The 69,290-nt window shown below is 54.5% G+C and overlaps 2 protein-coding genes and 1 long non-coding RNA gene across 3 annotated transcripts; 1 reads left to right on the forward strand and 2 right to left on the reverse strand.

Moving 5' to 3' along the window:
• Window positions 1-4,135: 4,135 nt before the first annotated feature.
• Window positions 4,136-7,050, forward strand: LOC309676392 (zona pellucida sperm-binding protein 3-like; the record flags this gene model as incomplete). The annotated part of the gene is made up of 8 exons (XM_082488930.1): window positions 4,136-4,543; window positions 5,352-5,470; window positions 5,555-5,658; window positions 5,828-6,005; window positions 6,081-6,201; window positions 6,308-6,399; window positions 6,471-6,616; window positions 7,040-7,050. 8 exons carry the CDS (start codon window positions 4,136-4,138, stop codon window positions 7,048-7,050), a joined length of 1,179 nt encoding a protein of 392 aa, XP_082345056.1.
• A 13,253-nt stretch (window positions 7,051-20,303) lies between these two features.
• Window positions 20,304-31,225, reverse strand: INSYN1 (inhibitory synaptic factor 1). Its single transcript, XM_082488512.1, has 2 exons — window positions 31,039-31,225; window positions 20,304-21,052 (listed from the first exon to the last, which is right to left on the reverse strand). The coding sequence occupies exons 1-2, from the start codon at window positions 31,222-31,224 to the stop codon at window positions 20,357-20,359; spliced, it is 882 nt and encodes a 293-aa protein (XP_082344638.1). The 5' UTR covers window position 31,225; the 3' UTR covers window positions 20,304-20,356.
• A 468-nt stretch (window positions 31,226-31,693) lies between these two features.
• LOC309676439 lies at window positions 31,694-33,248 on the reverse strand. The gene is made up of 3 exons (XR_014269594.1): window positions 33,135-33,248; window positions 32,147-32,356; window positions 31,694-31,788 (listed from the first exon to the last, which is right to left on the reverse strand). It is a non-coding gene; the product is annotated as an uncharacterized lncRNA (long non-coding RNA).
• Window positions 33,249-69,290: the final 36,042 nt, after the last annotated feature.

A 69,290-nucleotide genomic window follows, 5' to 3' on the forward strand; every position in this document is an offset into this window, starting at 1 on the left:
CACGGATGGGGGCATGTCCCTCAAGGCAGGAGGGATGGTCTGGAAAATCTGTGAGGTGGGTCGGACCCCAGAGCTTCCCAACACCCATGGGTGCCCCTGCCCTGCCATGTGGACCGGCGTTGTTTTCCAGAGCTGAAGGATCTGCAAGAAGCACCGTTTTCTACATGGGCTTGTTTCCGTGGGGTGATGTGCCCTTCATCAGGATGAGGAGCATCTGCCTCCTACGCTGCCCCCAAATACCCAATTCTCGGCCTCGACGTTGCCAGGCCAGACCCAAATTCAGCTGGAAAGCTCAGAGCAGCCTGGCTGAGCCGCTTTCTGATTTTAAGGCCACTGCAAAAGTAACATCTGACTTTCCTGGGGAAAGCAGAGCCCAGACACAGCCCCAGGGCTGGATCTTCCCACCGCTCAGCTGATGAAGGTGAGGAGCAAAGCCCTGAGGCCGGGGCTGTGAGCCTGTAAGGGAAAGCTCCTCTTAGGGAGAGGGAATTTAAAAACCCACTTTCTACCTCTGCTCATAGCTTTTCCTGGGAAGCCACATCCAAAAAAAAGCTTTAAATCGCTCTAAAACCCCGGGATTTGTCACGTATGACCGGTTTTTATTTTATTTCATTTCATTTCCCTTTTGTTTCCTCCCAGTGCAACAACTGGGATGGAGAAACCACCCAGCTCCGTGCCAGCTCTGCTTGGGGGATTTGCTTTCCACGGCAAGTCGGGACCAATGCAAAGTGCTGGCGCACTCAAAAGCTCCTTTTTGGCAAAAAAAAATAAAATAAAATAAAAAAAAAGGCGGCCTTGAAAAACTCTCCACTTGTGCCATCGATCCTGGTACCCAAATCCTTTTGATGGGGGATGAAGAGGGAGGTGGTATTCCCAAGGGAATGATGCGGAGTTGGTGCTTTCAGAGCCAGTTTCTCCCTCCCAGGACCCATATTTTTTTTGGAGCCAAATCCCAAGCGGGCTATTCCCTGCAGCCGCAACGCACCTGGTCCCGCTAAGTCAGAGTTAACAGAGGGGTTGAGAGACATTTTAATTACAGATTTGGCTATCCTGCGTGATTTATCCCGGGTAACTCGAGCAATTTATCCATCAGCAGTTATAAGGGATCTGAAGCAGAAAGGAAGCGTGGGGAGTATTTATCGCCGTGACTCAGAAGTCGTTTGAGAGAGATTTGAAACGAAACGGTGGTGTTGCTCAAAAAAAAAAAAAACACAAAAAACCCCGCCCTACCCGGCGTGAAGAAGTTGTCTCCAGCCAGGAAAATTAATGAGCGATATCATTTTCAAACCCCAATTTTCCTGCGCTGGCCAAGCGGGGGGTTCGTTTCTCTTCGGGATGCGCGGCCGAAGCGTGGCGTGGGGGCGAGGGAATCGGGGTGCCGTTTTGGCGGCGTCGTACGGTGGGGTGGCATCTCAATGTCGTTTTAACCGTCATTACTCACGGTGGGTGAGACGCACCACCCCTCCCACCCCCTCCTGTCGCAGGCGGGTTCTGAGCCGCTGCGCTGCAGACTCGGTGATAGCATCATCTTCTCGGGGAGCGGCGAAGAGAGGTTGGCGTTGCTTAATGAGCCTTAGAGAAGCGTGTGCTGTCTCAGGTAAGGAGATATTGCTTAAATATTGCCAGAGAAGCATTCGGTTCCCCTATTAATACAGTATTTAACACTCCAGTGAAAAAGGACCCTGGCAAATAAACGGATGCCTTCGGATGAGCCATCTAGGGAAAATGTGCCGACAGTGCAGTTCTTTTCCGTGCCCGACGGAGAAATGCTTCCTCTCCTCTCAGGTGGTGAAGCTGTGTATAAAAATGAAAAATTCAGGAGACTCATCCCAAAGGGTCAACGTGATATCGTTTCCTGCAGCATGGGTCAAAGACCTCCACCGTGGGACTCGTCCTCCTCAACCGAAGGCTTTCCGAGGAGCGTGGAAGGGGCGTACGCAACTGTTGGCCTTCCCCTTCTAGTGGGGGCTCAATGAAGACCCCAAGCTCCTGTTAGCCCAGGGAAGGACAGACCACTACGGCAAAAAGGAGGTGGCCCCCAGTGTCCTTCATTCCCGGCGGAAAGCTGTAAGTCAGAGGACTTTGCAGATGGAAAGGGCTTCCTTCAGAACTGTTAAATACAGATTACAGTGATGGATGTGGCACTTGCTGCGGCGCGAGAGCCAGGAGGTGGTGGATGGGGAGGTTTTGTTGCTGACTATTGATCTCTTTTGCTCCCAAACGGGAATAAAAGCTGTTCCCCACCCAACAGGTTGAGACTTTTAAGGCCAGTGAATCTCCCATCTCCGTTTTCATCCCAGACGCCGGAATTTATCTCGCACCATCCTTCTCCTGGGGCTTTGACCTGCCAACCTTTGGCTGGAGATATTGCAAGGTGTGAGAAACACACCTATGAGCAGAGAAACTTTGGGCTGTGTTGGCGTGAGACACAGGGCTTGGGCTGTACGTGGCTCCTTGGGTTTCTGGGTGAGCTGCACTTCTCCCTTTGGAGCGGGAGCAAAGGTGCGCGGGGTGCAGGCACCCATCCATGTTGACCTGGTTCCTCATTGAGATGGTTTGCAGGAGGTTGGGTCAATACCCCCTGGACCTTCAGTGCCGTGACCTGCTGCCAGCTTGGGTGATGGGGCTGTGGGCAGGAGGAGCGTCACCTCCCACCCTGCTGGATGCCTTTGGCTGCAGCCCCCCCCCCCTCCCCCAAGGAAACACAGCTTGAGGGGTAAAGGACACCCACGTAGCGCAGGGATGAGCTGGGTTTGGAGATGACCCACTGCTTGCTGAATTAATAAAGAGGGCTTGAGCTGCCGGAGAGGTTTTTCTTGTTGTATCATTTATTCATCACTCATAAAAATATAAGGGGCAAGGCTGGGACACAGAGATCGTGCCAGGAAAGGACGGCGTGCGCGTGTGTGGCATTATTCATGCGCCGGGGAGGCAACAGGGAATGCTTAATGCATGGGCCAGCAAGGGAAGGGGATCCCACCAGGAATTTCAGTGCACCCCCTTGGTCTTGGGTGGGAGCTTTGCTCACCCAGCTCCTGGCTGCGGTCCCCCTCTAAAAGCAAACAGCGCAAAGCCAACCCCACCCCAAAGCCATCCTGCAGATCTTAGCAGACCAGGAGGAAGGTGCTTGGGCCAGCAAAGCCCGTTTCCCTGGGCACCCGCCTAAAGCGCCATGAGAAACACGCCGTGAATACAACCACTCAGGCTAAAAAAAACCACAACCCTCACCGCTGAAGAGCGGGTGCGTGTAGGGCATCACCCCCGCATCGAGGGGACCCCGCTCACCGGGCTCTGTCGCCACAGCACGCAGCTTTGAGTGACCCCCCCCTCCTGCCCCAACCTCTACATCCAGCTCAGTGATGTAGAGCCATTAGTCATCGTACTGTACACACGAGCAGCTGTGCCAATTAACATAATTAACACACGAGGGCCAATTAATCTCTTGATTATGCCTGCCATTCACTTATCAGCTGCTATTATGGGAAGATCGGCTTTTGTACCTCTGCTTTCTATGCAAATAAGCCGGTTATGATGCCTTCATTACTCGATATACAATTACCCAGTGCAGATACCCATGAAATCCAGCGTGGACAGATTGCCAACGCACACGGGCCAGAGCCCAGGTGGCTTTTGCAGTTAAAGTCCTCTCTGTTTCTGAACGTGCCACCTCCAGTGCTGCTGCAGGACCTGGGTTTTGGGTAATTGCCCGTGCTGATGACGTGGTGGAGACCGGTGGAGAAATGCTTGTGGGAACCTGACGGAGCTCTTGCCATCTTGGTGGCCAAAATTGTCTCTGTCTCACACAGGAAGAAGGACGCGGGGACAGGTATAAGGGACAAGAGCAGATGGCTTGTGGCCAGTTGGCCACTGAGGTGGCAACGGCCAAACAGGCAAGACAAGAGGGACATGGGAGAAGCTGCTCTAGGACATTTTGCAGGTGCAGGTCCAGGGAAATCACCCTCCATACCCTGCGATGGTCCCAGCTGGGTCCCATTGTCCTGAGCTGCTCCTGGCTGGGTGGAGGCCATGACTGCAGCCCTCAGGTGTGCCCCATCTGGGTTGGGCTGCTGGGAGTGCTGCTATAAAAGGCTCTTGAGCAGCACTTTCTCCATGAACTGGTTTTTCTGTGGTCAGGATGGGGCCTGGAGGCAGCCTGGGTGTTGGCCTGTTCTTCTGGGTGCTGGCTGAAGCAGTGTCTTACAGCCCCTGGAGTTTCCCTCAAAGGGATTCAGGGGTCTTGAGGGTCCGAGGGGACTCCTCTTGGAGCCGGCCCCACGTGCCGTCCTTCTCCCAGCCCTCTCCCTGGGCGTGGGTGGATGTCTCCCAGCTCCAGGCTGCTGCCCCACTGCACCCCGTGGCTGTTCAGTGCCAGGAGGCGCAGGTGGTGGTCATGGTGCACAGGGACCTCTTTGGCACAGGACACCTGGTCAAGGCTGCGGACCTGACCCTGGGCCCGGCTGCCTGCTTGCCTGTGGCCCAGAGCGCTGCTGAGACCGTGGTGACCTTCGTGGCTGGGCTGCACGAGTGTGGCAGCACCCTGCAGGTGAGGTGGGATGCTGGGGTGAAGGGCTGCTCCACGCCTGGTAACACCGTGTAGGGAATGGACCTTCTCTGGGCTTTGACCAGCACTGGGTGGGTCAATGGGAATCGCTGAAGAGCAATGAGCTGTCACACTGCCTAATTCATCTTGGTGAAGGTCTTGGTCCTAGAGATGACCTGGTAAAGGTGATGTCAGGATTTGGGGTGAGGAGGGGCTCGTCTGGTTGCAGCAGTCCTCCAGTGAGGGGTGGTGTGACCATAGCAGAGCTAGTTTTTGGAGTATGGGTCCTACCCTCAAGGTCTAGATGAGGTGCACACTCAACCGCAAGCAAGGCTTGTGGTGGCTTTAGGACTTAAATTCATGCACCCAGTTGCATTTGTCTAGGGGAGAACGGCATAGCTTCAAACTGCAGTGATGGTCACTGGGGAAGTAGGGAAAGGGGCTTGCTGGGGACTTCCTGACCTCCCTGGCAGGAGAGGAGAAGGGGTGGAGCTGGTGTGCCCCAGTTGACCCGGGGTAGAAAGATTGCAGACCTACTGTCCTACAGCCCCTGCCCACCCGATGTAGGTACTTGCTGGAGTGCCAAAGTCCTTGAGACTGACCTCCTACAAGGGCTGGCACCTCGTTGGGGTGCCAGTACAAAGCCTGATGGCACCCTGTATGTGCTGGATCAGGAATGTGGAAGACAGCCTTTACAGCTGATGGACCCTTGTGTCCTAGCAGAGTCAGTGCTGGGTATCTGATGGGGCTGAGCTTCTGGTTGACTAGTTTGTTTTACTGACTTATCAGCTCTCCCAAATCTTTCTTCCAGTTGACCCCGGACTCCTTGATCTACAAAACAAGTTTGTCCTACAAACCTACTCCTTCTGGCAACCTGGTCATCGTAAGGACCAACCCGGCAGTGGTTCCTATTGAGTGTCACTATCCCAGGTGAGAGAATGGGGGCTGTGTCTCTGCTCCTACAGACCTGAGGTGATGGTGGCATCTTTGTTAACACTCATCTCTTCCATTTAGGAGGAGCAATGTGAGCAGCAATGCTGTCCGGCCCACGTGGGCTCCCTTCCGCTCCACCCTCTCGGCAGAGGAGAGGCTGATGTTCTCCCTGCGCCTCATGAACGGTGGGTGCAGACCTGGCAGCCCCGTTTCCCTCAGGTCCCTGCTCCTGCCAGCTCTTGGCCACATGCTGAGTGCCCAAACAGAGCTAAAATCTGGGCTAAAATCAAATCTTGCAATGAGGGCAGTGTGCTTTTCTCCAAAGTGACCTGTAGCCTTGGATCTACCTTCCAGATGACTGGAGCACTGAGAGACTCTCCAGTGGCTTCCAGCTGGGGGAAAGCCTGCACCTCCAGGCTGACGTTGCTTCTGGGGACCACGTGCCTCTCAGGCTCTTTGTGGATGATTGTGTTGCTACTCTGAGTCCAGACAGGAACTCTTCTCCCCGATATGCCTTCATCAACCTCAGCGGGTAAGGATTGCGGTGCTCTCCTGGTGGGTCTGCTGTAGCTGGCTGGGATGTCCCTGACTTCTGACCCTCCTCCAGGTGCTTGGTGGATGGGAGATCAGATGACACCACTTCAGCCTTCATCTCTCCAAGGCCGAGGCAGGAAACACTGCAGTTCATGGTTGATGTGTTCAGGTTTGCAGGAGATGACAGAAACTTGGTGAGATGCGGTGCCTGCCCCTCTTCCCCCAGCGTGTTCAGAAGCTGTGCTGTTCTGCATGAACAAATTTAATTAACCTTGGATGTTGGTTTAATTTCCCTTCCAGATCTATATCACCTGCCACCTGAAGGTCTCCCCAGCTGACCAAGCCCCAAATCCATTGAACAAGGCCTGTTCCTTCAACAAAGCCAGCAGCCTGTGAGTAGCTGGGGCATGTAGGGAGGGGACCAGCCCGGAGAAGAATGAGCTTACGGGTAATTCTGTTTCAGTTGGGTTCCGGTGGAGGGTACTGGAGACATCTGCAGCTGCTGCGAGACTGGCAACTGTCCATCATATGGAGGATACTCCCGGAGAGTTAACCCTCCAGCCAGGTGGCCGGGGAGGCGTTTGAAGAGAGACATCTCTTCCAAGCAAGGTAGGGCTCTGTGTGTCCAAAATCGTACCCCTGAGAAAGGGTGACCCTCCAGGTTGGGATGGCCAAGGTGCTGGAAGGCCTTTAGCAAATGCAACTCCTCTTGAGGACAAACCCCGCTCTTCTCCGATGTCCTTGAGCAAGTAACTGTATCCTTGTACTTAAAACTACTAGAAAGCCGCTCTTGCGGGGTCTGCCTTTCCGTAAGCCCTGAAATCCCGACTAAGCAGGAATTACCTCCCCTGTGAACTCCTTCGTGTCTGTCTCCTCTTAGGTGGGTCCTCAAAGGCAACGGAGGCCGAAGTCTCGGTTGGACCACTGTTAATCCTTGATCCAGCTCAAGGATTATGGAGTTCCTCGGGAGGTCTCGCACCAGCAGGGAAGACCCCGCATGGTATGTGGTGCTTTGTTTGACTGTGCCTTCAGGTCTCAACTGAAGGTGACTTCAGGTTACTCTAGTAATGAATTCCCCATGATTTCACGCCTGGACAGAGCCTTTCAAGTATAATCACCAAAAGACAGTCTGAGGGACTTCTTCCCAGAGCTTCCTGCAAGTTCATCCGCTGATAAATGGTGGAAAGCCATTAAATGTGTAGTAAGTGGCTCTTCTCTCTTCCAGGTGCTGCTGAGGGACTTCCTTTGCTGGCCCAAGCTGCCATGCTCACAGCAGCCACTGTGCTGAGCTTAACCGCTCTCGGACTGTTTCTTGCATGCGGAAAAAATAGCTGTCCTCCTGGAGTGTCACTGTAAATCCTCAACCCTAATAAAGATAAATGTTTCTGTCCTCCGCTTGTGTCCTCAGTGGAGAGGAGGGACAGCAGTCAGCCTCTGCTCTGGTCTGCTCGGGTGAGAGTTGGGGCTGTGCTCCTGCACCGTCCTCCAGGTAAGCCACCTCCTGGGGTGGCCACAAGCTCTTAGGAAGCCACCAAAGAACAGGTGGTGGGACCGAAAACATGCAGAGCTGTTGCTACCTGAAAGCATCTCCCAAACCACAGCGCTTGGAGATGGAAAGTGTCTCTCTGCAGTGGACTTTCCACGTGTCCAGCGCTGCTGCTGAAGCTCCCTGTATACTTGGCATGCAGTGCTGTGCCTGATGGCAAGGACTCTGAAATGTTGGCTGCAAACAAGGTGTTGTTCCTATTTTCAGGCAAATGAGAGAAGAATTGATGGTGCTAACAGATGCTAAATGGATTCCTGACTCTTCCTGTCTGCTCCTCCTTAGCAGGGGTGGTACTGGAGGATGTGACAACAGCAGCTCTGTCTTGGGCTTGTTGGTGCGAGTTGTTGCAGCCTGGGTGAGAAGGCACTACCTCTTGAAGGACACAACAGCAGCTCTAACTCTGGGATTTCTGTGGGTGCTGGGGCTGAGTATGGCTTCTGCTGCTGGGACAACTGGGAAAAACTTGGTGTTGGATGTGGACGAGGGATGAAGATGGGTGTTACTTCTAGTTGTGCTGGCCTCAGTTGTACGGAGCGTAGGGAGCGATGGCTGGATGGGGGGGTGGAACTGGTGACTTCTAATTGAGAGGGCACAGATAAGGAAACCTACCGGTCTATCCACTCTAAACAGATCTATTTTTGAAATATAAAGGGTGGGGGAAACCTTTACTCAGTAGGTCAGGAGATATGACCTAGATTGTCATCGCCTCTCCTTGCAGCAGCCTTGGGGGCTCTGTCCCTGGTGTGCTGGAGAAGCTGTGCCATGGGACACAGGAGCCCTCATGACACTTAAATGGAGTCAATATGCACAAGATGGGCCTTAAAGCTGTGTTTAAATCCTTCTCCTTGCTCTGGCTTCCCCTCCTGCACAGCACAGGCTGCTTCTGACCTCTTGGCTTATGCTGCTGAAGGCATGAGTTGTCTTCTGCCTGGTGGGATTCAAGCTGGGTATGAAGTCTTGGCGTCTCAGTTCCTGATGTGCTCAGTTTACCACCAGCTGCACTTTTCAAGAGTTTGAGTAACACAGATATTTCTCAATACTAGCTTGCTTACCCTGGGCCGCGTGCCACTTGCAGCCGCACGCCCCAGAGGACGCCCTGGGAGTGGTGGTCACCTCCAGGCCAACTTGGAGGCCACAGGACTTTCTTATCCCATGGCTGGAGGACCTTGTGCTTTGAGGGACCACCTGGTGTAAAGATTTTCTATGTTGCATCAGGTGAACAAATTGATTTATTTCATATGGTGTGGGACGCTGTGCTCCACCAGGAGCACAGCGATGGGGTCATGTTCCTTGAAGTGTGACCATGCCTGGGTTGGTGCTGGTGACCCTCTTGTGCTTTGCAATTAGAATCCCCAAGCCTGTTGACTTCCGTCCATCCTTCTGGTCTGAATTATCTTATGCCTCACGTTCTGTGTCCTGAGAGAAGTCAAAGACCTGATCACAGAATGGTCGGGGTTGGAAGGGATCACTGGAGATCATCTAGTCCAACCCCCCCCGCCAGAGCAGGGTCACCTACAGCAGGTTGTACAGGATGGTATCCAGGTGAGTTTTGAATGTCTCCAGAGTTGGAGACTCCCCCACCTCTCTGGGCAGCCTGTGCCAGTGCTCTGCCACCCGCACAGGAGAGAAGGAAAGAAGTTCCTTCTCATATTTGGGTGGAACTTCCTATGGTCAAGTTTGCTTGCAACAGCCTTTTCTGAGCTGAGGAAACTGCTTTTGACCCTGGGTAAAGAGTAAAAAGGGGCAAGGTTGACTCGGAGCAATGCCAGCAGCCCCACTTCTCGCGTGTCTGGTCCTTTTTTTTTTTTTTTTTTTTCTAGCGCCTTCTAAGAACTGCTGCTGTTAAAGGCATCACCTAAAGTTGGCGGCTGAAGGCTGGAAGCAGCACTTCTGCCCTGAAGCTCTTGGGCTGCCATCCCCTAGCCGTTAGGATGCTGATTTCCCCTTACAACCTATTCCAACAAAGGTCGAGTGTAGCTAAGCTCTAGAAATGAGCCTTCCATCACCCTGAGGAATCACCTTGGCCCTTGTGCTCTGTGGGCTTCGGTGGGCTGCGGGGCAGGAACCCCCCTCCCCAGGCACCCTCGCTTTGGAAGCCCTGGGGATGACATGCTTAGGGCAAACGTTTCCTGCTTCTGTTTTCAATTAATTAAGTGGCTGAGCTGAAATAATCAGGTGGAGAAATGAGGCAGCTGTGTAAGCTGTTTATTTTTTGGCTGAAGTCTTCCCAGATCAGGTTGTCGGCCTTCATGTCTTATGCACGAGCTACTTCCTGAAGGAGCTACAGAAAATCACACCCCCCCCCCCTTTTTTTTTTTTTTTTCCTTCATTTTTACCTTGACAGGGTGATGTGCGCTGTAATTCTGGGCTGAGTGTGTGTCCAGGCTGTGATGGTGGACTTCCAAAAGGCTGTTGGTGCTCCTTCCAAGGGCACAGAGCTGGAGGTTGTCCTTTACGGGCTGTCCCACATATGTGGTCCTCCCAACCATCTATTATGTATGAAGCCACTCTCTTCCCACCCTCCAAAGAAATCTGCCACTTGCTGCTCTTGTCACTGTTGTCCTATGCCACAGGGGTTTGACTGGGACCATGCTCCTCTGGGTGTCACGGTTCTCCTGCAAACTCTTCCGGCTGTGGAAGCCCAGTCCCATGCTGGACATGTGCTGCCGGCACCACCTCCCTTCCCAGACCCATAAGGAGCTTAATAAACAAGCCAAGCTTCGTGGTTATTCTTAATTCAAGCTGTGGACTTGTGACCTCCACTGGTGCAGGCTCCACAGAGGTAACCATCAGCACAGGCCTTCTCACCTCAAAGGTCTTTAGCAGCCTGGGGAGGAAATCTGGCTGGGATTTGGGCTCCAAGCGCTTGGATCTGATCCTATTAGCGCTAATTCCTGAGCCTGTGCTCAGATCCTCTTTTGAGGTCCACCTTCAGGAGGAAAGACCTGTTGGGCTCCAGGTTGTCTTCTCCTCCTCCCAAGTCCCCCTTCCTGGCTCAGGAGGGGCTTATAACACTGGTGGCTTCCCCTGGGGCAGCCAGCACACCTGCGGATCTTAGTATTACAATTTAACACAGCTACTCGTTCTCTAATGAATTATTAATCCCAAACCAATGGGGTTGGGTTTTTTCCCCTCCCCTTATTTACCAGGAGAAGGAAAAAAAAAAAAAATCTGATAGGAGGGCCAAGGTGGAGAAACTGCTCCCAGAAATCCAGCCCTGAGCAAAGTGTCCCGAAGCCTTAGGTTGAATAAGGAGCTGGGGAGGATGATGGAGTGTTCATCCAACGAAGGGAATTTGCCCCTGGATGCTCTCAAGAGTTGGGCAGTGCCAGGTGCTACTCTCCCATACCCCAAAGGCAGCGAGACCTCCTGCTGGAGATGGAACGGGTGATGTTGCCGGGCTGTTTTTCCCGTCCGGTTTAACACGACCCCGATGGGTGAAGAGAGAGCACGTGGGATGCGCTGCCCGACTCACCTGCTCTTTCCCAGCTGTGAGCCCCATCAAGCCCAGTCCCACAACTGGTGCTGCTGGCCTTTGTTAGCCATCATGTCCCTCACACATCGAGAGCGTCGGGGTAAAAACTTAATTAGAAAGCTGTAAGATGCTGGCAGAACTATCAATTTGGGGGGGAATTAATAACGCGAACGAGGATGCAGTGCAGTTATTCACTTGTGTCTCCAGCTTGCCGTAAGTGCCCGGTTGTATGGAGATGCTGGTGATAGGCTGTAAAGTGGCCTTCAAGGTATTAATTAAAAGGAAAATCATTTACTGTGCAGGAGGACAATCAAGGGTTTCTTGCGGGAGTTTCAGCCGCTTGGCATGTTCAATTGCAGAGTCACGCTGTCCTGTGGAAGGGAGTCTGGGTGGACTGGGAGGTCCCGTTGCCTGCGCCCTGGGGGGTGGCCTGGCCACATCTCCATGGGGTTGAGCTTGGAGAGACGGCAGCAGCCCTGGACCAACCTGGACGCGGGCGCTTGGACAACCAGCTCTTCGCACCGCTGTGGCATCTGAGGGCAGGCTGGAGATGACCTCTTTGGAGAGAAGATCTCCTTGGAGATGACCTCCTTGGAGTTGCAGCAGCAACCAGGGAAAGGGAAAATTGAGGGGGAAGGGAGGAAATATTCATTTTGGCCATTCCATAATGTCTTGTTGCAGTACCCGAAGAGTTTGTGTTGCCAGGCAGCCTTCTCTCCGACCGCAGCTCACCCTCCTCCTCCGACTCCGGGGGCTGCAGCTTATTTTTCAAGTGGGATGTTTGACGTGGCGAGGCTTGAGGTGCTTCAGTTCAGCCCATGGGCCTGTCGCCTTCACGGCGCTGCCGTCCAGCGGGAGGGACCATTCTGCAAAGGACTCCCGGCCTGTCAGGTAGATGGCTTAAAAAAAAATTAAATAAATAACTGGGGTTATTTTCCAGTTTGGAAAGGAAGGAGCCTCCCCTGTTATCCCAGAGCTGCCTGCTTGGCGATTAATCACAAGTAAAACCCGGTTCCTGGAGTCCCGCAGCCGCAGGGAGGTACGTCTGTGCAGCCCGAGGACTTCCCAGCCTTATTTATTGCCTTTTTTTTTTCTTTTTCTTTCCTTTCCCCCCAGAAGCCAAGACCCTTCTTGCCTTAAATTCTGCCTGCGTGTTGCTGCGGACCCGGTTGCTTAAATAGGAGCTCCCCCCCCAAGCTCAGGGCCTTTGGCCGTGGTCTCCCACCGCAGAGGTGTCCCCACATCAGCAGCTCCTGGAGTCCTGTGAGCACACTGGAAATCTATTAAAAATAAATAAATACTCCTTTTGTTACCCCTTCCCCCCTTGGGAAAAATACCCCCCCGGTGTTTTTAAAAGTTATCTTCTGGTTTGTTTTTTTTTTTTTAAAGCGAAGAGGTGTGGGGAGAGGGGACCCGCGAGTGGGGCTTTTCCATCGCTGATACTACGTGGGGTTGGCTCTCGCCAGGAGAAACCACCCCAGATGCGATGGGCTTGGATGAGAAGGGCCCGGGGGTTTATCTCTTGAGCCGTTGTCGGGCTGTGAGGACGTGACACAAGTAGTGTCCTTTCTCAGCCCTCTGCATCCACACAGGTCTGCGGACGTTAAAGACCCCCGTTACATTTTGATGCCCAACTTTGTGAATTCAGCCCGTACAAACCGGCAGCTGAGGATCAGGGCTAATTTCCCCCAAGACGTATCTTATTAACGCGCTGCCTGCACGTGTTCAAGGAAATCGCTACACGTATTTTTTATATTTTATTTTTTTTTTTCCTTCTCCTTTTCTCCTTTCTGTGATGATCAGCAAAGCGGGAACGTTGTTCCGAGCCTTGCGATGCCGCTGGTGGAGCTTTTACCGGCAGTGACCTTTGCAGAGGTGTTTCCTGAGCACTTAAGTTGTTTATTGTAAATAATATCCATTTTCTCTGCGTAGACCAGGAGAAGGAGCTGAAAAGGGAAATTTCTGGTATCTCTTACAGGTATTTATTCCCATCCGAGAGACAAAAGCATTTCCCCAAGGAGATGGAGTTAATTCACTTCTTGTGCTTTTGCTGCCAAAAAAAAAAAAAAAAAAATCGCTGTGCTGTAAATGGAGACAAAGGAGCAAAAGCCATTTGAAAACACCGCCAGTAAATTAAAGTTTTGCTGTATTTGCTGAGATAATTTAGCGTAATTCCCTGCTAATGAATTAATGCACCACTTCTTGTTCATTATAGCTTTCCTAATTTGATTGGAGCTGGAAGTGCTAGCTAGCTTCATTACCGGTAAATATTAATGTAATGAAGAGGGGTTTGGCGGAGTCCTTCGTTCCTCGTGAGCTTTGTACCCAGGTGATGCGCCGGGGAAGGGCTGGGAGGAGGAGGAAGATGAAGGTCGGGGATGCTGCCCACCAGCAAGACTTCATCAGCTTCTGGGTGAGCAGCATCACCTCTTGGTGGCCGCGTCCGAGCACTACGGGGTTGCTCCATCCTTGGCCGAAAACGTCCCGCAGCATCGCAGCCTTACAGGGAGAAAAAACACAAGCTAAAAAAAAAAATAAATATGGTCTTTGCATTAAATTCATCACCGGCTGTCAGCTCGGAGGCTTTGGCTGCGGCTGGTGTTGGGATGGGGGATGCGTGGTCCCAAGGAGCCTTCCCACCATCCCGCCTGCTTGGCCGGGGAGCCGGGAGGGACAGGACCGGCTCTGCCTCAATCATGTTCTTTGATGCAAATGGCTCCATGCATAATTTAAGCTCTGCGTTGCTTACACTGAGTAATCATCTCTGCTCCGGCGAAGAGGGGATGGGGAGGCAGAGCTTCCTTTTTCAAGCCCTTTTTGTTGTTTTCTCCCCAAAGCGTTTCCGAAGTGCTGGGCGAAAAAATTTTCCCACGCCGCATCAGACATCTGCTGGATCCCAAGATCTGGGTACCACTCAGCATCCCGAAGGTGACCGTGGATGACGTCCCAGAGCACTGCATGAGCCAACCAGGGGGGAAATAAGTTTTTTTTTTTTTAATCCATCGTTTGAGTCCACAGATGCCAGTTGTGAAAAGACACGTTTTAACGTAAAGCCGAGATGGGGATGTATCATAGCTCCAGATATGAGCTTATGAGGTCTCAAACCTCATCCTGACACCTCCTGGGACTTTGGGCACAGATTCCAATGAACACGTTAGGTCCCACCTGGCTCAGGTGGCCTTGGGAACACAGATCCGCTCCCCCCCATTATCCCCCAAGGCCAGGGCATTGCCGGACCCACCAGCGGCAGTGCTCCTTATTATGGGCTGGCGCAGATGCCTTTGATTTTTTTTCCTGTTTTTTTTTTTTTTTTTTTTCCCTCTTCTAAGAGCCCCAAAGTTTTAATTATTTATTTGGAGCGTGATTAATGTTTTGTCTGACGTTGTTCTGCCAGGGGAGCCCCGGTACATTTTGGTTTAGCGAGATCTAATTAAGAAGTCCCATCAAGCATGTCATCCCTTGTCTTACAAGTACCTCCAGGGCTCCTCTGGCGCGGCTGCGTTTCGGCAGGCTCCGCTGGACCCGATGGCTCTGGGGGAGCCTGGGGCTCTTCTGGGGGGGTGCTGCCTTGCAAATGGGGGGTTCTCCAGCCAAGCACCCCTTGTCGCAGGGTCAAGGCAAGACCCAGATTGCTGGTGCCTCCAGAGTATGGAGGTAAGAAGCCCTTTTGGTCTCAAATTTGCTCTTTTTGGCTGCTGTGGGGGGATGCTCTCCTCCCGAGAGCAGGATGCGGCCAGGCTGAAGCTGCCCGGTCCCCATGTTCCCCACCAGGGACGAAGCGTGGGGTGATGACAGCACTCACCCACGGAGGCGATGTGACGCGGGGCCACCACCAGTGCCTGGCACAGGTCTCCGAAGGGCTGGCGAGGACGGAGACAGCCCCTGCGTGGGGCACGTGTGTGCGTGTGCATGCATGTACGTGTGTGCGTGTACATGTGTGCGTGTGTGCCCACTGCCACCCAGTGGTGGGAGAGCACCCAGCCATCACCCAGCAAAATGCATTTTATAAGACGAGATAACGTAATAAATAAGTATACGTTTCCCATTGGTGTAGCAAACCTCTCCAGGCACTGGTGGGTTGAGCTCCAGGAGTGGTGGCCACTGGAGAAGTGGGTTTTGCTGAGCTGGAGTTGTGATGGAGCTCAGCTCAGCGAGTCAGGCAGAGACCTTCACCCCGAGTCTGGCCTCCCATGGCCTTGGGGACATTAAATGGCCTGGGCAGCCCCACTGGGACCCCCACCTGCACCCTGCCCTTGGTTCCAGGAGCCCATTTAAGCTCAGCCTGGGGTTATCGGTCCCTACTTGAGCCGTGCTGTAGGGATGCTGCTCTCCAGCCATGCCCATTGACCACACTTATTCCCACCTTGCCTTGGACCTGCCTCATCCTCACCACCTTCCCTTGATGCTCTGAGCTTCCCGTTGACACCGGTTTCTCCCTCATCCCCCCTTGCTCTCTTGCTGAGGGTGGGCTGAAGTCTCCTGCCCGCTGCTGGGTACCTATCCCAGCTCCCCATCCCTCTCCTGGCAGAGCAGAAGGTTTTCTTCAGGTGTCCGGCCAACACTGCTCCATCCTTGGGTTATCAGCCCTGGAGAAGGTTGGAGCCCACCATTCCATCCATGAGCGTGGGGAAGCTGCCCTGGCCAGGGAGCGACTGGCAGCCATCCGGCGGTACGGAGGCCTCCGGCAAGCTGTGAAATTACAGGCTGGCCAGTGCCAGGCGCAAACGAGGATTAATTAGCGTGCTATGGCCACGAGTACCCATTCCAGGCCCATGTCTGGCCGGGCTCAGCTTATGCATCTCCATCCCGTGGCTGCCAGGAGGGCTCGGCTGGCAGAGCCCGGAGAGGAGTGTGAGCAGGGGAGATGCTCCGGTTGAGGGGAGATGCTCCAATTGAGGCTTTAGTGCCAAATTGCATCGGGGTGACTCCGTAACCCAGCGCCGAGTCACTCAGTGCCCTCACGTGTGGCTTGGGGGGTACCTCTGAACCCTCCTGCCTCCTCCGACGGGGACGCCCGGGGCTGGGGGTAGAGGAGGCGAAGGGATGCAGGATGCCGCAGGATGCTGCGATAACTCCCCAGGGAGAGAGAGGGATGGGGTTTGCCCTGGGGATGGGCGCAGCTTCGGGGCGCTGTGAGCAGCGCGGCTCCTCGCCTCCTCCCCGTGCAGCCTTTCCTTGCAAGGAGATAACCGCCGCCAGCGTGTTATCTGGCTCCGCGGCAGGAGATAAGCCGAGCTGGGGAGGATGCAACATTCCCCCCCCCGGCTCGATGCACCGCCGAGCGAAACCAAGCTGCAACCAGCCCGTGGGGACCGGAGCTTTCAGGGGGACGCTCCTTTTCTCCCCAGAGAGCGGAGCATCCCGGCCGGAGGGATGAGGATGAGGAGGGGAGAGCCTTGGCGGCCCCCCTGGCAGGGCACAAGACGGATTGAACTTCTGGAAGCTGGAAAGGGGGGGCTGAAGGAGCGCTCCTCTTGCAGCTATAAAGAAGCGTCGTCGTGCAAAGCGCCGGTACATCGCTCGCAGTAATTCAGCTGTGGAACGGCGGGGAACAAATAAGACAAGATGCTGTACATTAGCAGAGGCAGGAGGCATAGCCTCTCTCCTTGGAAAACAAAGCATTTGTCTTCCAGCCGCAGCGAGCGAACAGCCCCGAGCGGTGCAGGAGAAGAGGAGGGGGTGGGGGGGGGCAGTTAAAAATCCAGGGATGCTTTTACCAACTGATGGGGTGGTGGTGGTGCTTGTAGCCTGGTCTGAGCCAGGGCTATGTGAAATAAAACCCATCTCCGCGGGGAAGGGGAGGGGAGAGGTTGCTGCAGTCCGCCGAGGGCGGATGGCGATAGATTTGAGAAAAAAAAAAAAAAAAAAAAAAAAAAAAATCTGCGTCTACATACAGGGACAGGTCTGGTTTTGGCTTCCCAGGGGCGGTCGGGATGAGCACAGGGACCCACGGGCGCAGTTTGGGCTCCCCATCCCCCGCCGGAGCTCTTCCTTAGGCTGGAAAATATCCCGTTATCCACTTTGATGGCTGCTTTTCATGTCAGCGAGCTCCGAAGTGAAGTCTCCAGGCAGTCGGGGGCTATTTTCGGCCCTCGCCGAAGTGAGATGTAGCGAGACGGCTTATTCTTGGCAGGGGGGGAACTTTGCGGCTGGATTTCACGAGCCGGAGGGATTGGGTGAGCTCGGAGGACTTTCTTCAAAACACTAAACCCCAGCAGAGCCTCTCCTAATTCAGGTCAGCTCCAAGAGGAGCCGTGGGGAGGGTCAGAGCCGGAGGATTCGACCGGGAAGCTGAAATTCTGCTTTAAACCCCATCAAACCCTGACTCCGGCCGGAGCCGCCGCCGAGCATCCTCGCCGGCCAAAAATCAGCGGGGTGCATGGCAGAGGTACCCGCCATCCTGGGTCGCTGGCCGGTCCGTGTCCTCGTTTTATTTGCTGCTGGTTTCTTTATTGCTTCTTGGAGGAAACGCGAGCCCTTTGCCGGCTCCGGTGACTCTCTTGTTGCTGTTTCGGGTGTTCCTGAACGGGTTTTGGGGTCCAGGGAGGGGTTGGGGATGGAGGACAGGGCTGCTGTGGGGGAAACGGCTCGTTAATTTGTTAATATATAGTGTTAAGACAGAGACAAGGTGTTTTCCCAGTCCAGCTCCATCCCCCACCGCCCTCCCCGATAACTCCGACGAGCTGCAAGAGCAAAGGCCATTAATTCACCATTAATAACTAGGTTGGCGGTGCAATTAATAACGTCGTGAATAACTTCGTTACCGGTGTAACAGAGCCGGTTTTACTAGTTTGAATGGTTTCTCCATATTTGTGTTAATAATCATTTCCCATCCTCTTGAATTTTACCCTAAAAGAAAAAAAAAAAACAAACCAAACCAAACCAAAGAAAAAAAAAACCCCAAACCCAAACCCCAGCAGGTTTTCCTGCTAAATAAGAACAGGAAAACCCCTCTGGGTGTGCAGAGGGCATCGCCTGCCCTTCTCCCTATGTCAGCAGCGGCTTTTATCACCCCTTACCCCGAGCAACCGGGAGCGGAGGAATTGCCCCCCTCTTTCCCATCACCCCCGTGTTACGGAGGTTTTTCCATCCGTGGGCACGAAAGGTTAATACAGCGCTTACCGCCGCCGTCGCTTGGATTTATCGGAGAGCGTGAAATAAAGCCTGCGCGGCCGTAAATTCATTCTTAATAGAAACGTGGGGGAAGAAGCTATTACCCTCGTCTGTACGGCCCCGACTGCCGCAATTGGCTTTAAATCCCCGGCCCCAAGGTGAGCAGCTTCGCCCTGAGCTATGAAGGAGCTTTGCATCCCCACGCCGTGCCTCAGTTTCCCCTCCGACCGTTTTTGCAGCTCGTTCCGGGGCTGTAGGCGATGCGGGCGCCCCCGAATCCGGATCAGCCGAAAAGCGTCTCCTTCTGCAGCTCCGGCTGCTCTGAATTTTTCCCTCGTGCACTTCTTGGCATCCTTCAGGAGGAGTTATTAAAGAACAAAGCTACATCTATTAATCATGCTTTTACAATGGGGCCAGGCTGTAAAAAGCTCATAAAAATAAATAAGTAACCAGCTGTTGACATGCGGAATAACGGAGGGAGTGGAGAGGAGTTGTCCCATCCCGCATCTTCCCGTGCTGGTGCTGGGTGCGCCCGGCTGTCCCCTCTCCGGGATGTGGGATGGGGACATCCCGCCCCTCGGTGGTCCTATTTGTGAAAAACAAGGGGTTAAAGGGGTCCCCAGCCCTGGGGGTAGGGGGAGATGCGGAGGAAGATGATGCATCGGCATCGGCACCATCATCGTCCTCCCGTGGTCCCCTCTGTGGGGCTCTTCCCTCTCTCCCAGCTTTGTCCAGGAGTGGGATGTCCCAACTGGGACCCGGATGGATGCTCCATGGACTGAAGGCACCGAACCCTCCCCAGGCTCTGCGCATCGTGGGAATGTATGCTGGTACCCAGGTGATGCCATACGCCTTGGGTCCTAAAAACTAAAAAAACCCAACATTATTCAACATGATTTGGGTGAAAGGCTTTCCTCCTGCTATGATTCGGGTTGAATTCAGTGTGTTTTGATCTCCGCCGCTTTCTTTTTGATGGACGTTTCACACCAGCATCCCTCGCCCTTGGTAGCGATGTTGGGCGGCAGCGAGTGGTCCTGGCTGCTCCGGGGTAAAAATCAGGGTGGCACTGGGAAAAGGCTTTAAATGGAGCATCTCTGACCTGGATTAAAAACAAGGAGTCAAGGCGGTGGGTTTTTTTTTTTTTTGCTGCCAGGCTGGGAAAAAACCACCGTTGTGCCGGGGATGCTCGAGGGCTGGCGGCGCAAATGCATCTCTGCGGGAAGAAGAGCCGACGGGGAGGACACGGGGTGTTTGTCTCCGGGACCAGGTGCTGCACCGACCCCTTTGGATGCTGAAGGCTTTGGCAAAACCTGGAGGCTGAAAAAACCACCAAGGGTCGATTTGGAGGTCCAGATTCCTTCATTTTGGAAAGCAAATCCAGTTCCCCCTCCCCCCAATTGGGACTGCAGCTTTTGAAATGTAAATCCAGAAGTGGGTACCTAAAGCAAAGCTGGAGATGTTTCCCACATCGTTCTAAGACGGTTACAAGACTTGGAGGTGACTAATATTTCCCCATGACCGTGATATAAAGGATGGAAACTGGATGGTGGGGGTGGGGGTGGTGTGTCCCCACCCCGACTCCTCGGCACTGGTGTGGTTTTTGCTCTCCATCCCTCTTGGGCCACGTGTCAGACCCAGGGGTGACATCCCCGGTGACATCCCTGCTCCGCTCAGGCATCAGATATGACAGAGCAGATCACACTGGCTCTTCTTAAGCCAAACAGGGCCAAAACATCCCGGGAAGGGGATGCTGTCCCCCAGCCCTGGTTCCCCCTCCCCCCCCTTCGAAGCATCCCCACAAGTCCATCCGTCCCCCAGCCACGACCTCAGATGTGCTGGCTCTCCCCTCCGTATAGACTTCCCTCTCTTGGTACATATATACATATAATATATATATGTTATTGTTGTTATTTCTCCATGATGGACGGTTTATTGATCTGAAGCTCCTGTCCACAAAAAAAAATAAAAAATAAAAAATAAAAAATAAAAAAAAGCAGTTTAAAATTCCCTGAGCCTCGAAAATGACGGGTAGGTAGTTGGGACATTTGTCTTCTTTGCCACCTTTTCATGTTGATTTTATTATTAGTATTGATTTATTTAAATATATATTTATATATATATATATAATTTTTTTTTTTTCTTTTTTTCTGTCCCTCCCCAGGAATCCCCCCATCCAACCCGCCCTCCCCAAATCCGTGCGGCGGAACCGGCGGCCTCAGTTTTTATTTTTAATTTTCTGCTTGGCCGGGATATAAGGCAGCACCGTCTGGGTGCTTTTATCGGCTACCGTCTGAGTGCTGCTGTTCCTCGTCAGCCGCCGCGCCGGGGGCCCACCACCACCACCACCACCACCAGTGGAAGGATGCTTCGAGGGTGGTCCCGCCAGCACCTTACGGCTGGGCTCCTCGGGGCCGTCATCCCCCGGGGACGCCGTGCCGTCACCGTCCCGGTCGTCGTCGCAGCACAGAGCGTGGTAAAGCACCTTGTCGCTGAATCGGACCCGTTCCCGCGTGCCGGCCGGCCGGTGCTGTGGGATCTTCTGGCCGGCCGTGGCGCTGAAGGCTTCCTCGCTGGATGAATCCGGGGTCCCACCGCCCCGGGGACCGTTGGTGATGGGGATCCCCCCGTTCATCAGCCGGTAGTCGGGCTGGCGAGCCGGCGGGGGCTGCGGCTGCGGTCGGGGGGGGTCGGGACCGTCGCCCGGGTCGGAGGGGGTGGAAGCATCCAGGAAGGAGCAGAATTCCCAGCTGTCGGAGAGGATGTCGGAGGCGGCGAAATCGAGGGGTCCCAGCTCGAAGGCGCCTCCCCCCTTCTCGCTGCTGGAGGTGCTGCTGGCCGTCGCCGTCGTCCAGTCGTCCGGCTCCAGCTCGAACTCGAAGTCGGACGTCAGTCGGTCGATCTGGCTCACCACCTGCGGACAGAGGGACGGACGGACGGGCAGAGAGGAGCCGCCGCGTGGGGCCCTCTCGTTTTTGCTCCATAAAATAACGCCACGGCCCGAAATCGCTGCCTTTTTCCCGGGCACCATGGGTGTGATGAGTTGGGAGGTCTCAGCCTGAGTGGGGCTGCTCTGGAACCCCCTTGGCAGGGACCGAAGCCCACCCTAAGGCACAGCACCCATGGGTCCCAAGCAGGTGGTGAAGCCTTGGGTGCTCGGTGTGGCGGGATGAGGTGGCCCTGGGGTCTGCCTTGTCCCCTGGGACCATGAGTGTCACCCCAAATCCCCGTGCACGTGGTGTCCCTTGGTCCCTCACACTTGACCATGGGGAGCCACCAGCAACGGCCACCTCCTCCCCCTCGAAAAGGCGGCTCCGCGGGTGGGGAAACTGAGGCAGGGGGTGGCGAGTGTCCCAAGATCGTGGGACAAAATACATAGGAAGGTGGGGAGGCTGCGGGGACAGCGCTGTCACCCCCTGCCCCGACTGGGACGCTGCTGGGCTCAATCGCCAGTCGTCCATCTCTTGCAAGGTGTTGAGCATGTCAAGACCACTGGTGGCTTGGGGACGGGGTGGTGGCCCCGCCACGCCACAGGGGACAGACCTCACACGGGGTACGACTAAAACAAGCCCTGAAAAATTAAAAATAATCAATGTAATGTCCTCGCTGATGTTCAAGCCATGGGCAGGGCTGGAAGGGAGGGAGGAAGGGAGGAAGGACCTTCCTTCTACGGCTCCCGTGGACCATAGTCTCCATCTAATGACCTTGCGGAGGTTTCGGATGCAAGAGGCTCATCGCCCACCTTCAAGTCATTAATCCTACCCAGCTCAAGGGCTGCCCAGCCCCAAGCACAGCACTAATCCTGCCCTGGGGTTCCCCGATCCCACCCAAGCCCCTGCTGCCGTGGCATCCGGCGGGAACCACCGCTGCGTCTGCGGGAGCGCCGTGGTGTTTCTTGGCCGGTGTTTCCGCGCGTATATACGTGTGCGGGGGGTGTGCGGGGCTTTATTTTGTGTGGGAGGCAGAGCACGACGTGAAAATTCAACTCGGCGGCGGTTGGAAGCGTATATTTTTGGCAGGGTTGCTGGCTCGCCTCCTCCTCCCCCCGCCAGGGAAGCTGGCAGAGGGCCTGACTGGTCCCAGCACTGCCAAGCAGGAGGTGGGCAGCGGCAGACGGGGGGGGGGGAGATGCTGGGGGGAACCCCTCGACACCCCCCCCCTCCCGTACCCATTTGTGCGCTCAGTTGATGCGTTTTTGTTCTCGCCCCTCCCCGCCCCAACGTGGGCATCCGTGGGCATCGGTGCACCCCGACATCCCGGGGCTGTGTCCCTCCCACCGCTCCCCAGCACCCCCATCCCGCACACGGAACATTTGGGAATGAAAAAAACCCAACCCTGTGCTTAGCTTTTTCCAGGTGATTTTGTGGGGGTCTTTTTTTTTCCCGGTTATTTTTCGTTATTGCCTTTTTCTCCCCATCTTTTTCCCGCCCTTCCGCGCGTCCTTTCTTGGTGGAAATCATGCCACAAGTTTCCCCAAATAAGGGAGGGAAGACAAATCAATGGGCAATATCTTGCCACAAGTTTCCCCAAATAAGGGAGGGAAGACAAATCAATAGGCAATATCTTGCCAAACACGTTTTGTTTCCACCTCATGCCATCAAAAAGCTCTGCCATGTCTCCACCGGTGTCATGGTTCGTCAACAGGCGTTGGACCTCCTCATCCACCAAGAATAATTAACTATGGCACATCTCTCCATCGTTTTTATGCTGCTGTTACCCCATAACTCCATTTTTTCGAGCACTTTTGTTGGGGGAAACTGAGTCCTCGGGCTCGGACACCCCATCCCATCCTTGCGTTGGGTGGCCACGCGTGGCCACCCAGAAATTGCTGTCCAGGTGCCAGGTTGCCCTTGGTCTCTGCATCCCCAGGTTGCCCTTGGTCTCTGCAGCCCTTTGCCAGACGCCGACGCGCGGGGGGTTCGGGCCGAAACCAGCAATCACTAGAAACGCACCATAAACCACGGCTCAGCGGGGCAGGCTCCTCGCGAAGCCCTCGCGGTGGATGAGGACGCGTGGGCAGAGTTAAGGGTAATTTAATATGTCTGGGCATCTGAAACCAGGAGCCCGAGGGGATGATTACACCGCCAGCAACCGAAGTGGCTCCGTTACACTCTGCTGACCTAATTTTAATAAAATGCTCATACGCCAGCTCCAAATTTCACTTGTTCCGCCAACCCTACCCATGTGGCTCCTCTGCTCCACCAAGCTCCTCAGGAGATGCCATCTCTTGGGCCACCAAACGCTGTGTTACAAGCCGGGGACGACCTGGGTGAGCATCTCTGGAGGACAAAACGGTGTCGCCTCCACGGGGGCGCAACCTCAAGGGGCACAGGGGTCCGATAAGGTTTGGGTGAGGGTGACGGGGCTGGATGTGCACGTTCGCTGCCCGCTGCAAACACGGAGCAGAGCAGTTGGGGAGACCTGGGAACGAGGAGAGCCTTTCTGAGATGGGACCGGCTGGTGTCACCAGGAAAACACAGGTCGAAGGGCTGGGGATTGCTGCCCGGGAACATGTTGGAGATAAAAGATATCAAAACCCATCTTTCCAGGAATAAAAGGGTGCGGCAGAGCTCGGATGAAGTTTGGGTTGGAAATGAGAGGAGCAATCCTACCATCAGACTTGACTACACAGTGATGGGCGCTAATAAACCTTAACGACCTCCATCAGCCCCAGCTGGGACCTCCACCGCACCCTGCCCATGGCCCACGAGTCCATATAAGCTCAGCCCAGGGCCAGAAACCCCCTCCTGAGCTGTGCTGGGTGGGGACCTGTCCCCGGCCCCCGTCAGTGGTTTCTCTCCTGGATGGACCTCTTGAAGGTACGGTGAAGCCCATCCCTGATCCTGACTCGGGGAGGGACCTTGGACCTACATCACGGCACTGTCACCTGGAGGGACTTTGGATCCCCAAAGCAGGGTAGTGCTGGGGACGGTGAGCTGAGCGCTTCTCATCCCAGGCAGCAGAAGGCAAGGGGCTTTACCTAAGCTCCTCGCCCATGATCGCCGACTTTATTTTTCCCATTTCCTTGCCCACGCGAGACCTCCGGAGAGGACAGGCAGGGACCCATCCATCCTTCAGGCTTCAGCTTTGAAGGGTGCTGGGAGCAAGCTGGGAGCATCTGCGCCCGCATCCACAAGAAAGCCTTGAAATTAGAAAAGGCAATCGCTTTATCGCTTTTCTTCCCAATGCACCACCAGATTTTTTATTTTTTCCTTCCCTCCCCCCCCTTTTTTTTTTTTTTTCTTTTTTTCCTCTTTTCTTTGGAGGAGAAAGGGTGAAACGCGAGGAAAAGAGAATAAAAAAGAGGATGTGACCTCTTCTCTCTCGGTGACAAGAAAGACTTAGGAAAAAGGGGGCAGGAAAAGAGCTGTCTCTGGGAAACACCTGGCTGTTATTATTTTTTAATAAGGCAGCAAATGATTCTGCTGAAAACCTCAGCTAAAATGAGATTACCTCTGTTTTCATAAAGGCTCGGTGATTACAACACCGAGGTTCGGGGTAGGCATCTCCCTGGGCTTCCAGCCGGCTCCCTGTCACCCAGCGGCCCCGTTCATCCTCATCAAAGGGACCCGCTGCCATTCGGGCTCGGTGGGTGCCAGGAGGAGGCACGTCCCCATCCCGGTCCTTGTCCCCATCCCGGTCCTCGCCGCGGCACACGGGGATTAGCGTCGCATCAGCGGCGGCTCACTCGGGGCTATTTTTAAGAGCGCTTTCTATTTTAAACGGGTGGTGGTGGTGGAGGGGGGGGGAGTGGTGGTGGTGTGTTAAATACCTATGTGACACTTGGCACCCGCCGCCGAGGATTTCAATGTAAAGCAGGATTTGGGGTTTTTCTCCCCCCTCGTCTCCTTCCTGAGGCAGGTTGTCAAAGATTTTTAGCCGAGGCCATCGCTGGGGTGAGAGAGAGCACTGGGGGATGGATGGACGGACCACACCTGGGGTCGGGTGGTTTGGGGTGACACCCAGGTGATGCTCTCACCCCACACCCCCCCTCGGTGAATTGGGGGTGGCTCTGTCCCCTTCCAAGCAGGCGAGGAGGGTTGGGGTGTCTCCATCCTCCCTCACTTTTAGGTTTCACCTCGCTGCAAAGAGCCACCTTTATTTTTTTTTTTTTGGTGACAGCAGAGCATCTCTGGTCAAACCAGGGGTACCCAGCAGGGGGAAAACAGGCAGCGAAAAAAAATTCCCCGTGACCCCCGCGCGTGGTGGCACCAAGTGGCCTCATCCTGTTGGTGCTGGGTGGCCAACGGTGCCCAGCTCTCGCCCAAAGCCATGAGACTGGAGCAGCCGCAGGATGAACCGGAGCGCAGCAGAGGGATGGGGCCACGTCCCCGCAGTACCCCGTAGAGACCAGCACCGAGCAAGGATGTGCCACAACCACGGCGCCGACCAGTTCCCCACCCCACCCCACAAACCAGCTCCCACCATTCAGCCCAACTGGGAGTGCTGGGTGCTCCCCTGGTCCCAGGTACAGTCCCCGCGCTCGTGGATGCTGCCGGGAGCTTTCCGGATAAGGTGCCCCAAACCAGGTGTTTGCCTCCCCCAGCCGAGACAGATGTTGAACATCTGGCGCATTGTTGGTTTTTAATGGGATTTTTGATTATTGGCCGCAACTCAAGCACAGAAGTTCTGGGCTCGGTGGCTCCAGCTTCCACAGTTTTGGCCAAGCTGTTTCCTACGGAGGAGCTAAACCTCCTGGAAGCTCAAGAAGATGCTGGAGAAGCGAGGGACAGGAGGTGGGGGGGGTACGACAAGAGGGGACTTCAAAGGCTTCGTGGCTGGTAATTGGGAACGCGTATATTCCCGAGGCCGGGGAAGGAGCTGGAAGATGCTGGGATCAAAGTGGTGCGGTCTAACGGCCCCTCCATCCCGGCACAGCCTTTGAAGTGGATGGGCGAAGCAGATGGGAGCTCGGGGTGGGGAGATCAAAGCAGGGTGTCTGTGCTTCGATACCGAGGGAACCTGCGTGTCCGTGTGTCCCCTCGGCTGCCCTCCTGCGAGACGCAACTGTTTTCCCAACCCAGAGCCGAACATCTCGTCCTCAGCTGGGCTGGGAGAGGAGCAGGGATTTGCGGGTGTCCCTCCACCCAGAGACCCCATGCCCCATTCCCAGCAGCACATTTTGGGGATCCAAAGCACCTTCCCACTCTCCGCAGCCGCTTTTCCAGGCTGGATCCCACCCGCCTGCTCCCGCACCCTCTTTGCTGCCAGCCGGGATGCTCAACGGGACAGCATCACCCATCCCAAATAAATAAATAAATAAAAATAATCTCCAAAGCATCAAATCATCCAGGAGGTATTCGATGCCGTCACCTTGAATGTCAATTCCTCCATCCCTGGGGGGGGTGGGAAGAGTCATCCCAAAGCCTCCAACAAAGCCCCCCCCAGTCAAACTCCCCTGGAACGGGGACCTTCCTGCATCTCCCAAACCGCTGCCCGGCGCAGGCGAGGTGAGTAAATATTTAATAAGGAATAAATGATTAATTGGAGCTGGGTTAGAGGCGGGATGGGGGTGGTGGTGGGGGGGGGGGCTCTCTTCCCTGAGCTGCCGCTTATAAAGGAGCGCGTTGCGGATCTCGACGTCGTTTGCTAGATCATCAGCCGCTAAATAGTTCGAAATCGTCGCGCCGATCGCTAAACCGTGTTATTATTAGAATAATAAGCCGCCTTCTCGCCGTGAATTTTCCCAAGCGTTCCCGGCTAATCGCCTATTGATTACAACATTATTAAAATATTTATTATCATAAGGGGGGTGGGGGGCGGGGGGAGGATTCTCCTTCTGCCAAAGGTTTGGAGGGGACCCCCTCGGTGCTGCTTTCCCTGTGTGGTGGGACCCCACTGCTCCCACATCCTGGGGGGGGGGAGGGTATAGGGGCGATAGGACCCTTCCCATGGGATTTTTTTTTTTTTTTTGGGGGGGGGGAGACTTACACAGGTGTTTGGTTTTATTTCCCATCTCCGAATGCACCCCATGGATGCCTTCCGACCCCCAACGCTAATCCAAGGGATCCCCCCCCCCCCCTCCATCCCGAGGTTGGGAAGGAGCTCAGCCTTGCGGTGGAGATGGCCGGGGGACCTCCTTGGGGGGGTAGGGGGGTGTCTTCTTCTGCGTGGCATCACCCTTCTTCCCTACGGGGATGGGGGGGGGGGGGGGGGGGGGGGGAAAGGCCGGGGCTGGCAGGAGGTGCGTGGGAGAGCAGGCAGCGCTGGGCGGAAGCGCCTTCCCTGCCTGCCTCCTGCCTGCTTTCTACTTCCAGTGTGCGGTTTCAATCAAAGATTTTAATAATCATTTTCCCCGCACATAATACAGCCCTGCCTCGGAGCGCTGGGGAATAATTATATACACACAAGGCAAAGCGGGAGGGAGGGAGGGAGAGAGAGCGGGAGCGGAGAAACTGGTAAAACGGCATCCTGAAACCAACGGACATCTGGAATGACAGCCTTCAGGTGGGAACTGCTCCCGGCAGCCCGGGATGGAGCCCGAACCGCGGTCGGGTTCCCTCCATCGCATCCTCATGGATGCCCTGGGGTCCCCCACCAAAGCCTTTCCCCGCAGCATCCCGCAATCCCGGCTGTGTCCGGGACTCCAAATCTCTGCCGAAGCAGGGAAAAAAACTGGGAGAAAAGACTTATGTGAGCCAGAACCGGCTGCGCCCAGGGCTGGCGAGTGGTTTCAGAGCAGGAATCATCCCTGTGTGAAAGCCCTCGTGCCCACGCTGGGGTTTTTGACGGCTTTGGGGCTCGGTTTTGTCAAGGTGGTTATGACCTGGCTGCCTCTTCCAGACCTGCAAAGTCCTGATCCTCCAGCTCTTGCACGGAGAACCTGGAAGGGGCAGGTTCCAGCCAAGGTTTTCTGGTTCTGCGGGAGGATGGGGTCCACCACCGCCCTCACAAAGCGCATCCAGCTCCGTCCCCCAACCCTCTGACGAAGCCCCAAGCGGAGGAGACGGCTGCGGGGATGGACGTTTCCAAAGCCCCCGTGGTGGCTCCGTTGGAGGATACACCAATATCCCAAGCGCCGGGGCCCTGTGAGCACTCATGGGCTTTAGTGACCTTGAGCAGCCCCTCCTGGGACCCCCCAACCCATGAGCCCACCTAAGCCTGGGGTCATCAGCCCCCACCTGGGGCTGCAAGGCTGCCTGTCCCCAGCCTTGTCCCCGTGTCCTGCCCCCCCACTTCCAGCCGAGGAAGAACATCACTACGTGCAAGGCAGACAACCCCAGGGACTTATTTTATTTTACCATCTCCTCTTTCAGCAATATCCTACAGCTTATGATTTTCCAGCCCGGTGTCTACCGCGTACTTTTCTGGGTGGGCTTGGAAGAGAATTCCGCCTAACGTGCTCCCGTCAAGCTTGCTCTGAGCGATCCCGAAGACAAGGGGTTGAATTTCCAAAGCCTCTAACGCCCAACATCTGCTTGGTTTTGGGGAAAACCAGACCTCTCTTTCTTTGGAGTTGCCGGAACCCGGTTTAGCCTGGTTGGACCAGTGTGTTTTAGCTCCGGAGGCTGCTCTTGCGCTGAGTTTTGTGCTGTTTTGTCCAAATTCAACTAACTGCTGCCAAGTTATACGGGTGTGCTGTAGGAGTTGTTGAGAAGGGTTGAAGTTTAGGACCCTTCTCGTGGTGGGGACCTTGTGGCTAGCTCTACTCTGACCCGCTCACCTTGCTCCATGATGGGAGGAGCTCTTCCAGGCAAGCTATGGGATGCAGCCTGGGAGGTCACCGGTGCCTAGGGACGTGCCAGCTCCATGGAAAAATCATCTCTGGGCCTCAGCGCTTCCCAGCACCCTCTGGAGAAGTCATCTCATGAGACATGGCCTCCCTGGGGGTGAGGGGCAGAGATTGGGTGTCCTCTGGCCACCTTCCGCTCCTCAAAGCAGAGGCACCTTCTCTGCCCAGCTCAGCTCTTTCACCCTCCGGCATTATTCCTACTCCTTTGAGCCTGCATCCCAAAACACGCTCCCAGGGAATGCTGAGAGCCCTTTACCCCTCCCCTGTGTCCTCAGGCCGCTGTTCCGGGACACGCGGGTAACACCCTAACTTGAGCAGCCTACCGAAGATGCTACAGGGATGCTCGAGGTCCTTCTGGCCCCAAGAGCTGGACGGGGATCCCATGGAGCCACCCAAGGTTTGGTGGGAAGCGCAACCCAGCCTCAGCTGTGAAACGGCCAGAGATTTGTCCCATCCCAGTCCTCCTTATCCCTCCGTATCCTCGGCAGGAGGGATGCTTGTGTGATCCGTGGTGGTCCCACCTGGCTTTAAAATCCCTGGGCTGGATGAAAGGGGCCGAAGCCGCCGTCATCCTCACTTTAAAGGCTTCTTTAAGCTCCTGGAGGAGCGGGAAGTGAACTCGGGTGAAACGGAAAATAGCTCTGCCTCCCGATTAGTACCATCGCGACTATTTTTAGTCCGCCGGGGATTTGTTGAAGGGGTTTCGGGCTCCCCCGTTGACGCTGAGGGAATGGTGTGTGTGGGGGGAATTTTTCTTTCTGTTGCAGGAAGGACTGGAAAAGCCAGGAGAATCTCTAGGGATGCCATGCCCAGGTTGATCCCTGGTGGGGACCCAGTGGGGCGGCGTGGCGGGACGTGGCATCCCCCCCTCCTGGCGGTGCGGCCCCCCTAAAATCTCCTGGACCGAGCAGAGCCACCCCGGAGGAGGACGCCGCATCCCAGGGGATGCTTCAGGCTGGAAGATGTCACCTCCTTGACCGTGGCTGCGTCTGCACCGAGGATGACGTTGGTCCACCTGCAGCAGCGCTATCTCGGCGGCACCCAAATGTCACTGACCCACCTGGGGCTGCTCCAGCACAGCCCCACGGCAAAACCTCCACCGATTTCTGCCCTTCCTTGCTGGGGGGGGGACGGGACGGACGACGACACGCGAGGTTTCGCATGGCTCTGGATATAAACCCCATCACGCTCAGCTCAGGCCACGAAGAGGACGCAAACGCCCGCCTGCCCCATTGCCAAAAGCCACCTGCCGCGCCATGCTCAAGGCTACCACGTGCCTTCCATCCACCGCTTTCCCTCTCGCCTCCAGAGATGTCCTAAATGACCAGCTCCGTCCAGCTAGCTCCCCTTCCCCTGGAAAAGCGCGGCCCTGACCCTGGAGCCGCAAAAAAATATTAAATTCCCCACCAACCCCCCTCTGCTGCGCCTCCGCACTGGGAGGAAACTCCAGCCACACTTTTTATGTGTATATATATATATATATATATATATATATATATATGGTTTTTTTGGTTTTTTTTTCCAGGAGCAATGGACCCTGACAGCCAGGCTACGGGATGGCCGGTCGCTTTGGCCCCCTGCCCAGCCCACAGACCACCCCCCCATGATCTCACCCAGCGCCGATGCCATAGTTTTGGTGATCTCTGCAATGCCAGAGGGACCCACCATCCTCTCGCCATCCACCTCCCTGCTTTAAAAAGGGCCCGGGAAACACCCCCCGACCCCCCCCCCCCCAGCCCAAGGCAGAACAAGAGCTGACTGTGACAGGGTGCCAATGGCCCCGGTTCCCCCGGCCCCGCCGGCGCGTGACCCCCAATGGTGCTTCTCCCACCACCAGCACCCTCAGGGTGGGTGCCTCGGCCAGGTCCCCTGAGCCCCCCCGAGCAAACCCCACCATCAAGGTCAAAGGCAATTTTACCAAAGGGAGCTATTAACTTTTTTTCTCCCCCCCTCCCCGACCTCTTTTGGAAAATCCCGTTGCAAATCAGCCAGGCTGTGCCGCCCCAGGTCCCACCCGGGGTCGTGGGTGCTGAGCCCCCTCTTCTCCCCCAAACCCGGCCCCGGAGGCAGGGGACAGGCAGGGGGATGGGGACAGAGCACCTATATTTGGGGCCAGCAGCTAAGCTCGACCCGCGCAGGGATGTGAGACCATCCTGGGGCTTTCCTACCTCCCGGAGCTCCTTGGCCACCTCCTTGAGCTCCTGTAAGATTCCTTCCAGTTGCCCGATCACCATTTTCATCCGACTCCGGATCCTTTCCCTTTCGCAATGACTCTTGCCGCTGCTACAATTGCTGCTGCTGCTGCTGCTGGGGTGGTCACTGGGCTGCCTGTCCTGGCAGGTCCGGGAGTCCATCCTTCCCTACCGGCCTCGGTTCCCGGCCCCAACGGCTCTGTCCATCCTGCTCCCCTCTAGCCGGGTGGCCTGGCGTCCGCGCAGCCCCTCTCGGCCGGGGAGCTTTCAACATCTTAACGTTCCCCTGCCTCCAAGAAAGTCCCAGCCGCACGCTCGCCTCCCTGCGAGGTCGGGGGGCTCCGATTCGGAGCGGGGAGCGGGGTCGGGATGCACCATGCGGAGTGGGGAACGCTGCAGAGGGGGCTCAGCCGGCGGCCGGCGGGAGATGCGGGGCAGCCATGGGGTGAGTGGAGGAGGCGAGCACGAGGAGGAGGAGGAGGAGGAAGAGGAAGAGGAAGAGGAAGAAAGAGTCCGTTGGATGTCCCGGGAAGCTAAAATCCGGCAGCTCGCGCTTTGCCTGCTCCCCGATGCCGGGGAGGGGGACGCGGGGCTGGGTGTTCCTGGGGAGCGACGCTGCTTCCCGCGTCGGGCCCTCGCTCCGGCGTCACCAGCTCCAGCGCTGGGTGGTGGTGGGGGGGGTGTCCCAGCTGGGCGCCGGTGTCCTGGGGAGCCCACGGTCCCCTCCTGCGAGGACAGACAGACAGAAAACGTGAGGGGGCCACCCCTTCCAGAGCCAGAAACCTGGGGGGGGGTACGGGACACCCTGCCCACTCCTGCCTTGCCTGGATCTCAGCCCCGGCACGAGGACAAGCCCTGGGGTACCCCCACAGCAGCCCCCCCCCCCCCCCCCCCCTAATTTGGGGCAGTGGGGGGGGCAGGATGGAGCCTTGCACTGCCCCAGGCATACTCCCTTTCGCCTCCCTCCCTCCCTCCCGCCCGAGTTTGAGACCCGGAGACGGGGCACAGCAGGGTCTCCCTGAGCCAGACGGATGGATAGACGGACAGCCAGACAGCCAGACAACCGTGCGGCTCAGGAACTTACCGTCTCGATCCAGACCCCCCTTGGCTCCAGTCCAAGCTCTTCCTTGTCCTTTGATTTGTTGGTTTTTGGTTTTGGTTGGGTTGTTTTTTTTTTTTTTTTCCGTCTCTTTTTCTTACTTCCTCCCCCTCTTCCTCCTCCTCTTCCTCCTCCCTCAGGGCTTTTGCGTGACACAAGAGGAGTCCGGGGACCACTTTCCTTCGGTCGCTGTCGCTGCCGGAAGGGGTGAGACATTATCAGAGGTGACAGCCCGCTGGGGGGGGGGTGTGCGTGGGGGGGTGTGCGTGTATACACGTCCCAGGGGACCCCTCCGCTTTGGGGAGGGGGGTGACACGCAGCTCCCTCCCCGCTGCCACTCTCCCTCCCATGTTCAAGCCCCAACCCCGCCTTGGCTGAGCAGGGGGGGGAACCCACCTTGCCCCCCAAAAGCCAAACCCTTCCCTCGAGGGGAGGGGGGAGAAGTAGCAGGGGTGAAGGTGGAGTTGGGGAGGGGGGCACATCCCCCAGCCCGGGGGTGCACACAGGGAAGAGGGGGGGTGTCCCGGCATGCTTGCATTCTCCATCCCCGGTACCCTCATCCTGCATCCTCGGTACCCTCATCCTCCCTCCCCGGTACCCGCATCCTCCATCCCTGGTACCCGCATCCTTCATCCCCGCTGCTCGCATCCTCCATCCCCGGTACCCGCATCCTCCGGGGCACCGGGGATAGATGATGCCAGTACCCGCATCCTCCATCCCCGGTACCCGCATCCTCCATCTCCGCTGCTCGCATCCTCCATCCCCCGGTACCCGCATCCTCCATCCCCCGGTACCCACATCCCCGCATCTTCCATCCCCTGGTACCCGCATCCTCCATCCCCGCTTCCCGCATCCCCCCTCCCCTCCTCCCCTCCCTCCCTCCATCCCTCCCCGATGCCCCCGCTGCCCGCACCCCCCGGCACCCCCACCCCCCCCCACACACACACACCTCCCCGGTGCCCCCGGGACCCACCGGCGGTAGCGATGCCGGTTCAGGGCCGGCCGCCCCCTGGGCTCCGGGCTGGCGGAGCGGGGCGGGGGGCGCCCGGCGCCCCGGGCAGAGCCATGGGGCGGGCGGAGAGGCGGTGGGCGCCCGGCCCCCGGCCCCCGGCCGCAGCCTCCCCGCTCCCCGCGGCTCCCGGTTCGGCTCGCCCCGGCGGCTGCTGTGTCAGAGAAAGGGGCTGAGCCTCCGCCGGGCGGAGGGGGGGTGGGAGGGGGGGCTTAAAGGGACCGGGAGCCCCTTTGCAGGCTGCGGAGCGGGGAGAAAGGGGAGGGGGGGGCAGCACCCAGGGAAACTGAGGCAGAGCCCTGGGGGGGGGTCCCTTGCTTGGTGTGTGGGGGGGTGTTGCCTCAGTTTCCCCACTCCGTTCCCCCTTTCTAAATAATAACCTCCTTCAGGCTTGTCCCTGCTGAATGCAGGATGCCTCCCCCCACCCGACCCCAGCCCTATGGGTCATATTTGGGGCCAGTTTCTGCGGGATGCGTAAAAAAAAAAAACCACCAGCGCACCAGGGATGCAGGAGCATCATCCCAGCGAAGTCCCTGCCACGGGACTTGCCTGGGCGGAAGAAAAATAACAACTGCGTGTGCATGTGCGTGGGGGGGTCTGGTTTGGGGGGACCCCAAGGAGGGAAAGTAATTGGGCCAAAGGAAGGATCCAGCCTGGGAAAATCCATCTGGTTTAGCAGCGATGGGAGGGAGGAGAGATTCCTGTCCTCGAGCCGACCGGCGACGATAGGTGGCAATCCCAGGTCTGCAAGAGGCGAGGCGGCGTGTGCGCGCATACGTGTTATTTATTGCCTCCTACCGGGTATATTCAAAAGTGCTGAACACACTTTTTGGCGTGGACCCGAACTGACTCATCCTTGAGGGAGCAGCTCGTCGCAGGATGATGTTTTTGGGGGCTCCTCCGATTCCCGGCTCAGGTCCGGCAGCGGATCCCCAGGATGATAGGAGCGCCGGGGTGCGCTGGCGGATGCCGGCGAGCGATCCCTCGGCGCACAGATTTAATGTAATGATATTTTTCAGGGTAACCACCTGGTTGGTAGGAAGTTTTCAGCAGGAAGCTCCTCCGTGCAATAATTTGCACTTGAAGCTCAGCCGGGGACGACGCGGCCACCCGGGTCTCCAACAACCATGACACTCTCTCCGCCGCTCCCAGGCTTTGATTTCCTCTAATAGCAGGTTAATGCCAGCTCATGCTCTGCCTCTGCTGTTAACCAGGCAGAGCCGAAAATCGGCAGGGATATTAGGACAGTAAATTGGGGAAATAATGGAGGTGGTAAAGAGGAGCTGGAGATGCTGCTCCTGGGAAATCCACCGAGGCGGGACCAAGTAAGGTCTCACCTCCAAAAACGCACAGCAGATCCGGTGAAGGCGATAAAAGATATCGAATGATTTTGGCCAGAGGAGGACCTGAATAAACTACAGCGGGAAATAAAATGAGCGGCTGAGCCCCGGCCTGGGAAGAAAGCACCGCTCTGTCCGTGACTTGCTCTTCCCCTCTCCTGTAAGCATCTGTTTGTCACCTCCGTGATGGGTACTGGTGGTCCAGGGAGTTTTGGTCCGAGCCAGGTTGATAATAGATGCTTGAAAATACCCAGCACTGGTGAGCAGGACCCCGAGCATTGGCGCCGCCCAAAACCCCACCTTGGAAAGTCCTGTCCACGCTGGTGAAGCTACGGCAGCAGAACTGGCCCTGCAGGGATGTCCAAAGCCTCCAGCGTGAGGTCAGAGGCCCAAGCTGTGTTTCCTACGATCTTCTGAAACCCTCTGGATGGTGTCTTGAGGATGCGAAATGAAAGCTCTACACCTGGAAAAGGGGGGGACAGAAAGGCTCAGCCTTTACAAGACACCCGAGAAGCCGAGCCCCACCTTTCGCTCCTGCTTTCCTTTGCTCCAAAGCTCAGGAGGGACGCCCTCAGCTGGTCCCATGCTGAGGGACACCCCTGGCCCTGAGCACCCCCAGGACCAGGAGGGAGCAAAGCGGCGGCTGTAGGGAGGGATGTCCGTCTGTCCTGCTGTAAAACCCGCCGTGCTTCCAGCTGCTGCTGGGCAGCGCAGCCCAGCTGCTGGTGGAGTCGTCATTTGTGGAGGAAGAAGAGAAAGAACGTGTTTGGTTGGTTGTTTTTTATTTATTTATTTATTTGCTGCTTTTATTTGCTGCTTTACCAAGCCCAAATTCCTCCCCACAAAGAACTCGGCGAAGGATACAGCTTTCAGCAGGAGCCTCCCAAGGATGCCGCTTCCCATCACAGCCCAGTATCAGGGGGACCACCCCACTCTCGGCATCTCAGGTCCCTTGTGACTCATGCGTGTCCCCCATCTGCCTGCTGGACATCCTCTCCTATGCCATCCCACCTTCCTCGGGGTCTCCCAGAGGAGTTGGGGGGGATCTCCAGCTGCTGCTCAGCTTTGGTACCCCACGGATGGAGGGTCGGGGTTTCCTCGCTGAAGGGACATGGCCAGAGCGTGATGGAGAACGAGAGAAGCAGTTTTATTCCCCCCCCCCCAATCTCTCTCCCTCCCTCGTTCCGCAATCGTTATTTACGCTTTTCTTTAGATCTGATTTACCGGGGTTTTTCCCATTCCAGCAGGAAAACTGCTGGGAGGGGATTTCTCTGCGAAGCTTTCGGGTTCGCGGGCGTTTTATAAGCCGGGGTCGCTCCAGGCTGGTTCCCGCAGGGTGGCTCTCAGCTCGGCAAGGCTTAGCAGGGGACCTCTACGGCAGGGGGTCCCCTCGCTCCCCCCCCCCCCTCCCAAAATCTCCCATCGCTGCCCCAGGATGGGGCCGGTCCCCATTGTGATGCTGCTGGCAGGTGCCCTTCGCTGCCGAGCCCGCTGATGTATCGCTTCCCCGCCGTGACTCACTGGCACAGATGTAATTTCTAATTAAATAGCGATTCTTTGCAGAGCCATTTATTTCTGTTTCTTTTGTATTTTGATTGGAGTGTCAGTCAGTTTTTCACCAGTTTGTCAATTCCCCTCTCCCTCAAGATTAGCTGGGAGAGATGTGAGAATACAGAGATGCGTGTTCGCAACGCCGAGCCCCGGAGCACCTCAGGTCCCAGCCGCCCGGAAAAAACCTGCGGAGAATATGGTGATAAACCAAGAAGGAGAAAGGAAAGAATCCCCTAAGAACCCTTTGTTTCCAGCAATGTTTCAAAATCTGCTTTTCCCCCCCCGTTTCCATCACCCTTCCCTGGCCTGCAGACCCGTGGCAGCAGACAGTGCCTTCTCCTGGTAGAAATCCCATGGGATGCTCAAGCTTCTCCTGATCGACTTTCTCCTTGGGCCGTTTGAAACACGGGAGGTGGAAATTCAGCCCTGAGATGCTCCGAAACGTGGTCCTCGATGCTCAGCAGGTGGGTTGGGGGAGAAGGGGGCTCCTCTCCCTGCTGGGGTCTCAGCTACCCGGAGCGAGGGCTGGGGTGAAATCCAAATCCTTGCTCTCGGTGATAATTAGGGATTTTTTGGTGAGATGGTCCACGGTGGGCTCTTTTTGGGGGGCTTGAGTCCATTGCTCGCCAGGAGAGGCTGGCAGCTCCGGTGCTGCCTGCTCTGCCCGGTGGTGGTATCACAGTCGGCATCTTCAACACCACGCTCCAGCTCAAAGCCACACCACGGAGGGTCCCAAATCCCCAAATTCCCGGTGTTCGCTCATCCCGGCCAGCAGAGCATCCTTGAGTTTCAAATCGCATCCTGCCCACGGCGGGGAATGAGGAGTTGAAACGTTTGCCGGTGTTGAGCAGCGATGGATTTGCTCAGCCAACGTTCTCGGGCCACGGGCTGGGTGATTTCAGGTTGATTTGTTGCATTTAAGCAGGTTAAAAAAAAAAGCAAAAAAAAAAAGCATATTAAAACAGGGTGGCGGCGTGAGTATGCCCCGTAAAACCATCCGCTTTGTTGGGAATGGGACGCGGCAAAATTCACGACCGCTTTCGAAACGGGGAATCGTTCCTACCCTGAGAGAAAAGGTTCTATTTTAATGAAGTTGTGTATCCTGATGAAAAATGTCTATCCCAGCACGTGGGGCTGATGGCTTGTGGTATACTCACTTGTCCGGCTCTCGTATCAAGCGCTGGAGCACATCACCACCCCAGTTGACAGCCCAAAGAAACCCAAAAGCGCTCAACCTCCCTCTTGGTTGAGGGGAGTTTAGGGCTTTCAGCCCAGATACATCTCACCTGGGGAGGGTGGGACCATCCAAAAGGATTCAAGGGGGCTTAACATCCCCTTAAAAGCCCTCAGAGCAAGGTGGGGTTTTCCTGGCTTGGAGGTTTTTGGCAAGGGGAGGTTGTCCCCCGGGCGAGTCTGCGGAGGAGCTGGCACCGGTGAGTAACCCCAAAGTGGGGTTTTTCTCCCCAGGATTCAGTCCTTTGGGGTTTGTGTCCTGATTTCCAAACCCTTTCGAGGCTGTGGGGTCCGGGCTGCTCGGAGCTGCTTTTTAATGAAGCTTTTTGGTGTTAATGGGCGTCTTTGCTGCTGCAGGGCTGCTGGGATGGGGATGGATACGGGGCTCTCTCCATCACTGGGTCAGCTGAAAGCCCCGTGGAAGTGCTGCTCTTCTCCTTAATATTAAAAAAATTGGTCTCGGCTGGAGGGATGGGGCATCCCCATCATTTCCATCCCGGTCTGGGATTTATCCCTTCCTTGGACGGACGGTGTTAGGAGCGTCCTTGCTTTCCCAGCCAGTGGGTCTGGGCGTCTCTAGGTTCGGGCAGCCGTATCCCATCTCCCCTTTAGCGGGAGAAATCGATGTGGCTTCGTGCCCTTATTAATTCCTCGTCGGGAAAAGCGCGCCGGCGCTTGCATCGGAGTATGAAATGAAGTAGGCAGGGAGTAGGGAGAGCAAATATTAGCGCTCTTAATGGCCTTTTGTTTTACTAGCAAAACCGCTATTAATCACCCCGGTGAGGGGAGCTGAGGCTGCTCAGGGACGGCTCATCTGTGCAAACAGGGCTGGAAATTAGCCGAGGGGGACACCTCTGAGCGTCTGTGCCGGTGCTTGAGCGGGGGGTGAGCCCGGGGTCCGGCGGAGCTGGGGGTGCCCTATATAGGCAGCCTTAAAACCGCGCAGTTTTTTGGCTTCCCTAGAGGTGTCCGCTGGGGGGGCAAGAGGCTCCAGGGGAGAGCGCGGGGCTGAAAACCCCTGGATGATGTTTCCCGCTGGGCTGGTAAGGTTGCATCAATTCGCCCCCCTCCCCGTGCCTCAGTTTCCCTTTGGTTACTGTGTTTGGGCTGAAAACGCTTCAGGAGAGCAGAGGAGGTGTCGGGAGGTTGGTGGGGACGGTCCGTAGCGCGGGGCTCAGCTTTGAGCCCCCTGGAAAGCATCAGCTGGGGTCAAGCGTTAAATAAAGCTGCTTTTCTGCCCTCCTCAGCTTGTACGCGACTGTCGTGTCTGGAGTTTGGAGCGCCGTTATTTTAAGCGGAAATCTTTCGTGAAGATGCTGATTTGTGCTCTTCTGGGGCCGCCCCGCTGGGAGGTACCGGGGATGCAGCAAGGCTGGGCTCGGAGGAGCCCCGGCAGCGGCCAAGGGCTGAGGGCCAGCGCTGGAGCTCGACAGCAAAGCGGATTTTTCCGGCTGCTTTTCCAAAAAAAAAAAAAAAAAAATAACAACCCAACCACAAACAAACCAACAACCAAACCCTACCCAAATAAATGCTGAAAGGGAAAAACGAGCCTTTCCCCAAAGCTTCGGAAGAGGGTTTTCCAGCTTCCCTTGCGCTTTCCTTTCCCTTCGAGGGATGCAGCATCGGCAGTGATGTTCTGTGAATGAAATGCTGATTTGGCCCAAAACGACATCTGTTTTTTTTTGGGTTCCCCCTCCCCCATTTGACACCTGCCAGGACGATTACGCCCGAGCAGGACGGCGCTGGGGTGGGAGATGTCCTTGGGAGCTCTGGGCTTGGTCCTGTCCTCGGAGAGACCCTCTGCAAGGAGAATGCCAAGCAGATGGACCCGACCTGCGCCAAGGGGACCTTGGGCTAATCGCATTTTCGCGTGTTGCAGAGCGCCTGCCTGCAGGATTAGGCCAACTCCTTGGGCTTCATTTACATTTTTAAAAGCCTCGTCCGTGACCTTCTCCGAATTTCTGGCTCTCGTCCGTCTTCTGTAGCTCTGTGGGGACGGAGCCGTGCTGGCGAGGGCTCAGAGATGCTCTGGCATGGCCAGGCTGGGGAGAGGGCTATAAATAGGAAGGATGAACCCAGCGAGTTTGGGGATGTGCTACCTTGGCAGCTTTGAAGACCCTCAAATGGTTTAGGGGGGTCTCCAAAAGCCAAGTTAGATTTGCAGGGCCAATTCGGCAGGAGCCACTTGAGGAGCTCTTGGGACCAGTGGTCTTGGCAGAGCCCTGCCACAGCGTCGCTCGTCGAGATGACTTGGATTTAAGGATTTCTCGGTGTTCCCTGATAACTTCACCCCAGATCCCATGAGGTTCCTTGTTTGTTTGGATCACTGCGGTGCTGGGGTGGGGAGACTGAATCTCCGGTTGCTGTATGTGACCAATCACGAGGGTTGGATGGAATTACGGCATCTTCTGCTGCTGGGTTGGTATCTTGGTGTTGAAGCCAGGAACGTGAGAGCTGAGCCCTGGCAGGGGAAGGGTGACCTTGCTTGTGTTGCGTGGGAAGGTTTCCATTTCAAATTCTTCAGGATTTATGGTGTGCAGTGACAAATTATTAATCAGGGGGACCTTTGGTCCTGGAAGGAGGTGGTGTGGCGAGTGGGCTCCTGTAGAGCTGGCTGCGGGCACGGGGATGTGACTGCTCCTGGGGCAGGATTTAGGATGGGGGACAAACTCCGCTCGTTTTGGCCACCACCTCCTCCTTGTTTCGCTGATCAGAAGCTGCTGCTGTCTACTTGGAAATATTAATAGCGTTGGTCACTGCTCCCATCTCACCCAGCAGTTCCCATCCCTGTGGTCCGGGAAGGTCTGAGCCATCCCCTGGTGCTCCAGTTGTGATCTATCAAAATTGCTTTCAAACTGCATTTTTCTTTTTTTTTTTTTTTTGGTGGTGTTTTTTTTTTTGTTTTGTTTTCAATAGGGATGGAAAAGCAAAATCACAGGGAGTTTCCGAATGCAAATCTCCTGTTCCGTGGCGGCGGCTTGTTTAAATGCTGCAGCGAAACAGCGCTGGCATCCTCCAGGCACAAACAGCTCTTTGAAACTTGGACAAAGGCATGGAAATTTGGGGGTTGCCAAGCATTCTGTGGGTTTTTTTGGGATGTTTTTTTTTTTGTTGTTGTTGTTGTTCTTTTTTTTTCCTGGAGAACTTTGCCTGTCTCCGCTCCAGGGCCGGGCTTAGCATGGCGAATCCACAGATGCAAATCCTTTAAACTTGGTAACAACCGAAGGGTTTTGCGCCTTGGGGCTGGGTGAGTCCACTAATGTGATGTACGAAAGGCCATTAGAAACCCCAAATGTTGCTGATGTTGATATTTATTTTTTTTTTTTAGGGGGGGGGCAGATGTATTAAATCTGCTTGGTTTCACGGCAGGATCGGTGGACAGAGCTGCCCAAGGCGGGGGGGAACCCTCGTTGTAATGTGCTTTTTCATGTCATGTCCCTTGATTGGTCTTGCCAAGATAACCTTGCTAGTTAAAAAAAAAATATAAAGTATGACATTAAGCCCTGGCTGTGGCTTTAGCATGCGGGCTGGGTGCTGGACAAAGGGCAGGGTGCCCAACACAGCCTCATACGAGACAACAGAGAATCTTCCCTGCTCTACGGGTGACTTTTAAAGTCCAGGAACAGCTTCAAAAAGGCTCCGTTCCCCCATTTTCCTCCTTCCTCGTGTCTGCTTGGGACATCCCTGGGCAGGCTTGGGGAGTGTGTGTGTGTGGGGGAATATAGCGCTGGATTCTCCGGAGTAGGGATGATTTCAGCAGCGTTGGGTTTCCATGACGACCTGCGCAGCATCCCGGGAGCCAGGACCACGCGCACATGCACACCCCAAGATGCAGCTACCTGGGAAATTGGGGGGGGGGACGGGGGGACACCCAGAATTAACTACAGCTTTGCTGAGTCACTGCTGGCTTGTATTTATAGGCACTGGCAAAGCTCGCTTTGGGATGCTAATGATATATTGCGTTAATCAGAGACCACAGCGGAGAGCTTCTCACCTTCTAATTCCCCACTGTGGCAGAGTTAGGGCTTGTTAAACAAACGACCCCGCTGCTTTCACGGGGTGGGGGAGAAAAAGCCAAGAATCGCCCTCAAAATCTCCTGCGAGCTGGTGGGGAGGAGGAAGGGACTTGTGAATCCCGCTTGGATTCGGTCTATGACACTGGGCAAGACCCTTCCCTGCACCTTTTGGTGCTGTAGGGTCTGCACGGCACACGTGGATGCAGCCGGGCTGGAGAGCAGCTCTGTGGAAAGGGACCTGGGAGTCCTGGGGGACAACAGGATGCCCATGAGGCAGCGATGTGCCCTGGTGGCCAAGAAGGCCAATGGCATCCTGGGGAGCATCAAGAAAAGTGTGGCCGGCAGGTCGAGGGAGGTCATCCTCCCCCTCTGCTCTGCCCTGGTGAAGCCACATCTGGAGCACTGTGTCCAGTTCTGGGCTCCCCGGGTCAAGAAGGACAGGGATCTGCTGGAGAGGGGTCCAGCAAAGGGCTACAAAGATGATGAGGGGACTGGAGCATCTTTCTCCTGAGGAAAGGCTGAGGGACTTGGGGCTTTTTAGTCCGGAGAAGAGAAGACTGAAGGGGGATCTTGTCAACACTTACCAATACTTAAAGGGAGCGTGCCTGGGGGATGGGAACAGTCTTTTTTCAGTGGTGCCCAGTGACAGGATAAGAGGGAATGGGCACAAACTTGACCATAGGAAGGTCCATCTAAACCTGAGGAGGGACTTCTTTGCTGTGAGGGTGGCAGAGCACTGGCACAGGCTGGCCAGAGAGGTGGGGGAGTCTTCCACTCTGTAGACATTCAAAACTCACCTGGATACCATCCTGTACAACCTGCTGTAGGTGACCCTGCTCTGGCAGGGCTTGGAGGAGGTGATCTCCAGAGGTCCCTTCCAACCCCAACCATTCTCTGAAAATGATCATCAATGAGGCCAAACTTTGCTCTGTAGTTCATTCTTCCATAGCTGGCAAGGGGCTCCTTGCACTGTTTGTCCCTTCCCTTGGGTCACCCCGTGCTGTTGTCCCTGCTGCCACCTTCACTAAACCCACCGGGAGGTGACCGCCCCAGGAGGGGAGTTTCGATGGGGCTGTTAACGGTTTTGCAGCTGCTTTTAAGACACAGCAGCAGTTTTGCATAAAATATCCTCCTGATGAATATTTTAAATGGACTTTAGGAAGATGCTAATGGGTTTTCACAGTTGATGAAATTAAGGCCGTGTCCCTTCAAACCTTGAGGAGCTGACTTTGAAGGGCTCCTATTTTTTTTAATCCTGCTGCTTTTTTGCAATTCCTCCTCTGGCTGATGTTTGCTTTCCTCCTGCCATCAAGAATTGTTCATTTTTGGCATCCCCTACCCCGGTGGGATGCTCCTAAGCAAGGTCTGTGGCAAAGAACGTATCATCTCAGCCCATTGGAAGAAATATGGGGAGCTGCAGGCATGGTTATGTTGGGTTTGGCTTGGTGAGGAACCATCCATCCATCAGCCTGGTGGAAAGGGCTTTGTAGCCTACAGAAGTTTGGGATTTTTAGATTTTTTTGGGGGGATCATCTCAAGAGTTTAGGAAATGAAGGTGAATGAGGTGCTGTCTCCATTTCCCAGCTTTACTGGGAAATGAGAACAATGGGCTTGAGATGTCCATCCTTTGACCTCTGCTCTTCTCCATGCCCTGGGTTTGCAGCTCTTCCACCAGCAGGTCCTTCCTACCATCTCCCATTGGGTCTTGGTTCTCACGTGGCTGTGACCCCCCTGAATTTCTACCCCTGGTTTGTGGGTTTAACAGCAACAGCTGGTGGTCCCAGGGCCAGGTTTGCTGCTTGAGGATACGTGCATGAATGGTGGGAAGAAGGAATTTAATTCCTCTGCTGATGAGCCTGGGAGGGTTTAATAACCCCCCCCAAGGGTTGTATTGCATCTTGAAGCCTTTCTTACTCCAGCGCTGCCTGCGGAGGAGACGCTAGGGCAGGGAGCTGGATGAGCAGGTCTAGACAACGCTGAGAGCCCACCAGAACAGCCTCTTCTCCCTCTCCTTTCCCCATCTTGAGCCCCTCCAAGAAGGACTGGGGGACCCCGCAGGGCATGGGGCACGCGGGTGGGCTGCGTCTGCCTGGGGACTTCCCAGCTGCTTCCTTGCCGCAGTCATTCATGGCTTTCCAAATCAGCTGGCGCATGTTCCAGCTTCGGTCTCCTCTTTTGTTAGGAGCCTTTTGGGACAGGCTGAACAAAATACAGCTGGCTGCTTCTGAGCTTTGGGGAAAATAGACATAAATAATGCTGCAACTGATTTTTTTTTTTTTATTTACTTTTTTTTTTTTTTTCTGAAAGGTCCCGTAAGGGATGGGATGTGGATAGGACACTGCAAAAATGCTTCTAACCCCATGCATGCGCGACTCTGCTCTTCTCGGTATGCTTAGAGAGGATCTGCTCCTCCTTGTGAGCCGGAATACACTTGCTGAAAATGCCAACGGATTTAAACCTTCATAACTTAGAAAGGGTCGGACGAATTTTCCTGAAACCTTCTTTGCTTCAGAGATGATGGCGAGATGCGCGTGCTGGTGCCTGAAACTTCAGAAGGCGTCGCTTTAGTTCCGCGGGTTCAAACTTTCCGACTCAAAGATGTTTGCTACAAGGCTTGTATATTGCTACAAGCAATATATATATTGCTTCCCTTAAAGCTCACAGGCAAAATAGGATGGTTTGTTGAAACAGCTTTGCGGGCGCGTGGGCAGGAGCGAGGGAGGGTGCTGTGTGTTTGGGTGAGGTGGGGACGTGTCGCTGGAGCGTCGGAGCTCTCGCTCGTGGTGGGAGGTGTGTGTAAAATTGCACACGTGTGTCTGTGCTTGGATCACCTCGAGTTTGGGCTGTGGTTGAGTTTCACCTCCGGGTGATGAGCTGTTGGTGCACTGCAGGGGTTGGGTGCTGCTGGTACATCTGGGGGATGCTCTCCCCACCCCGACAGCAGTGTATCTGCTCCACTTCTGCACAGCAAAAAGGAAAGCACCAGTTCTCCCTTGGCTGAAAGTTGGACAAAATTAACCCTTGTGTGTGGAGCAACCTGCTGGTGTGCTGGAACAGTTCTGTGAGCTCTAGGTTGGGGCTTTGAAGCTCTAGGTTGGGTCTTTGGAGCAGTGGTTGGGTGGCTTTCTGTTGTGCGTGGGGTGCACAGCACCCTCAAAACCCCCAGGGGCTACGGGTGGGTCCTGCATCTTGGTGTGATATCCCCTCCTCAAAGCAAAGGTCCTTGTTCCCATCGCATCCCCTGGAGGGGGGTGGCAACCTGGACATAAAATGGGACACTGGTCCTCCCATGGGATTTGTGTGCTGTCTGGAAGTGGAGGGCTGAGGGTGCTTACGGTTGGCTTTGGCTGTGGTTTCTATCTCCCTGGGGTTTTCTTTCCTTGCTCTCCCATCTGATTCCCCTCCCACCATGGCTGCAGGAAGGTAGAGGAGGTGCTGGGAACTGGGCAGGAGGGCTGGCTTTGTTTTGGAGGTTCATCCTGGGCTGCATCAGAAGAAGTGTGGCCAGCAGGTCAAAGGAGGTGATTCTGCCCCTCTACTCCACTCTCGTGAGACCCCACCTGGAGTACTGCATCCAGCTCTGGAGTCCCCAACATAAGAAGGACATGGACCTGCTGGAGTGTGTCCAGAGGAGGGCCACGAGGATGATCCGAGGGCTGGAGCACCTCTCCTATGAGGAGAGGCTGAAAGAGTTGGGGCTGTTCAGCCTGGAGAAGAGAAGGCTCCGGGGAGACCTTATTGCGGCCTTCCAGTCCCTAAAGGGGGCCTACAGGAGAGCTGGGGAGGGACTTTTTACTAGGACATGTAGTGACAGGATGAGGGGGAATGGCTTTAAACTGGAAGAGGGCAGGTTCAGATTGAGCATTAGGAAGAAGTTTTTCACTCTGAGGGTGGTGAGGCACTGGCGCAGGTTGCCCAGAGAAGCTGTGGCTGCCCCATCCCTGGAGGTGTTCAAGGCCAGGCTGGACGTGGCCTTGGGCAACCTGGTCTCGTGGGAGGTGTCCCTGCCTATGGCAGGGGGGTTGGAACTCGATGATCTTCAAGGTCCTTTCCAATCTAAACAATTCTATGATCCCATCTGCCCGATGGGAAAACCCCAGCGATGCTGAGGCTGTAGGAGCAGCACCACAGCCTCTTGTCAGACCCTGACGCTGGGACCGGGGCTCATCCAGCAACTTTTGTGTGCTCCCTGGTGCGCCCAGAATATGAGTGTACAGTTACTTTGCAAATCCAATAGCTTGGAGATGTCCCACAAAGCCTCCCAAGCCCTTACCCCATGGGTTTGAGACTGAGACCCCTTAAACTGGTTTTGTGCAAAGAAGTGGGAGGGGGATGGGGAGAGGTGGGAGCTCAGAGGCAGTGGATGAGCTCAGAGGATGTACTGCCCTTCCTACTGGTGCTGCAAGCCTAAAGGCCAAACCCTGTGAGATGTCTCCTGGGTCTTGTCCTTGCCCATCTCTTCCCCCAGCAATAGCTCTGGATGCAGGATGTTCATCCCTGCTCAAGGAAGATGTGCCCTGGGAAGAGGTCCCCTAAGAAAGGGGTAGTCCTGGTCTTCCCTGCTATCCAAAAATGATCAAAACCTTCTGCTCTGGTGATGTATGCCAAAGTAAGAACGTTTGGGATGGGCTCTGGGAAGGAGAAATAGGGCTGGTTGTCCCCAGCAGTGTCCTCCAGCAACCTCAGGGGTGAGAAAATGCATCAGGAAAACCAAACTGGAATTTTTTCTCTTCCCCCCTATCCTCTCCTCTCCAGCTCCCTTGTTTCTGTTACCAAAAAAAAAAAAAAAAAAAAGGATATTTTTAGAACCTGTCCCAGCCTGTATAAAAGGTGACCAGCCAAGGCTGCGCAGTCTCTCCTGGAATAACGCTACTGTGTGGGAATCGCCCTCCCCCCCTCGCTCCCGGGATCAGCATCTGTCCTGAAATGAAACAAGTCACAAGGGCTTAAAAATAGCTTTGAAGAGGATTATGTCATACCACTAGAAAAGGAAGGAGGGGGGGGAGAGGAAAAAAATATTCCCAAACCCCACAACCTCCGTAACCTCCATAACTTTGTGCCTTCAGCCCCGACTCCTCCGATGGTAATTCCCCGAGCCTGTATCCCTGTCTCTGCTCATCCCATATGGGAGATTTGTCCTGAGGTCCCTTTTGGGAAGGCATGGTGGGACAGTGAGAAATAAGCGTGCTGGGCTGGGTAGGGGAGGGATTGAAATAAAACGAGCCGGTAAAAATGTTTCCTAATGTCCTGTGCTCAGTCTGTTTTAATATTTCCCAGCTTCTGCTGCTGGGTACATAAAACCATAAACTTTTACAGGTTTTTTCCTATCCTGAGACATTAAAACTGTCCTTTTTTTTTTTTTTTTTTTTAATGCTTCCTGATGGTGTTCAGAGCTGGATGAATTTTTCCAGCCTGCTGCAGGGTCTGGTTTGCCTGGGACAGGCGCCGAACAGGCTGTCCTGCATGGGGGCAGCTATCCTGGGCTTCGAGAGGGCACGTTTCCTCACTGGTGAAGAAGCTGAGAGCAACTTTGAGTTATCCTTAAGTGATATTAGAATGGTTTTTTAGTAGTAGAAGACATTTACTGCTGGCAGCTTGAGCTTAGGTAAGAGAGGAGCCGCCGGAGCATGGTATGGGCTGGGATGTGAACTATGGTGTGGCATCTTAAGGGATGCGAGAACAGACAAGCAGACCAAAAAAAAAAAAAAAAAAAAAAAAAAAAAATCGACCCTGTCGCCCCAATCCTGCTCTTGCAAAAAGGGCTGAGTGCAGGTTCTGGCTGCCGGGTTGTGTTGGTGGTCCCTGGTCCTTGTATTGCTGGAGGGTGAAGCTGGGATGAGGGGTGGTGGGAGCAGGACCTGACTGCCCTGGGCTGCAGAATGCACTGAGTGTCCCCTCTGCTGCTCTATTATTTTTTTTTTTTCCCCATGCTTTGCGGTTGGTTTTTTTTTTGCGTTTATGGGTTGGTTTGGTTTTTTGTTTTTTTTTGCATTTATGGGTTCCCCAGTTCTCATCATGAGCCCTGCGTCTCCTTAAGCTCTTTTAATTTGCTCCTTCCCCGTGCTACATATAAGGACCAACCCTGCTGACCACCTCCTCCAGCCATGGGACCTCCCAGAGCCGGGCAGGCAGGTCCCCGGGGCACACCCCCAAGGTGGAGGATCCCCCCCCCCCCCCCTATTCCCACCCTCTTATCTTATCAGCCCAAGACTAAGGCAAGGCAAATAAAACCTTTGCTCCTAAGCCACGTTTTCCAGTTGCTGGCCTGCCCGAGTGGGGAGGCTGTGATTTGTGTCTGCAACCGCCGCTCTAGGCAAGGGGAAGGTTGTGAAAACATGTTGAAATGAGTTTGGGGGTTTGTTTGGTTGGTTTTTTTTTTTGTTTTGTTTTATTTTTTGTAGCTTTTCCAACCCAAAAAGCTTCAGGCTTTTCTCTGCTCTTTACCCTGAAGCGTGCATCCTCCTGCTGGCTGCAAGGATGAAAAGGTGGAAGGGGGAGCGGGGAATGGAAAAAAATAAAAAAAATTAAAAAAATCCATGTTTTGGGGGGTAGAGGCTCGTTCCCCAAATGCCTGAGGGCTGCCAAGGCTCGGCATCGCGGGGCGTTCGGCTGCTCACTTTCCTTATCCTTTGCAGGTGGAATAAAAAAGCCAATGTTTTTAACGAGAGGAAAGCTGAACCCTGGTAACGGGGAGGGGGGGGGGGAGGTGGTTGGGGTTGTCCGAGCGGAGCAGAGCGTTGTGTTCTCCTTTTGCCTTTGAACAGACGCGTCTCGTCGTGCCTGCTCCAGCACGAAATAAAAAAAAAAAAACAACAAAAAAACACAACAAAACAGAGCCCAACCAAATGCTTCTTCAAAGGAAATAATCTTCTCGTGGGGTTCCTACCTTGGGAAAGAGCTTGTTCCTTTTCCTTCCCACTAATAAACACAGGTTCAAAACAACCCGTTCTCCCAGAACAGTGTTTCCCAGCAGGGATGCATACGGACAGGAGGATTTTTAGCCGGCTCTTAATCAGGGCGAGTTAAATTCTTTGGGGAAAAAAAAAAAAAAAAAAAGTGTCACCTTACGTGACTTTGCAAGGTCTGGCCAGGCTGACGGTGCCAGGGAGCAAAGCCAACCCCTTGGATGCGCCTGCTGGGTAATGTCACCTGGGTGTAACGACCTTGGCTCCCGTGGCGGCGGGTCCCAGCCTGGGGTGCGCTGCTGTCCCGGCTGGTGCAAAGGTTGGGAGACAAACGGGTTAGCAAAGCCCTAAAAGCAACACTTGATGTCAAAAAATAAAATAAAATAAAATCTTTGGTTGCCTTTGAGTTGCAGGGGAAGCAGGAGGGGAGAAGGATGCTGCGTGCGGGCAACGTGCTCTTATCAAAATTCAGATGGGGAAGATGTATCTGGCTGGGGCTGAACATGCTTTGGACGGTGGTTTTGTTTTCTTTTCCTCTCAGCAAAATTGAAACCGGCTTGCTGACGGAGGAAAAATGTAAGATCAGCGTCTCCTTCCCTCTGCTTGCCTGAGGAAACTGTGGTTTCCCCCCATGCAGGGAAGAGTTGGGGCTCTGGAGACCTTTGGTTGCACAGTAAAGGCTGGAGGTTGGATGAACGCCTTCCTCCTGGTGTGCTGGGCTGCAGCTTGGCTCTTGGCTTCTCCTGGCTGGGTGGTTTTGGTCAGCGAGAGGCACGTGGGCAACAGAAGGGGCATGTGATGCATTGTGGCCCTTGCAAGCAGCAGCTAATGATCCATAGAGGGTCAGCGCTGGGATGGAGGGACCAAGCTGGGCTTTGCTGGTGCCCAGTACTCTCAAAAACCACCTCCTGCTCTGTACCGTTCCCCCTGATCTCAGCAACCGTGGCTCCTCTCCACAGCCCCAAGAGCTGGTTAAGACCTGATGGGACATCTGCTGGGGATTTGTGGCAGCAGAGGATAAATCAGGGAGGGGGTTGATCATGTAGCTCTTGGATTATCTGATTGTGGGTCAAGTGGCCAAGCAGCAAGGCTGTTGATTAACTTATAAGGGTTCCAGGAGAGGATTGAGGTTGCTCAAAGCTTGGGCTGGAGTTGGAGTTTGATGCTGAGTGATATGAATTGGGGTAGGTCAGAGGGCTGGATGTGGAAAGCCAACGAGGGTTATTGTAGCACATGGTCCTCCTGGCTCAAGAGTGAGGTGACAGCACCTGGGCAATGGGAAGGTGCTGGGGGAAAACAGCCATGTGCTTGCCCCCATCCTTTCCTCCTCTGGGTGCTGCTGATGGGTTAGGTGAGTGTTGGACCAGACCCCAAGCAGCCATCATGTAGGTCCTCAGCCCCTTGGAGAACGTGTGCTTGGGTGGCTGGGTGCTGGGAAGAAGGGGGACACGGTATGCTCTGACTCTGCTGATGGCCCTGGAGGTGAGACCCTGGGGATGGGGCAGAGGGAGGGGGAAACTGCTGTGGTTTTGAGGCTCCAAATGAGGTCTCATTCCTCCCCTCTGCCCGAGCCCTCCTTTAATGGCAACATGTGGTGAAACAAGAGTTGTTAAAGCTCTCCTTGTGCTGGAGCTTTTGATCAGAGAAGTATTAATTACGTTGGAAAGCAAAGGAGAAAGACTAATGAAGGGGAGATCAAAGGGAGCGGCGCGCACACAGAGTTCAAAACCACGGCTCACCGTGGGGGCTGCTCTGCGGGAACTCACCCAGGATCTACCGAGAAGGTCCTGGCCCTCGTCTAGACTGTCGAGGGTGACAGTTCATCTATCAGAGGCCGGCTTCCTCCAGGAAGCCCTCTGTGGGGCAACCTTGGCTGCCGGCCATGCTAATCATAGGATCAGAGAAGCGATTATTAATTATTTAGCCGGGGAAGGGCATGGGGCTCTGCAGCTCTTGGGTTGCACTGGCCCAGAAGCGTGGCGTTGGCTCCAGGGAGGTTGTGCAGCCCGCAGGTGTTGGGCAATGCTCTGGGTGGGAAGAGGACCCAGGGATGGGGGAGAGGTTAAGCTGGAAGTCAATATTGGCACACGAACAAATGGGGAAAACCCAACGGGGAATATATTTAGGTTGGAAATGGGGAGAAAATGTACAGAGGATGAAGGGATCGGCAAACGCGTAAAGCCACTGCGATGGAGAGATGCTCTCGGGGACGCTTCCTGGCTTCTGAGGACTGGGAATGGGTATTGCCTGATAATTCATTTGCTAGTTGACGGGATAAAAATGCAAATATTTGCCTTGATGAATTGTATCTGGCCATGGGGGCCAGCTGAATAATGAACCACTTACACGTAGATATTTTGTCCGTGAGTTAGCAGGAGCTATCAGTAGCATGACCTACATGGGAAGAGGATTTAAACACCAGGGGTGGGAACTCCTGCAGACAGGAGAGCACCAAGATGACACCTGGGGTCATCTCCTGGCGTCGGGGTTCACGGCTGTTAGATGTCCACTTCCCCAGCCCTGAAGCTCCCATCACATGCATGTCATGCTTGAAGCAACCTCTTCCACCCCTTGTTGTCCCTCCCTCATCCTCTGTTTTCCCCTTGTTGCCTTCATCCCTCCTGAGCTCCCCATCACAGAACACGGACCCGCTTTGCCTTTAATTGGAAAAAAGCTCCTCCTTGATGTGTCTTAAATAGTTTGTTGTCTTGGGCAGACAGGATTCCCCCAGGAGCTGTATATTTTTAGTGCCCGATATTGTTTTAATCATAGTGAGGAGTGCTGCTCGGCAAATATTATTTTGGGATGCACAAAATTAGCGATCCTGCTGTCAGGCAAGAATCGGACGGCAGCTAACGAGTTTGGAAGCACGAGCTGGGTGGAGGATCCACCACGAAATTAAAGCAGCTTTGCGTTTTCCATCTTCTGTGAAAACATTCTTTTTTTTTTTTATGCCCTGGGCTTTTATTGGAGGCAGACAAGTCGCTTCCCAGATACTTTTGCAGTAAAAGTGGGCATTACTTTTTGCAGCACCTGGTTGCCCCTGGTGGCTCTCTTCACCAGTGACTTCCCCACACATCAAGTCCTGCGACATTTATCTGGGTTCTCCTACTTGCCCTGCCTTGACCCACGGGGCAAAAGGGCTGATCCTGCACCCTGTGGGGCTGAGCAGAGGATGGGTTTGCCTTCGGAGGGGTCTTCGGTTGTTCTGACAGCTGAGCAGCTCTGCTCTGCCAAGCTCTGGCTGAGTTGGTCTCCTCCACCTCTTGAATCTTAGGAGACTTAGGAGTCTTAGGAGACTGAAATGTTGGGTTGTTTGAGTCCTGCATCCTCAGAGTTCATCCGTGTCGTGTTTTCCAGGCTTTTTTGGCTCCAGGGATGAGGATCCCAGCACAGTCTCTGAAGGCTGCAAGGATGGGTTGGAGGGACCCCATGCGTTATGGGGGACAGCAGAAGAGGTTGGGGCTCCTTGGAAGGTGCCGGGAGCAGGAGAGCTGCCGCTGCTGCCTTCTGCAATCCTCCTAATGCCTCTCTGACTCTCAGCTGTGATTGCGGAGCAATCCCCACACCCAGAGGGGTTGCACAGCAATGGGAACTGAGAGCAGGGTGGAGAAGGAGAGGAGCAGGGCCTCCTCAGGGCAGGGAGCTGCTTTTGGCCTCTGACAGCTGTGGCTCCTGCGTACAGAGCAGTGTGGCACGTGGGCACAAAATAAAGTGAATATGGGGTGTTTGCAGCTGGTTTGGGGGCTCCTGCAGCTTATCCCTCAACCCTGAGTGGGTGGACGGTTGAGGGTGGTTGGCAGCCAGCTCCGGACCTACTTTTCTTCTGGGGGATGCTTGCACTTCTACCCAGCTGATGATTGTCCTGACGCTTCGTACACCGATGTGTCCGCATCCAGGCTGATGCCCCAAATGAGAATCAGCCTGATCTTATCGAGTTGTGGGTGAGACACTGATGCTTCAGCCTGGCTTGGGGAGGAGCTGCAGGGTGAGCCTCTCCTGAGCCCTAGTAGGTTTTCAGAAGTTGGGGTTGGGGTTGTTTTTCTTTTTTTTTTTTTTTCCCGATGATGACAAATTGTAGCCTGTAACCAGCTGGCAAGGAGAGGGGGGGGCACCAGCATGGGTGACGGGTCCCTGAAACCCCTTGATTACCCCTAGCCTGCAAAATGACTTTTGTAGGTGCCAACCTGGGGTGCGTGTTGGCGTTAGGGGTTCCCCAGCTTGGTTTCCTCTCCGGGTGCTCCCCAGGGCTGGCTCTGCTGGGGTGATGGTGGTCCAGATGAGGATGTATGCGTAAAAGGGCCATGGTGCTTTGCATCTGCTGTGGCTGGGCACGGTAGTCAGCAGTGAGGCATCACGGCCACGCGAGGGCAAGCGGTTGAGGTGTCTCTTCTTGCACCTTCTGGTCTCGGGCTCCTGGCTGGAAGCAGCTTGTTGTGGAAAGTGGATGCTGAGCGTCATGAGCAGCGCCCTCTGCTCTTGGAAAATACTTTTCTAATAATTTGCGTGAATAATCCTTTTTATAAAGGACTTTTTGGGGCAGCCCTGCTTTGGAGCGCCTGGGTTCAGCTTGAAGGGCCCAGCAGCAGGTTTCTCCTCTTCGGTTCCGTGAGTCTGGGCTCGGTGCTGGTTTGCCACTTATTGCAGATGCTCTGTCTTGTGAGTATAGAGCCTTAAGGATGACCTGCATCACCAGATGCTTACCTTCAGATTTAGAAAGCCCACAACAGAAAGATGCTGAAGAGGAAACCGTGATCCCTGTGCCACCCTGGAGCCCTCCCCGGAGGTTTTTGGCAGAGGAACAGGACCTGCATCCTGTGGTTTGTGGTTTTTTTTGCGTGTGGGTTTGTGGTTGTTTTTTTTTTTTTTTTTTATAGCATGGGTTCCTCACCCTTGGCTCCTTCCCATCCAGAGTTTTGCACCTTCGTGTCTCAGCAATCGTGCTGGGAAAGCCCTGTGCCTGGCCGGCTGCCTGGGGGAACATCACCTCGTAACTCGGAGGTGAGGGATGCTGCGTAATCCCATCCCAAAGGGTTGCCCTGCTGCTGGCCTCGCCGCGAGGTCCCCGCTCCCTCCATGCCCCTCTCACCGCCTTTCGCGTCTTCAGAGGATGGCTTTTTATTACAGCAATTTCCCTGTATTGCGGAGCCGGCGCTGGGGAGAAGTGCTTTTGAAATATAATTTGTGCATTAGCTCCAGAGCCCACTTGCGGCTTTGCTGTAGCTTGCGCTTAAGTGGTGTTCTTGCTGGGGAAATGAAGGGGTTTAACAGCCCCGCGGACGGATGCGGAGACATCTGCGTGCAGCCAAGCAAGCGCCTGCCCAGTGCAGCTGCCTACGGGCGAACCTCTTCCAGCCGAGGTGAGCTCTTCCTGGTGTTTGATTGGCCTCCGTCAACTGCAACCAACCCCTCATCCCCGGCCCACCAGCCCTTGAAATGTCTTCACGCCCCTACCTCGTGTCTTTGGAACCTCCCTCAGGGTTGCGCCTCTTCGCTGTCATGGTTTGGAAGCCGATGCTGGCTGCACCGCTGATAGTTGTAACGTCAGATTTCCCGATTTGGGGTATTTTTAGAGCACCCAGGCGGCCTGTCTGCATTTCCGGGCAATGGGCAGGTGTTTTCCACGCAGCTCCTCAACCCTTTCTCGTCTGCCACCCTCCCCGGTGCCATCAAGGAGGCCAGCTTGTTCAAACAGATTGGAGTGGAGTGTTATTTGTGAAGGTCCTTCGCTGCAGCAAGGGAGAACGTGAAATGACACTGCGGACTGGCACAGCGTGGAGCCACCTGGCATGGGACACCCTGGAGCAAGTGCTGGTGGTGATAAATGATGTGTTTTTGCAGGGCTGGGCTCTTTCTGAAAGAAGCAAGAGGACCGGGTGGTTGTCCGGGTGGTCCTTCTGAGTTGGGAGGCTGGGTCAGATGTACAGTGGTGCCCTGCTGCCCTTGGGGTCCATGGTAGAGTCAGGGCATTGGGATCTGCTCTTGGCTCGACCATCAGCCCATGTCTGCTCTTGCGGGGTGGTTTCTCCGTGCTGTGTTGTCAAGTTAACCTGCCTCCCAGGAGGATGGGGGGAGGATTTGGATGACGATGAGGGAGGGGGCTCCTCGGCTGTGCTCCACGTTCCCATCTCCAGTCAAGTCACCTGAGAAGTCAAGGTACTCTGCTACGTCCAAACAAAGGGTGTCTTCAGGAAGTTTTAAGTAACCCTTAGGGCACCCAACACCCTTCATCTTGCCTAAAGAGCTCAGTGAAACCTCACTTGCTGGGTTTAGGCTGTTCCTCAGAGCATCAGCATCTCCAAAGACCAGCTGGATCGAGTTCAAAGGACCCTATGGGTGTGGTGACCAAATTGTCAGCGGTGGAGAAAGAACCTACCTGGAGCCAGGCGAGTGGTGTTTGCGACATGGCTGTTGAGTGAATGATTGTCTGGAGTCCTCAGGCTGAGGACAACTGAAGGTGGCTGAGAGTGTCTGGGTAGGTCTAGACCTTGCCCTCGCCTGGGCTTTTAAACTTAGAGCTGGAGGGGGCATGGGAAAGGACTGGATTTATGGAGTTGGCCTCACTAAATGACCCTCAAATTCCTAATTTACAAAATGCCTCCTCGTACAGAGCTCAAACCTTCACCAAGGTAAATCAAAGCTGTTTCTTCAGCGCTTCTTGGCACGATTTAGGGTGCTACAGCTCGCTATCGAAACCGGTTGCTCTTAGTACACTCAACCCGATCGATCTTCCCCCGTTGAAGAGTCTCTTCTGCTGCTTTCGATGCTGTGCTCTGAGGTTGGTGAGCACAAACGCTCTCTGTGTGCCCAGACGCCCAAACTCGCTCGGAGCAAGCCACCCTGAGCTTCTGCATTTCGATAACGGGACGGAGCTCACCTCCCACCCTCTCTGTTAATGACATTTCGCAAGGTGATATTACAACTAGCTGCTTAAACAGAGGATGTGCGAGTTGAAAAATGAAGACAAGTCCCAGAAGTTTGTCCGTCGCTCTCCACGCAGGGGAAGATCGTTTTGTTTTGCCAAGAGACCGTGAAAATGGACCGAGGGGGGAGGCATGTGCCACCCCCTCGGAGCTGCTGACCCCTGCTCCCCCCATGAGAACGCCTCCGCAGCCTGAGTCCACCCAAGCATCACCCCCAGGTATCAGAGGGGAAGGTTTGCAACCAAAGCCATGATTTGGGTCCTCGGTCTGGAGATGAGACTCATTTTCCTGGGGATGGCAGAGGATGGGGGCGGATGCTCTGCTCCGGGCAGGATGGGGGAGTGGAGCTGCTGAGGACATGGCATCAGCCACCAGGGAGTGATGCTGCAGGTGGCGTTGGGCCAGGTTATTGTGTAGGTGCCCGTTGGATCTTACAGACACCTCGAGCTTGTCCAAAATTCACTGATTAAACAAAAGTCGCAGAATTATCCTCTGCTGCTGCCTGCTCCGCTTCCAGGGGCAAGCTGGGGCAAATGGCAATTTTCCAATTTCCAATTGGACCCAACTGCTCAGAGCTGAGAAAACTGTGCACAAAACAACTTCTCTGGAAGGAAAAACAATTATTTTCTCACCCGAAATACATATCTCTGGATAATGCTAATTGCACGTCTCTGAATAATGCTAATTGCACGCAACCTCTGTGAAGACATATGTAGATAATAATACCTCGGTCTTCAAATACCCTCTTCAGAAATCTCATGAATATGACTAAAATGCCTCAATTTTGTCCCTTTAAACACTCCCCGCTTTATCATGAGGCTAATGAGCACGGTGGGGGGTGGAGGAGCTGGTTTCCAGCAGGCGATGTAGGTCATGCTCCAGTTTTTCTTTCTCCAATAAGCAGCTGTGGGACCTTCCTCCTTCCAAATCTATTCACGCCCAGACCCGCGAATGCAGCATCACGTCTGATGGTGGCGAGAAGAGGTCTCATGAGCTGGAGAAACGCCGGAGCTCACTGTGGACCTTCTTCAGCCCATGGCTGTAGATTTTTGGGCTTTCCAGATATCAGGCTTGGAGGACTTGGCCACGAGCGCTTGCTTTTGGAGAGAGATGGGAAGATGGGTTGGGGGCTAAGTACCTCTTTTGACAGCTGCTGCGTTGGGAGCTACGCGGAGGAGTAGGACCAGGAGAGTGCTGGCCATCCGGATGGCCTCTGTGATGTTTGTCCCACGGGCGCGCGTCTAAATCGAGCTCTTTGTTTTTCTAGATGGTCTCAAGGACCTTCCAGAAATGAATTTCCCCACTCCTGTGCTCCCCATCCCATTTCTCTCCGTGCCCCCAAGCTCCCAGGGATGCTTAGGGAGGTCCCTCGCCACCACTGTCATCCCTTCCTGGCCGCGTGAACCCTGCGTGCCAGCCCCGAGGGGGGGACGTACGGCTCACGTATGGGAATCTGGCTGTCTCCAAGACTGGTAAATATAGCTTCAGCGAGAGCATGTCTGCATGCGTGTGACAGTCTGTGCAGCCAAGCGCTATTTTTAGGAGCACTGGCAAAGGACACACACACACACACGCACGCACGCACGGATCTAATCACAGCTTCTCCCAGGCAAATGTTCTCTTTCTCTGGGTTTCAAGCCACGCTTATCAATTTCCTCCTCATTGTTTCCTTCCCTTCTTCTCTGACATGACAACCCGCTGGAGGCAGGAGGGAGAAAACGAGCTGTGATGGGAAGGAAAGACGGCAGGGGGAGATACCTGGGTGGGAGCAGGGTCTGGCCCCCAAACTGGGAGATGTTCTCCTAGCCAACAGCCCCATCCTCATGGGTGGGCTGGGGATGCTCCGGGGGCTGGGTGTCCTCTGGGACAGTTTGCGTTTGGGGGAGCTGGGTGGAAAACCGGGGAGCGCTGAGATGTCCCCAAGATGCCCGGTTTTGCCTTGTGGGGTGACGGAGGAAGACCATCATGCAGGGAGGGAGGAAGGCTGGAGGCTGAGTGATTAAACACGACCATCCTCTGGGCTGTGATTTAGTGCCGTTGGCAGGAAGGGGATGGTAATTTATTAAGACTTGCAAGATGTCCAGCTTTTTCTTGGTGTGTCTTCCTCTTGGCGGGGCTCTCCAGGGAGGGGTGACATAGGTGACAGGTCGGCAGCGTGGTCACGGGAGGTCCTGGTGTGTATCCAGGGTTGGTCGCCCTCAGTGCTGGCCAACCCCCAAATTTCCCAGTGCCTGTGAGAAAGCAGTTTTCCCCCACCGTGCTGCTTCGCAGCTCCCCTTGGAACAAATATTCTGATTTATTTCATCCACCCCAACGGCTGGGGAAGCCACTCATGGCTGAATTTCACAGGGTGATGACCTCCCACAGCCCCATGTCTGGGGGGTGACAGCACCCGTGCCAGCCCCGAAGCATAAATATTTCCGTAAGTGATGCACCTCGGCCAAGAAAAGTATATTTATTTTTTTTTTTTCCCCTGGCTGATTTGCAGGCAGCAGTGAGCCACGCTTCCCAGGGTCTCTCCCTGACTCATTAAGTGGTCAGAAGCAATTAATTTAACCCCTCGCTTTCTCCGTTTGGAAAGACAAGGGACTATTAATTGCCCTCGGAGGTGGCAAAGATGGATGAAGCCAGTTAATGCTTGCCCTGAGCTTTCAACGCCGTTTCTGTTTTCTTCAGATAATGAAACTAAACCGGTTTGATCCCCCAAACTCAGCAGAAATCCTGGTGGCTTTAGCTAAAATGTTCCTCGTCCGGCATTAAAAGAGCAAGTAAAAATTAATCATGGTCTACAGGACTGCGGTGTGGAGTCTGATTTTTTTTTGGGGGGGGTAAAACCTGCTTTTCTCAGAGCTGGGTAAAAATATAGACTCTTTCTAGTGAAGTGGCAATTTCAAGCTAAAGAATATTCTGAAGGAGAATTATCATTTTTTTAAAAAATTCTTGGTGAACAAGACCATCGGAATTGTCCCAGCGGATACGTTGGTGCCGTTTCCTTTGACAGGACTTCAACTTTTGATGTCCAAATGAAATTTGAAGCTGTTCTGTCAAGCAGAAAGCCATCCTAATATTATTAAAAAAAAAAAAAAAAAAAGGGAAAGAACACCTAAACAGGCCATATTTTTTGCTTGAAATTTAGCGGAAAAAGGCAAACTGGGTGTTTACCAGGCGGTTGGGTCAAAAAAAATTTCTTTTTTTGGTTGGGTTTTTTTTTTTTTTTTGTGGGGGGGGGTGTCCCTCAGGAAAAATGATGGTGGGAGTGGCCAGCCTGGAAAAAAATCATTTCTAATTCCAGGCTCGAACTGAAAAAAGGCACGAGGGGAGCTATCGGGGAAGAAAATGGCTCTCGGTGGTGATGCCACCCGAAAGCCCTGTCCCTGTCAGCCCTCAGCTCCTCCAGCAGATGTGCCAAAACCCCGAAGAAACGTATTTTCGAAATGGGCTATTTGCTTTCCTTTACCATTCGCCGTCAACACAGGGTTTTTTTTTGTCTGGTAGCAAAGATGCGCTCTTGCTTTTATAAGCCCGTCTTAAACACCACTTCTTAGATCAAGGGCTTTAAATAAAAAAAATAAAAAAAAAAGGAAAAAGAAAGCTCTTTTGAATACAAATGTGGCATTTACTTCCTTAATGCCTCTCTCGCGCTAAGCTACCTTCAAACCCATCAGAGACACTTTAATATATCGAACAGAACTCCCCTCATTTTGATGCTAATGCAGCATTTCATGCAGATAATGTGCTTGAATCATGTGCTGAAATACATTAAAGGTGAAATCTAGAGCTTCAAGGAACTGCTGGTGGCTCAGCTCTCTTCTCCTTGCCCGGTTGCATCTGCCAGCCAGGTCTTGCCAAGCTCACCAGCAGGTCCAAGGCCAAGCTTGTCCTACAGAACTTGGTTATTGTCTTTTCATGGATTAAAAACCCCAAATCACCTCTTTTTTTTTTTTTTTCCATGCCATCTCATTGCAATGGGACGTTCACTCCTGGGACTCCTTGCTGCAGGATGCTCTGGAGGACTAAATGGGCTTCACCAGCTTGTGGAGATGTTTTGAGGGGCTTTTAAGCGTCATCGTCTGGGTATGGCCTCCAACAGTTCCATGCCAGGACAGGCTAAAAGCCAGAAATTAGTTTTTAGACATAGGAAGAGCATCTCCGTGCTCTTGGTTTGCTGCTTGCAAGCCTCCACCTCTCCTCTTGGCCTCCTTTGGAGGCAGGAATTGCTGATCCCACCTGGACGTTTTATAACGTTCCTGCTCTTGTAATGCTTGCTGGCATCGGTTGCGTGTCCCCTGGTGATGGGAGAGTGGCTGCTTCTTCTATTCTCTGTCCGGAGTCAAAACTAATAATAAAAAAGCTCTGAATTTGGGTCAATGTGAACTCAATCTTTTTTTTTTTTTGGAGGGGGGGGGGGAATATTTTTTTAAAGTTTCCATTTTGGGTCAGCAGGTGTCAGAGGACCTGACAAGAAACTCCTTGTTAAAAAGAAATTAATTTATTTGCGGAAACCTCATTTTGTTTTGAAGAAATCAAAGGCAGGAACGTCACGGTTTGGATATCCTTTCAACTGTGCTTCTCTGTGACGGCGTCATTAAAAAAATAATCACGCTGATTTCTGCTGAAGCTCCTGTGATCTGGAACCGCAAATGCCTTCTTCAGCTGCTTCATCCTAGGTGGGACATGTTTGTGTCCAGCATTTATTGCCCTCGACATGGTCTGGTGGCCAAATAATCCCCTGCAAAGCTTCTCGCGGGTGCAAAGGGGAGCAGGCGGAGGCTGGTCACTCTGCTCTTGCAAATTAGGTTCATTCCTCTTCATTAGTGCCACTCACTAATGAGCGGCCAGCCCTTCAGTGAAGCCCAAGGAGGGGTAAAAGGGGGGCTGTTAGTCATATTACAGACCCTGTGGAGCAGCTTGGTGTCTTCTCCATGCACAGGAGAAGAAAACGTTGATGCAGAGAGCTTCGTACCTGGGGCTTTTGTCTGGTTTTAGCCTCGGGAGGGGGAATAGTCCCTTTCCCATCCCCCCAGGGATGCCATCGTATGCTTTTTGATGTATTAGTCTCAAGCTTTTGCCGTTCTTCAAGTGATGACCCCCATGCAGACATACCTGGGCGAGCGCACTTGCTGTTCCATCACCTTGACCATGCTAAGGTGAGACCTGAGTTGCCGGGGGCACGGGCTGGATGCAACCACCTTGCTGGGATAAAGATGGGACCCTCCTGCCTGTGGGTAACGCTGAGGTCCAAACTTCATAGTCTGGAAGGAACATGGACTTCATAGTCTGGAGAAGACCCAGATGGAGGTCCTGGTGGTGATGTGACCACTGTGAATGTGTTTCCTGGGGGATCTAAAGAAGCAGAGAGGAGAAATGAAACCGTTTTCACCACTGGTATGCTCAATCCAATTTCACGGAAATCTTCTTTGAAAAGCAGCTCTGCCCTTCCTGCAGCCCTGTCTTGGGGGCTTTCCAGCGGCTCCAAGAAGAGGCATGGTCCCTGGTCAACAAGACTAAGCTGGAGGTGGAGCCGTGCAGCTCAGCCTGCCTTCCTGCCTAAAGATAGGTCAGTCCAGGTGACGTGACCATTTCCAGAGCATCCCACAGTCCTTTCCCTGCTGGCACTACCATGTCAGACCTTCTGCCAGCCCAAAGTCCACCCAGGAAGGGTGCAGGGCCACCAGCCCCAAGACCGGGGCCAGAGCTTTGCTTGCCTTGAAACGTTCTTGTCAAACACTCAAAGACATCAGTCCTGATCTGAACCGTCCCCTGCCCAACAAACCTCTCTCTCCCATTACAATAACTGCCGCTGACGCTTTAGTAGCACTTTTCTTCCTGAAGGGATTCCTGAGCCCTTCACAAGCTGTAAGTGCTTCTCCTGCTGCTGAAACGTGGTCACCAGCGAAGCTGGGTGCCCATCCCTCATCCTCCCTTGCTGGCAAGCATGGCAGGAGGATGCCACTCAATGAACCCCGGGCATGGCAGGAGGATGTTATGGCCCTGAGGGCTGGAAAAAGGGGGATATTTTGGAAGGAAAACCATAGGAAGATACAGGTGAAAGCATGGGGATGGTCACCAGGCAGACCCTGGGGTGACATGCAACTGGAGCGTGTCAAGAGGGCACCCCAGGCCATGCCATGACTTTTTCTCACATCAGTTTATCACGAAAGAGTTTCAGTCCCAGTGAAGGTGTGGTATGGCCTCTCAGGTCTCAGCCGGAGCGGGGATGGCAGATGCAGAGCTTGGCCAGCGAGTGGGGCACCCCAAAGGGAGGGGTGTCACTGGGTCTGGCTGCCCCCCAACTTCAGCAGGAGGTCTGGGGAGATGATGACCTGGTGTTTAATGTGCCTCCCTGAGCCAAGTCTCCCAGGCTTATGTGTTTTCTGTGTCCTGGATCTGCTCCCTGTCCTTGCTCACATGTGTCTTCTCCTCGCAGGTGACACCTCAGCTCCTGGCTGAGCATCTGTGGTCCATCATGTCCTCCTACCACTGATGCAGATGGGTACAAGCCCACGGAAGGAGCCTGGGCTGGGCAGAGAGGTGCAACCTCCTTCCCCAGGCTAACCCCAGGTTTAGGAGAAGAGCCGCTCTGTCACCGGAGGAGGTGGAGGAGGGAGCGCACAGCACCGAACAAATCCTTTCTGACAGCCGGGAAATGCCGTGGCCTTTGCGATGGAGCTGAGCTGACGGGCGGCACTGCTCCCTGGGTGGGCTGAGCCTCCTCTTCCAGTGCTGCTCAGCGGGGACCGTCCCTGCGGCGGCATGATGCTTGGAGATGGTGTCAGTAAAGGTGGGCTTGGACCCCTTGGAGAGGGGCTTGGACCCCTTGGAGCCTCACCTTGGAGAGGGCTTGTAGTTTTGCATGCAGGGTGCAAGCTACGCCCGTAGCTTGTTGTCCTGTTTTCAAGTCTCGCTGCTGGTTTTATCCCTTTTCCCCAGTTGCACAGTGGTGGATGTGGTTCCTGAACCCTCCACCGCAGCCAGCTAAGCTGGTGCCAGGTTCAGACCCTTGTCCTGGTGGACCTGCGGCAGTGCCTGCTGAAATTCATGTGGTTTTGCATCAGGATGGAGGAAATCTCAGGGCTTTGTTGAGCACCAGCGAGACGCTGGGCAGCTGGAGAGCATCGCTTGCCTTCCACCCTCCCAGTTTGATGCAGCCTTCAAGGCTTCCCCTCTCCATGAACCAAGCAGGATGGCATCAGCTGGCCAATAAGACAGCTGCTTTGGGGCTGGGAGACCTTCCTCCAGGGAATCATGGGGTTCTGGGGGTGCCCATCCAAGCGTCTCCCTTCCGTGGGATGAGCCGAGTCCCTCTGCCCCGTGCCCAGAGCTCCCCAGGGCTTCTCTTTGCCCCCAGCAGCATCACCAGCCGAGCTCATTTCCCCAATTAAACATTATTAGTCCTTGAGCGAAAGGAGGAGGGAGGCGACGAGGAAGGGTTTTTATTGGGAAGTCGTTTCTTCCTTAATTGAATTGCTCCTGTTAACAGCAGCGAGGAGAAGAGGAACAAAAAGCCAAACAGGAGGTAAAGGCGCTTAATTCACTTCTGCTCGAGAGGAGCTAATATTAATAAACTTCTGGATGAAGGGATTTGCGAGGGTTTGTTAGAAGGATTAACTCCAAAATGGTGATTAGATTTCCCAGAGTAAACTCACTGATAAATAAGGGAGATGGCGAGATGCAGATGTTACCCCCATGAGGAGCGAGGTCCCTCCCAACTGCCAGACCCAACGCGTGGAGGAGCTGCTCCTTGCTCTGGGGCAGAGGGCTTCCTCCACGTTTACCCCAAAACCAAGCAGAGATGATGTCCTAGGTCCTTCCTAAGGGAGCCTCGACGTCACTTACCATGAGGACCCTCCAAACCTGAGCTTGGATGGAGGTGGCACCATTTAGAAGAACAGTATGGATCAAGGAGCAGGATCTGGGTGTCACTGGGTTGTCCCTCCTCATGGTGGTCCCACCAGCCAGGTCACATCCCAGGGACGGATGCTCAGTGAGGGAGGAAAGAAGCAAAAGCTGGTGGAGAGGTAGGTGTTGGCTGCATGTTGATGTTCTTCAATGCACTGCTTGCACGGTATGACGGTTGAGCATCCTTTAGCACGTGGAGGCACCCAGCCATGCCAGCACTTTGGAAAGAGCAGTCATATATATTTCCCATATCAGCATCAAAAATTGATCCTGTCCCCACTTCTCAGATGAAAAAGGGGGTCCAGAGCGGCCGAGATCACCTAAAACAAGAGATTCCCAAATCCGGTGCTGTGCTGCCCAGCTCTGGAGAAACCCGTCGGAGCAAATCCCGCCGGAGGTGAAAAGCTACATCCCAGCATCAATGGGCCATCTGAACGGGTTTGATTTCATCAGGCACGCTCGTTTCCTTAAAGTGGGATATTTAAGAAGGGGGGGGGGGGGGGGATGATCATGTAGATCGTTGGCCTCCAGGCATCGAATTTTCTCTGCTTCAAATTACTATGATGAGATAGGGAGTGCTATCTGAGGCAGCGCTGCTTTGGTGCCTTCCTCCCCCCCCCCCCCCCCCCCCCTAATTCCTGCCTCTCACCCGCCGCTCCCGACAGCCTGAGCTTAAACCCCACACCGAGTTTATGCAAAACTAAACGGAAAAGTCGAAACCATGAAAAAAAAAAAAAAAAAAAAAGTCCTTGCGGGGAGCTGGGGGTGCTTGGCCAAAGCAGGGGCGAGACAGCCGGTGCAAAGAAGGGGTCTAGTCCTGGGGATTTGAGGACATTGGGGTACCAGCGATGCTTTAGGGATGGGATGAAGCCGGAGAGGTGCGACTGAGAGAGCGTGGGATTTAGCGGTCCTCTTTCCCTGGTGCATCCTGCACCTATTTGTCATTTTAATGCTTCCAAACCGCCCAGAACAAAACATTTTGGTGGTGTTTTCTTAGGGTAGAGCAGAAACCTTACCCCTCTGGGATGGGAAGGCGTCCCCGGCTCCTGTCTGAATACTCCTCATTCTTGGCTTTATCCAACAGGACAAGGCTGCTTTCTTCTCTCTCTCTCATCCTTCCTCTTCTCCTTGCTCTGCCGTTCTCTGTGTTGCGGAAGCCCGGAGAAGGAGAATCCCGGCAATTAGGATGGTTTATCGTTGATGAGGTCCTTTGGGGAGCCATGGCTGGCGGTTCATGGTGGGGGGCTGGGGGAAGAGAGGATGGTACGGTGGCTTTTTTGGGATGCTCGTGCATCACTGGAGGTCGGAGCCTCCTGGCTCTGGGGGTGCGGTGATTCACCAGGATGGGCAGCCGGCGACCCCCAGACAGGCGCTGGGGGATCCTCCATAGGAAATGGCCTCCGTGGAGATGCTGGAGGGAAGGTAGAGCCCCTCCATCACCCCTCACCGCAGCCACGGTCCCCCTCATGTGCTCACCGGTACCCCCCCCTTACCCATCCCTGGAGACCCCGAGTGGGCAGCACCCCATCCCGACCCATGCGGTTTGCAGGATGTCCCCAGCATCTCCTGCCAGCCCTCGTGCCTACATTGTCCCCATCCGCCACCTGCTTTTGTCCCCAACGTGTAGGGCTTTGAGGATGAGGAGGGTCTGGTCCCCTCCTGGGCTCCTCAGGGATGCTGCCCTCTCAGCATCCCAGATACTGAGGATCTGGGATCAGAATCCCAGATCTCCTGATCCGTGGGGCCAGAGGAAAACTCTTTCTAAGGCTCTTTTCTCCCCAGAGGGGTATTTAAATCCTCTCCCCGCGTTAAATTGTCGCTGCTGAATGACAGGAGCCCGTGGTGGGATGAAGGCAAGGGTGCGGCACGTGGTTCTCCATCCCATGGCAGGTAGGATGGAGGGGACTTATTGCCACCTCCAACCTACAGCGACGCTGGAGCCCGCTCTTGCCGAGCAACCTCGAGACTATTTTTTTTATCATTATGATTACAGCGGGAGGTGGGTTGATAAAGATAACTTGACTTAATGCACTTTGACTTCCGTGAGGCGTTTGACTTAACCGCGCATCCCAGCCTGATGAAAACCCGACGCCTCACCAGCCCTGCGCAGCCCGTGTTAAATGGATGAAAAGGCCGTTAACGGAGAGATCGTCGGTGTTGCCCTTCTGCTCTTTGCTATATTTGTCACCGAGCTGAAAAACGATATAAAATAAGCGCTGGACGTCATCGGCAGAGGTTGGAATGTGGTGGAGCAGAAAGGAGAAGCAAATAACCCCCTGAATAGGGACGGCCCCGGCGGTGCGGAGATGGTTTCTCCAACCCCAAAATCGTGCAATACCTCTCCTTTTTATTATTTTTTTTGGTTTTTTTTTTTTTTTCTTTCGGGGACACGGAGCCGGAGTCGCCGCCGGGGCTGAGCCTTTCTGTGACCCCGCGCAGCGGCGGATGCCGCAGCCCAACACTCCCTCCGATCCTCCGGTTCTCTTCTTTCCCGACCCTGCCACCCCGAATCATTTGAAAACCGCCTTTTAATTGCTAGAGGCTCACTTCTCTGCTAATTAACCACCTTGCAGGCATTTAGCAAATGACGCTATTTGTTCATAATTACCAGGAAAAGGTGATTCCTACCTCCCAGAAGCAAACTCATTTTCACCTACCGGGAAACACCTTTTCTTTCCTTTTTTTTTTTTTTTAAATTTGCTGGGCTGAGAGAGCCCGAGCGTTTTACGGAGAAGCAGGCCCCGCTCCGGCGGGTAGTTCGATCCCGCAAAGCGCTGTTTAAGGATTCGGGACCTTCCGTGGGTTTTCTTCGGTCCCTTTGGAGAGCCTCAGAGGTGGCCCAAGGGCTCCACGAAGTTCTGGCTCTCGGGCTGCCTGCGGACCCCCGCTGCGGCTTTCCCCTGGTTTAATCATGGGGCGTCTCCGTTTAATTTTATTTAGGTCCTTTTTTTGGTTTTTCAGGGTTTATTTTTGGGCATGTAGGGGCAGGCAGCACTTTCCTGGTGCGGTTCTCGTTTAGCTGAGCTCCTGTATCAACAGCTCCCTGCATTGCTTGTACCCATGCAGCAGAAGGGAAAACTGAGGCACGGGGCCAGCAGCACCTTGGCTGGGTGGCACCGGGTCTGTGCTTGCTTGGGCATCCCACGGTGGGGGGTAAGCAGCAACCCAGCCCCGTCTCCAAGGAGGGGGATGAATCCAACTCCCAGGGTCCAGCAAGGCAGAACCAGCGCCGGGAATTACGTTGACCAGACACAACTCATTTCACTTGTGGTCCTCTGCAGCAGCTTTCTCCGGCGCAGCACCCCCCGCTTTCCAACTCCGCCACCCCATCGCCGAGCGATATTCCCCATCAAAAACTTGGCGGCGACGCCGAGAAATTATTTCCCCTCGGCAAAATCGCCAGCGGCAGAGCCAAGTTCAGCCTTTCTATAAATAGCCCTCTCCCCCTCCCACCGGCCAAAGTCACAGTGTTGTCACCTCCATGCGTGCCACGCGGTCCCTGTCCCTGAGCCTGGCTTTGCTAATTCAGCGCGGCAGCTCGCGCACCGGAGCAAACGATGTTAATCCTTCATTTTGGAAAGCCAGCCAGCCTGGATTTAGCGTCCCACCTAAGGCAGTGGCTCGTCCCTGGTGTGGGACAGCCAGCGGTGGCCATCACCTCCTGGCAAGTTTTTCCACTCGGGGAACCTCGCAGCAGCATCCTCCGCGAGGAGCGGCATCCTTGGGGCTAGAAAAGGCGAAATAGGTCCATTTAAACGCAGCCAGCCACAAATCCCTTGCAAATGCCAACCCTGCGGTCCCTCCCCATCCCTCTCCATCACCCACCGGCTCCGTGCCACCTTCCCAGGAGGGAAGGTTGATGGGAGAGGCTGTAACTCCACCGGTGCTCTCCTGACTGATCTTCAAAAGGGCTTTGAAGTCGGGGAAATCGGTGAGGTGGTTTTTTTTTTTTATTATTTTCGTTTTTTTTTTTTTTTTCTTTTTTCTTCCCTGGATACTAAAATTTAGAACTCGAGTTTTTAATGAGGAAGGAGCTCCGTGGCGTTCATCAAACGCTGCCGGCCGGCGGGGATTCGGGAGCCAGGGCTATGAAAATGAGCAGGGAGGTTGAAAAGCCAAAAGAAAATGGAAAAGCCAAAAAAAAAACCAAAAAAAAAAAAATAAAGAAAAAGGAAAAGAAATTCCCTCAGATGAGGATTGAACTGGCTCCTCAGGGGGAAGCCCTGGTGAAAATGTCCCCTCCCCATATGAGGTGTCCCATCACGTGGGGACATGTCCGCTCTTCACTGGACCAAGGACCGAGTCTTTGCCAGCAGTGGGAAGGTTGCAAAAAAACCTTATGAAATATTAAAAGTATGTGTTTTTCATATTTAGGTTTTGATTTTGAAAGAGAAACGCTTCTCGTCAGACACTCTTAACGCTTACGCGGATATAACTCATGGCATTTTCCCGGCAAAAGCACCCGAATATAGCCAAGGATCCATTTAAATTACAGGCAGGACAAAACATAGGAGCCTGCTCCGATTTAATAATAACCGTAATACGGATATTACTCCCCGGGCTTTGTCATGCAATAGATTGTATTATTAAATTCTTCACACCCCGGGCCAGTTTCAGTCTGTAAATTCGGTGCTGGGGTTGACAGGCGGCTCGGGGACGAGCATCTTCCCAGGGCGAGAGCTCGGAGGGTCTCCCCGGGCTCAAACGATGCGTTTTTGGCAGTCAGCACCCAAAAATGAGAATAATATTAATCCTGGATATACGTGCCGGTCCCTTCCCAGCGAGGCGATGGGAGCAGGGGCTGCTAGGTGGCTTTTTTTGGGAGGGAGTTCTGGAGGAAGCCGAGTGCTCCGTGTACGTCTGTCTGTCCCCTTCTCCTCCCACGAGGTTATTCCGCTGCCTAATTTTAATCAAATTTAGGGGAGAGGTTGGTATCTTGGGTGGAAACGTGTCTCTGCTGCTGCTTATGTGCAGCAGGATGGCTCCAAAAGAGGAAACTGGGGGTGTCTGGAGGTGCCCAAAAAGATGCACCCGAGTCATTTCCACCGGCCGCAGCCATTCGGGGCCGGGAAACGGAGATTACAGGTTCTCACCCGGGTTTAAAAAAATGGATGGTCACACATTTTTGATTCAGCAGGGACAGAAAAAGTCACTTTAAGTAGAGAAAAAAAAAAAAAACCCCAAACCAAAACCAACTTATTAAAGCTTGTCCATCCTCTTGGTCGGGTCCCCGGCTCACGCAAGGGCTCTCAGCATCCCTCGGCTTTGCCTCTCTGGATGCAGACCCGGGCTCATCCCACTCTCACCGCACCCGTCTTGGTCCATTTAACGTCCCGTAATTGAGCTAATTGGGGTTTTCTAATTATTGCTGCTGCTGCTGCTGCTGCTGCTGCTACGGGCCGGCTGAGGTGGGTTTTGGGGCAGGACCCCAACTGCCAACACCTGTGGGGTGCCGCTGGGGCTTTATTAGGGGGCGGGGAGGATTTGGGGGCAGCTGTAGTGTTATAGGGAGTGTGTTTGGCCTTGTAGGGACTTCCCGATGTGCCATCACCAGTCCCCTAAAATTGGGGCATCGTGCGGTGAGTGAGGGTGGGGTGTTGGGGGGGGTTGAATTGGGGGTGCTGTGGGGTTGTAGGCTGTTGGGAACTCCTACCCCGAGAAGGGCTGTTTCCCTCTGTGGTTTGTCCCAACGGTGCTGTGTGTCCCTTCCTCTTGAGGGTGTGGGGGGGGCAAACCCTGGTGCGTGGGGACACCCTGCCCTCCCCTCCAGCCCCCCCATGCCCCCAAACGTGGGGTAACAACGTAATCTGCTTCTCTCACTGTCTGGGGTGGGGGTTGAAGCTATTTAGAGAGCCCTTTAGTGCTTCTGGCTTCCCCCTGGGGGGCATCCCCCCCAAAATGGGGCGGAGCATCCCCAAAATGGGGCGGAGCATCCCCAAAATGGGGCAGAACACCCCCTCCCCCGCCCCCCCAAAATGGGGCTGCTGCCAGGCACGGGGGCTGCTTGGCCCTTCTAGGGTATGGCTCTTCTCACTGTCACGTGGGAACTGGACCCCAAATTTGGATTGGTGGGATGGGGCTCCCTGCCCAAGCGACGCCTGCTGGGCCGAGAGGGTCAGGGTGGACCCCTGTGTGATGGTCCTTCCCTCCTCCATGTCAGCCCTGCACCACTCCGGGGATGCTCCTCATCGTGCTCGGAGCTGTGTCGCTGTGGCCGGAGGGATTTGGGGTGGGCTATGGGGCAGGACCCGCT

Source organism: Vanellus vanellus, assembly GCF_965231255.1.
Source record: "Vanellus vanellus genome assembly, chromosome: 11".
Lineage (NCBI taxonomy): Eukaryota > Metazoa > Chordata > Aves > Charadriiformes > Charadriidae > Vanellus > Vanellus vanellus.

Excerpts from the sequence above, each read along its gene's own strand:
- INSYN1 (XM_082488512.1), bottom strand. The coding sequence starts at position 31,224 with ATGGACTCCCGGACCTGCCAGGACAGGCAGCCCAGTGACCACCCCAGC. Across the intron at positions 21,053-31,038 it reads TGGCCAAGGAGCTCCGGGAG|GTGGTGAGCCAGATCGACCG; the intron begins GTAGGAAAGCCC and ends CTCTGTCCGCAG.